Consider the following 72089-nt stretch of genomic DNA (forward strand, 5'->3'; position numbering starts at 1 on the left):
TGGTGTTGTTTATGATTCTCTGTTAATAGTGAGGTAATTAAAGTCACTCGTGAATATAGTATTGGGTTGGATGGTGAGTGTTTCCAATAAGTTTATATATATGTTATGGGTTTCCTGGATTGGACCTATGGCTTGCAAGAAAGTGGTACGGAATTTTGTCTATAGTAATTTGGAAATGGAGAAGCTCAAGTACATTGTTCTGTTTGACCACTCTTGAGGTATATATTTATTTTTGATTCAGATTGAGGCACTGCAACCTTTAGTACCTGTCTGTGTAGTAGCTGGTCTAAATGTGTGAAAGGCATTACAGCCATGCATTGCTGGTGCACTGGTTCCAACACAGCATTCTTTAATAGCAACACAACAAGGTAAGTGCTTTCATGGATTACATCCGCTTCCGCAGACCAAAATATTAAAACTCAAGTCACATCTTTAAACATTCTAGCAGCCAATGAGTCACACTAATCACTGAACCAATTTAACACATTCATTGCCTTGTCTGAGCAGTAAAGAAACTAACATCAATGTGAAAATCAGCAACACTATAAAACAATCATTGCAGCACAAAAATTGCTAAGTACATAATTAAAACTGACTCTGGTCTATCACATAAACGTAAATATAAATTCTAAAATGTATCAACATTTAAATATACTAATATATATATATATATATATATATATATATATATATATATATATATATATATATAATAAAATCTGTCTAAAAATATGTATATAAAACTGGTCAATCTTGTGGACATATAAAATAAAAACCATAGCAAAGATATATATAAGAAACCAAGGACATAAGCCTGGTACTACTTGGTCAATGTTTCAGTGCTCTAGCTTTTAAAAAGGGCTTCAGAGACACCTTACTATTGAGACCTGGTGGTTTGTCAGCTTGATAATGTATAATCCACTTCTGTTCCACTGATTCTGTCTTATTATTGATGTCACCACCTCTAATACTATCGTGTATAACTTCTAGAAGAAAAAAATTAAACTTATGTGCAGTGCCTTTTTTCGCAACAGTCATGGCCAACACACTTGTTTCCTTAGCATTCCTAATGTCTCTTAGGTGTTCTAAAATTCTCTCCTTGAAGGCTCTATTTGTTTTGCTTATATAGAATGAAAAACAGATAGTACAGAAACAAAAATATACAACGTGCTTGGTATGGCAATCAGCATATAAAGTGGTGCTAATCTCAAAGCCTAATTGTGGATGTACAAAAGTGCCCCCTCCCCATATATACACGCACAAGCCATGCATCTCCTGCATGGGTATGTACCCATTCTATCAGATTGTACAGCATTCTGTCTACCTTTCGATTTGTAACATAACTGGTTCTTAAGAGATTTGTTATTCCTGAAAGTAAAACTGGGTTGGCGACCTATAACATCTTTGAGTCCAGAATCAGTCAAGAGAATATCCCAATTGTTCTTAATAACATCACATACCATGCACACACTGCTAGCAAAAGTTAGTGGCATCCTAACCCCTACAGTACTACTGGTGATAATATTAGATGGAGAATCAACAGCTCTACCAACATTTGTTTGGGCATTTGGGGGAACATTCTCAAATCTACATCTTCTATTTCTCTCCACCCAAGCTGCACTAATCTGACAGTCAATGGCAGTGGGCTTGTATCCCCTCTCAATAAATTCCTCTTTCAATTTGGATAGTGCAAGAGTTAGATGTGTATCATCACTATGGAGATGCATCATGAGATAAATCTGCCCTTTTAAAACATTAACTTTTGTGTGACTGGGATGCATACTGCTGTTGTGGAGTATGTTATTCCTCCTAATGTCCTTCCTATATATAGTAGTGGAAACAGATGACAGGGCATTTTTACTCACTTTCACATCTAAAAAATCAATCTCTTCTGATGAATATGTATACGTAAATCTCAATAAGTCATTCAATCCATTGAGGTAGTGTAAAAATTGTACTAACTCCTCTTCTGTATCTTGCCGTAGCAAAAAAATATCATCGACAAAACGTTTGAACCATTTTATCGAACTACAAAATCTATTATTGGACAGAACAAACTTAGTCTCCCAATTCACACGTGTTAGGTTGGTGTAGCTATTGGTACAAGCAGTGTCCATAGCCATGCCAACCTTCTGTATATAATGGGAGTCATTGAAAATAAAAACATTATTCTCCAGAATAATCTCTAAGAGAGTACAAATGAGTTCAACTTTGCTAGTAATAAATCCATTGGCACATAATATTTCTCTAATATTCTCAATCCCCCAACTATTGGGGATAACAGTGACTAGAAAGGCTACATCAAGTGTGACAAAAAAGCAATGACCATATAAAACATCTAACTGATTATTCAGCTCTTGCAAAAAACCTTTAGTATCTTTAAGCACAGTATGACAACTGTCTAGCACAATCCAGAGATTTTTTTCAACAAAGACAGAAAGTGGCTTTGTTGCCCAGCCTCTGCTGTACACTATAGGATGCATGGGTGGATGGTGTAAATTCTTATGTATCTTCGGAAGGCCATATACAACGGGTACTACTGGATGATCTACTTTGAAATATTCAAACAGTTGTTCAGAGATTAGCCATGTCATAAGCAGATCAAACACATAAAACTATATTTTATCAATAATCCCTTTCAACATGGTACCTGTGATAGGGGAGTAGATGTTCAAATCACTTAACAGATCCCACATGCATCCAATATACACATCTCTATCAAGTATGACAATCCCACCCCCTTTGTCAGCTGGTCGTATTTCAATGCTATTCATGCATTTCAATTCAAAAAGTGCTTGCCGCTCATTCACTAACAAATTAATAAAGCCTTTAGTGTGATTATCAGTGAACTTGTCCCTGATCTGTTTGTCACAAATATCTAGAAATAATTCAACAGTCCAATTTGTAGGAGGAACAAAAGTACTTGGTTTTCTAAAAACACCTTCAGTCATCATATTATCAGGAAACATACTTTTTAGTGTCAATGTCCTGCCAAACAGGCAAACATCTTTGAGTACATCAACAAGATCAACTTGTTGAGCTGGAACAAAGTTTAAACCTCTGTTTAGAAAGGAGAGTTGTTCTTCAGTTAAAATAACAGAAGAGATGTTGTATACTAGACCTGTTTCTGCCTCTTTCTTGTCCTTATTACCTCCTCCTCGCTGTGCGGACATCTCATTTTCGAGTTGGTATACCAATTCCTGGATCTCCCCCTGATCGGGAGTGGATCCTTCAGTATAAAAGTAGAACATACTACTTCAGGTGCAAGCAGATTCCTTGCTGCTTTAGCAGGACTATTGTGTACCATTGTCAGCGATTTAGGCCTAACAACATTGTCAGTACCAGTACTGGTCGAAGACTTGATGTTAGCAACATTCTCACTAGAATGGCCAGTTTGAATATCTAGTGAATTGTTGGCTACTGGTTCAGATACTGATGCAGTTCTTGTAACATCCGATGAAATTGTATGTGCATGTACTGATTTCATGGAACGTTTATCGTATGACTCATTTGTTCCTGTATTATATGGCCTCTGCCCACTTCCTGTTGAGCGTTGCATTTGAGCACTATAGCCAGTACCATCTCTCAACCAAGAGAACACATTACCATTTTGGAAATCAAATGTGTCTTTTCGAATTTTCCTAAGTTTGGTGGCTGATAGCTTTTTATCATACCCACTTATATTGTCAAACAAAACCTCCATTTTATCCCCTATGACATCATTTGGATACTTGTCAAAGATCGCACTCTGTAAGCCTTCTATCTCTCTCTGCATAAATCAGCCTCTTCAGGTTGAAAGAACTCAATAAGGAGCTGCATGTATCTGGCACTGCACTCAAGATTTAACAGCTGCCAGCATCTCAAAAGTTCAGGATAGGTTTGTCCATAGCTCAACATTGTCAAGACTCTCAGACCCCTTGGTGCTATGTTCATTTTAAGAGAAGCTTCAAGGTGGAAGCGCTGCCACTGCAGTCGCTTATACCTGTAAAGCTTATACTCCAAGTCATAAAAATCTTTAAGAAACATCTCATGCGCATTCAAATCATCAGTATTCACTTCATGTTCAAAGCGCAATGTTCCACTCAATAATAGATTGACCATATTATTTAAAAGTGAGTAGAAACGATTATTGTACAGTCCTTTAGTAGTCAAAGCAGGAGCTGACTCTTCTGTAACACCTAAATCCCCATTTGTAGCAGCCATGCTCGGTGAGAGGTAAATAAACAGTAACAGTAAAGTCAGAACAAACCTCTGAACCGATAAAGGAACCAATGTAGGAAACAGCAAAATAAGAGAAGAAAAAGGCAAACTGGTTCCAACACAGCACTCTTTAATAGCAACACAACAAGGTAAGTGCTTTCACGGATTACATCCGCTTCCTCAGACCAAAATATTAAAACTCAAGTCACATCTTTAAACATTCTAGCAGCCAATGAGGCACACTAATCACTGAACCAATTTAACACATTCATTGCCTTGTCTGAGCAGTGAAGAAACTAACATCCACAATTAGGCTTTGAGATTAGCACCACTTTATATGCTGATTGCCATACCAAGCACGTTTTATATTTTTGTTTCTGTGCAAATCCCTAAACCGAAAAAGCGAAAAGCAACAAACAAACTATCTGTTTTTCATTCTATATAGGCAAAACAAATAGAGCCTTCAAGGAGAGAATTTTAGAACACCTAAGAGGCATTAGGAATGCTAAGGAAACAAGTGCATTGGCCATGCATGTTGCGAAAAAAGGCATTGCACATAAGTTTAATTTTTTTGTTCTAGAAGTCATACACAATAGTATTAGAGGTGGTGACATCAATAATAAGACAGCATCAGTGGAACAGAAATGGATTATACGTTATCAAGCTGACAAATCACCAGGTCTCAATAGTAAGGTGTCTCTGAAGCCCTTTTTAAAAGCTAGAGCACTGAAACATTGACCAAGTAAATGCTCACAAGTCTTATGTTCTGGTCACCCTTTTGCAGCAACTCATTTAAGCATATTAATTTCTAGATAGTCTTCCTTACATATCTGAAATTCTTTCATCTTCTTTTTAATCATGGCAGAGATGGTATAACATGCATACCTCTCAACCTCTTAGTGCAAGAAATCTGGACAAAACCCAACAAAACGGGGGGACATAGGCAGAAAAATAGGGACATATTTTAAATAGTGTTCTTATAAACTTAGAAGGTTGCTAGAGTAACAGTGTTTATTTTAACCTATATTTTCTGAAGGATTTGAAGTCTGAAATACATATGCATATCATTATTTAGTGACTTCACTCCTCAGATCATCCAAGTAATTTGCCAAAAAAAATCCCACAAATTTTATGAGGGACAGACATAAAATATAAGCCAAAAACCTGGACATTCTGCAAAAATCTAGACAGTTGAGAGGTATGATAACATGGGTAACTATATCTCCAGCCAGGTCTTCTCACTACTCGTGTAGGTATGAATGATTCAGCATTACTTCTGCTTTCATGGCATAATGGTTAGAGCAACCGAAGTGGTAATCTGGAAAGAATGAGCTTGACTTCCAGATAAAGTATACACCTCTTTAGAAACTGGCATGTCCAAACTATGGATTGCAATCAATTCAAAAGACAAACACAAGACTTTCTTCAGCTATGTCAGGAAGCTTGGAGGTAACTAATCATTTTACATTGAAATTATATCTTATGATACAGTGTTCTCCTCTGGCCCAAAGACATCATTAGTATTCTGGTAGACAAATTCACTTCCAACTTCACACCAACAACAATCACTTCATCTTTACAATAATCCATCAAATCTCCACTCATAAAATCACTCTGGACCGAGACTTTTTTTTCATAATTAAAAATATCAGTTCTGTTGATGCTGTCAATATCACTGTATGTATGCTATGAAGGATTAATTCCCACCTAGCAAAAAGCACCTTCCACTAATTCTTCAATCAGAATCTGTCCATGTATAGTCCCTCTTTTAAATCTGGAAGTTGCAGGTCTATTAGTCTAATTTGCATTATTTTTAAGGCTAGGGAATATTTTATAGCTGAACATAGAAAAAACATAGTGGATTTATATCTACAGATGCTCTTCAAGTTGAATTTGTAAAAGGCAGATGATATCCCCTCAGTCTAGTTAGACTCTTAAAGAGGGTGCAACAGGCCTTTGATAAAACACATACAATGCACTGTACCTACTTGGTCTTTGCCAAAACATTCAATATTATTTCCTACACCAAGACAAATGACAAACTCTCCCAACTCAACATTAATCCATACATAATTTATTGGATAGCTATCTGGATTCCTGAAACAACATATAATGTTGCAGTCATGGTTATTTGCTCAAGACAGAAAAATGTCACCAGAGGTTTCCCACAAGGCTTTGTCCTGGACCCCTTCCTCTTTGGAATATAGATTTCTGAAATGAAAGCTATTCTACTGTTCTTCTTATATCCAGTTAGGGGCAGCTGTCAAACCCTATTCTAGTAGTAAAATTCTCCATCAGCAGCTGGACCAACTAAATGCTTGTGTGTCAGTTATGGGCTGACCCCAATAGCAAAACACACAGCATAGTTACTTTTCATAAATCTAACATCTTCACTACATGGCATCTAGATTAACACCCAATTAAATCTGACTCTGTCATCAGGTTCTTGAGTTCCTGATCTAATTACAAAATCTCCTTTGACCGTCTTATCTCTGTTATGATTACAAAATCCTTTTACCTTTATAAAATTAGCATTTGTGACATGTTCTCAATATTCAAATTAGTCCCACTTTATTCTTCCCTTATTAGCTCCATAAATTAATATAATGCTCCCTTCTGCACATACCTTACCAAGTACCTCAACCAACTCAACAGGCCTTAACATTTCCTCACTTGAAGGATCTCAGATCGTAGGACCCTTAGCCACTTTCACAGATTAGCATCCTTTGCCTCAGTGCATGCTTCTGATTTCTGCTCAGCCTTCCATACTATCAGTGACCCTGTACCCATTGAACTCCTTCACCTAAATAGATAAGTAACAAAATGATCACCTGCTCTACAGACATAAACCTATATGACCACATGAACAATTCCAGCTGGAATCACAGGTATGAACCCAATGAATCCCCAGTTTCTGGAATAGAATCTCTCTTAAATATTAAGCACAGAATTTTCCCATCAACCTTTAAAACTAGTCTACATAATAAGATTGGTAATGGTTAATGTTTCAACTGGGATATGTTGGGAAAATGTACTTAGTAGAAAATGGTTTTAATCTCTCACCAGTATTGGGTGATATGGGTGAATTTCTTTATGGTATCTTTGTATATAAGATTCTATGAAAGTGTATGTGCTATTGGTATATGAATTCCAAGGTTATAAATCATTTTTATGTTAAATCTTTATAAATGTACCAGTATTCTCTGCAACCCAGGTGGTAATGTATGCAACAATGCCTTGATTATACCCTGCGCTTTCCACCTGCTCTTCTTTCCTACAACTATGCTGATAAGACCTTTCACTTCTGTGTGTTAAGGCTACTAGTTTTTTTTTTTACTATCAGCAGATAATTTCTGACCATCATTAAGGACTCTGGAAACATAGTGAGATGCTTTTCTTATGTTGCAAAACCAATGCACAGGTAACATTTTGATGTTAATTGATCTGTAATGTGATTGGCTTAGTCACATCTAACAGGTTATGCTGCTAACCGCTAGGAGCTTAAACCAAAAACTGAACACCCTGGAAGCACTTCAGTCACTGGAGGATGTAGCTGTTTGTAGAGTCACAGAAACTCATTTCAAGGCCTCAAACAGTACCCCGACCTTCCAAGGCTACAACACCTTCCACAACTTCAGACCACAAAACCAACATGTGAGAACCAAATGAGGTGGTGTTTCTATCTATATTAGAGATACATTCACCTCCAGACTAGTTAGACTGGAAAACTCAATGGAGTTACTCAATGTTCAGAATACTGTGACTAAGACCCCCATTCAAGTCATAGCTAGTTATAGATCCCCCTACATGTATTATGATGTGCATGAGGCCTACTTGACCAAACTGGAGTTAATCCAAATATTGGCAAACACTCTGGTCATGGGGGATTTCAATTATCCCACCATCAACTGGGAAACCCACTCTAGCCCTAACTCACTAGTGCAAACGTTCCTTGACTTTGTTAACTCAAATGCCTGGGAACAAATTGTTCACTCTCCAACAAGAGGAAAAAATATACTAGATCTGGTCCTCACTAACATGACAAACAGATGCACCACTGCAACTGTAGGACCCTCATTAATTAACTCTGACCACAAATCAGTCACCTTCAAACTGGCACTAACACCAGAACTCATGAAGCGAGACAAAGTCAGACTAATAAACTTCACTATAGCAAACTATACCCTCCTAGGTAAAGGTATAAATGCATTCCAAGCCTCGCCCCCAGTTGGAAGTGGTAACTACACCAAAGCTTACAGTAAAGCCCTGTACAATCACTTGTATAAGTGTATAGAATCAGTTGTTGCAGAGAGAATCAAAGCTAGAGCCTCAAGTAAAAACAAAAGTCATCCTGGTGGACATCCAGCATCAACAAACTTTACAACAAATGCAAAATGTTACTGTCTAAAGAAACTAAGATGAGGCCAAAACAATGGAAAAGCATCCTCCTCAGCCTCAACAGACAAAACAAGACAACATGTCAAATCCTCTAAGGGTAACTTTGAGAAAATTTTAGCAATCACAGCCAAGCATATTCCTAAGACCTTTTACAACTACACACATTGCTTAAGAGGTAGGACCCAAGCATGTACCAAACTAGTGACTAACGGTATCAAACACGCACTGATCCTGCAGAGATAGCAAACTTATCCCCTCCAAACTTATCACAAACTTTGCCCCCAACTCCTCTCTCCACCCCACATATCTGAAGAACAGGTCATTAAAGCCTTGTCTAAGGCAAAAAACACACCCTCTATGGGACTACATAGCATCCCAGGCTGTCTTCTAAACAAACTAAAATATGAACTAACATCACCATTAAGTACCCTCTTCAATCACAGCCTAACAACTGGCTTTGTTCCTGTGGAATGGAGAACAGCAACAGTTATTCCCCTCCACAAATGTGGCTTAGCAACAGACCCAGGGAATTATAAACCCCTAAGTCTGACCAGCCTCATCTGTAATGGCATGGAATGCATCATCATGGACCTTATAAATAAAGACATGGGCTACCTCTAAACCCTGGATCCAACCCAATTTGGCTTCATCAAGGGCACATGCTGCTTATTAAACCTTGAGTTCTTCAAAAATTTGACCAGGGTCATTGATGAGGGTAAATCTGTGCAAACAACATACCTTGACGTGACAATGTTGACACAATCACACACTCAGGGATTACCGATAAACTTAGCAAACTGAATGTAAGCCCCTTTGTTGTAAGATGCTAAATGCATTGTTCCCTTTATGGACTTTACTGAAAGGGTGAAAGTTGAGGAAAAAGAGTTTGATTGGTTAAGCCTCTGTTTAAATTTGATCAACTAAAGTCAGTATGACAAGATCTGATGAAAGCATTTGCCAAAACTACTCATCTAATTGTAGTTGACTTTACGTTCAAGAGTGATTTTATTGTGTCTGGAATGAAGAAAATGAAAACACCGCCATCTGTGTTAGCATGTATGGCAGGAGATTTGTGCATATTCTCAGATTAACTTGCATTGTATGCCAGCATGATTAATTGTGACAATGTAAATATGTTTTTTAAAATGTTGAGTATTTCCCTGTTTAAACAGAATGTTTAAAGAATCTGACAGTGTTTTGATACATTTCTAATTGTGCATGTTTGAGAGAGAGATTCTAACATACTGTGGAGAATCAGTTGGTAGGTGATGTTATTAGAATGTTCCTGGTTGCTAGGCGATTATTTGAACAGCTGATTGACAGGAAAAATAACTTTTTCAAACAGCTGACTATTATTTTTAAAATAAGACTGATGACACTGTTAAGTTGTGCAGTTAGTCAAGTACTCAGCAGTTAGTTAAGCAGTGAGCAGTTAGTCAAGTGTCGTGCAGCTTGTGAAGAGCAGCTATTAGTGAAGAGTTGAAGCCACTGGATACCCATGAAAGAGAACTTACCAAAAACTGTAAGACTGCCTTTGCCTTGCTGTTATGCTTTAGATTAGATCAAGGACAGTATTATCTAGTTAGTTTAGGAAAGTTCAGTTATTCAGATAGAGTTTTTCTAGAATGATGGACTTCTATCCCACAGTTTAATTTTACATTTCTGGTGAGTGACTTCTGGTGTTTATTAAAAGTTACTGATTTACATTCTTGTAATAATTTTATTTATTATTACATGTTTTTCATTACTTTATATTGTGACTGGAAATCAGTGTGTTCTTTAGAGATTAGAGAGTGCTTATGATACTACCCAAGTCACCTCAAAGGCTTGGCTCCTTCTGGTCATAGCTATCATTTATTTTGATAATTAATTTTTTAATAATTGTTCACCCTTTGAAGGCCATCTAGGTCTGTCTGACTCTGGTGGCAGCATTACCATTTGTATTGGTGAGGGGACACAGCTGGAAATCTGTATCAGGCTTTCCATAAGTGTCTGAGTGTGTGAGATTTAAATTTATCTTGAGCATGAGTGAGTCAGAGGTCCTAGACTGGAACACATTGCTTTGAAGTGTATAATAAGATATTACATTTGGAGTGGACAGAGGGATATAATCCAGTCCCGTGAAATAGAGCATGTTCCAGTTCTGCGCTTTGGGTAAAATTGTGAAATATTACTCCTGATTAAGTGACAATCTCACACTGGAGTTAGTAGTGAGGATTGAAGCTTCTTAGTTGCTGACCAGGATAGTAAGGGATGTCACATTAATTGGTGGCAGTCCAGTGGGGTATTGGCTGAATGACACATCTGGATTTGTTGATTTTAGTATTAAATAATTTAACCCTCCTTCATGGCGGATAAGCTTTGTTTGTTTTTGTTGCTAAGTTTTAGATTGCTAAGCTACCTTTAACTGCCCATGGTGCATTTCTATCTGGATTTGTTGTACGATGGGTTGTCAACTGGCTCACAAACTGGTCACTCACTATCAAAGAGGGTAACTCCACATCAACCAAAAGACCTGTCACCAGCAGGCTGCTGGGCCCCTACTGTTTGATATAAACTTGTCAGAAGATCAGGCCAAAACTAAGGGAGTGTGGCTGACCAGATTTGTGGATGACTGCAAACTGGGTGCAATTATTGAATCCCCAAATGCTGTCAGTATTCTTCAGGAAGGTCTTATGCAGACCAGTATCTGCTGTCTTAGTCGTGGTCTCAAACTGAATGATAAGAAATGCATCATCATTTCCTTCAGTTAAAACATTGTCCCTTCACACTATAAAATTAACAACAATACCCTATGCACCTACAAAGTGATAAGAGATCTGGGATCACAAGTAGACTGCGACCTTAATTTCGACCACCATGCTTCTACTGTAGTAAGGAAGGGTTTCTACGCAGAACACTTGATTAGCAAAGGCATTGCTTCTAGTGTAAAGGAGGTTATAACTGATAGGCTTGAAATGGCCTCCAGGTTGATAGCCTAGTAGCCTCCTATGGTCCTATGATCCTGTGAACACAACAATGTGGCCATTGTACTCTGGAAAAGTACTATTTGATGTATTTATGACAATTTCCTTGATCCTCATTTAAATAACAACCCACATATTGTTTCAAAGATTCCTCAACTGCATTTTTTACTTTAGACACATTCAGAATAAACTTCAAATGGTATTACATTAACCCTAAAAATCTTATATGCTATGTCTCTTCTTGTAGCAGTATTTCTACCCAAGGCTCACATTTCTGTATCATCTAATTTCAAGCCTTCTGAAGTTAACTTTGTCATTGCTGTTTTAGCCTTACATATATGCAGCTTGAGGTTATGCTTTCTTTGTCCATTCCATAACTGAATCAGCCTAATATTTCTTTGGCTGCATCCCAAGCATATATATCATTAGTACTGTTAACACTTCCATACCCTAAACATACCCAAAGGACATCTTCTTTGGTAACTTCAGCTGCTGACAAAATACCAAATAGAAGTCTAGTGGCTCTTAATTCTTCCAAAATTATCCAGCTTAGCTTTGCACCCCCCATTAGGATCAAGTTTAGAGAAGTATTTACCCTAGTGTGGTGGTTTTTATAGTTTCACTCAGGTTTTATGGATCTATGAATACACAATACTTGTTTTGCTTCACTACAGTAACCATACTAGTCACCCAATTAAAAAGCAGGTGAAAGAAAATTTGCAAAAACAACTTTTACTGACAATCAAATTCCAATTTTCTCCACTATTGTGCAGCCTTAACGTAGGTATATATACATATGTTTTGAAGGTGTGAGCATATCTGTCCACACTGAGGATGCAAGCAAAGCTTACCCTCCTGCAAAATGCTGTACCTTTGAGGTTTGCCAAAAGTTGTTTTGTCAGTTTTTTTTCGATCTGCCAGAATTCAGCAGATTTGTTTGTCAATAGATCGACATACTTCCATATGTATATTCCCAGCTGACCCCACTGAATGCTTTCTGTACAACTAATCCCTCCAGAAGTAGTGTTGATTTGATTTCTCAGCTTTCCTTTGAATCACCATTATATTAATATTGTCAAAAGTCTACCATCTATACTAATCTAAATTTATAATTTTTTATATTATTCAAGTCAATCTTTGTGCCAGTAGGGTCACAGACACTTTATAATAATAATTCACAATGGTGATTGAACCGTGTGACCCTGAGTCAGCTTGGTGTTTACCTTCCTTTGGGAACAATGCCATTAGTTTCCCTTTCCATGTCTGGGGTACAACTCTCGCTCTTGAATTTTACTGAAATGCAAGAACCAAACCTCCCAGTTTCCAAACTTCAACTTCAGTCCCATTAAACAATGTGAATGTTGTTTTAATAATATTTTGCTTAGCACATTCTCTCATTTTACAGTGAGCTAGCATCTATTTCAACATCTGTTACATATTCTACAGCCGTAACAAACTAACTTGCTACCTTAGAATTTCAGTGTATCAATCTTAATACCACAATGTTAGAACTTGTACTCTTGCAATGCAAGATGTAGTAGTAATAATCATAAACCTTCACATCTCCTTTGATCTACACTCATAAAGGACTACTTCACATTTGGTGAATATTATTCTGAAAAAAAGCACAATGTATTGGTCCACTAGACCACAATCCTATTATTTCACTCTTACTTAAGGTGATGTTCCAATCTTCCATACCAGTACATCTATAAATGAAAGAAAGATATTGGGAAAAACAAGAATCAAACTAGTTTTGTGAGGAAACAGTTTCATCAAATTACAAATAATCTTATAGCTGTAAGGTTGTTCACTGAAAATTTTAAATATGCTAAAAAAAAAAAACTCACCTCTTTCCCACCCAGCTGTTTACATAGCTGCAAACACTGCTATACATATCTAAGCCATATGTTAGTTACTATAGATGTACTCCATACTGTGGATTATTCAATGTCCGAAAACTATGTGCCCAATTAACGCCAAACTCCCACTATGAAATGGTACTGGTTATGTCATACTCTTCTCTTATAATCAAATCTAAGGAATGAGAGGGTAGCCGTAGTATACTGTATTTTAATACAGCAGAAATGTCAACATATTAAGACTGCTAATTTATTAGTTTCAATATGTGGTACCGCAGTCTACCATGTAATGCCATCTGTAGTCACTGAGTCTATCAGGTGGCCAACTTGCAGTTTTTATTCAGCAAAGAAAATATCTTTCTTGTCATTCTAAATCTGTGATAATCATTTAGCATCTTCCCATGTCAGATTATCTTACAGGCAATGCAATCCTAGTACAGATTATATCGCTACAACATCCTGTTTTACATAATATTTCACAGACCATTCACACACACACACACACACACACACACACACACACACACACACACACACACACACACACACACACACACACACACACACAGCAAATGACATGAATAATGGAAAAATCAGAGTAAGCATGCAGCTACATTATTCAAAGACAGAAAATGCATGGCAAATAGTTTTACAGTGGTACTGCAAGTAGTTTCACAGATAGTTGCTACTCAAAGAAGGCTGATGTATATGGAAGTTCATGCTATTTACCTGGATAACTAAACAGAAATGGACAAGTTGTAACAGAGAAAGACAGACTTTACAATGACAGTAAACATGTATGTACATAGGGATATATTGATTTATTATTAAAGCTGCAGATAAGACAAGGAGGTCAGGAATCAAGACTGTGATTAGTGCTATTTGCCAGAAGAATAAGTTCCAGAATTAGCTTGTAAGTCATGACAGGTAATGTATTAACAGGTATCCATCATTCTGAGTGGGTTAGTTATTCTGTGGCAAAAGAAAACTGCACTACCCTCAAGGAACGACAGCCGGCATCTGTTAACAAGTTCTCCCCTAGTTTGTCTGATCTGTAGTGGTTTAGAATAATAAGTGCAGTTATAAGGCCAAGTATAAATGTTGCCTCTTGCAGAGAATGTAGTTAGTAAACCTAAACAAGCAAAATGCGTTCATTATAATGTCATCAATAATGTCCCTGAGGTTACTCTGTCATGATCTATAATATCTCCCTTGTGTGATGCACATTTGGAGTAGATGGCTTATTACTGCCCTTGTCCTTTTTGCACACGTCCACAGCTTCCTGACTACTCTAATTCTCTGTCTGACTCTGGTTCTGTGTCTCCTGCCTGCTGCTACCATGTTGTGTCTTTCTTGTTGAGTTTCTTATTTAGACGGATTAACAGTAACTCTCAACATATCTGTATATGTATTTATGTCTGATATATTTTAAAACTTGCTGTTCCTCTAACCTTCCTCCTTTTCCTTTACCTTATGAAACTGAATTGAACCAGTAGTTATATGGGTTTTTAGAATAAGTTACTTTTTGCAAAGTATTCACAGAATGCAACACATTTTATTCTGTGTTTTGGCATCTCTAGATCATACATCTTCCTATGTATTCTGCTCCACACCTCATTATCCATCATTAACATTCATCTGCGTAAAAGGCATGTGACGTGCCATGCTAATGTATAGAGCAGAGGACCTCTTATGTATGAGCATTACACCACTGTTACTCAATAACTACTACATAAACACTGCCTCTGGGTTCCTCTAGTGCATCAACATTGCACCAGTGTAACTCAGTTATACATAGTATAAGTGTCCTGTCTATTAATATAGCAATAACCCAAGCCTGGGTGTGGGTAATGCTGGATTTACCCATGGTTGGTCTGGTTTGGTTACAAGGGCAAAGCCCGAGTGGCCAAACAAAGACAACCATGGGTAAATCCAGCATTACCCACACCCAGAAGTGGGTTATTGTTATTATACAATATTATTTAAGAAAAAAAATAATTACTTTTCTTAAATAATAGCATTGTATAATGCCTCCTTGCTGCCCTTCCGCAGCTGTCTGGTATTCTGCTGCAGTTCTGATGTACTGCGCATGCGTATACTTACGCAGTACATCAGAGCTCTGGGCAAAAGCAATGGAGAAAGCAAGATCTCCGTTGCTTTTTGCAACCTGTCTCGCTATGTTAAACTCGTTTAATATAGCGAGACAGCTTTAAAAAAAGCAATGGAGAATCTCATTTAACATACCGAGACAATTTTGAAAAAAGCAATGGAAAAAGCAAGATCTCCGTTGCTTTTTAAAGTGTTGTGCAATATGACCCTGTCACCTCTGCCAAAATACTAACAGTCTGGGCTATATTACATAACATCATACTCAGGAAACATTTGCACCAGAGAGACCTAGGACAAGAACAGCAGTTCCCATCACCACAGGCAGGGCCAGCAAACACAACTGAGGGGGTCAGATGAGTAACCCATGATCATGACAGACAGAAACATGTTTGATATATTGGCAGCAAATAGTGCACACACTCACCACTTAATTAAACTATAATAGGAGCTAAGCACATACAAACTATAACAGTGAGGCGTACAGACTTACCAGCCTTTACTTACCAATGCAATGTCTGACTACTGTGAGCATCAGACATAGGCAACCCCAAACTACATAAGGGAGACCATTTGCCATAATGGTTAAGGTCTTCACCTTCCATGCACAAGGTACAAGATTTGATTCTGACCTCCATCCAATGCCTGCTTGGAGTTTACATGTTCTCTATGTGTCTCTCTAGGATTCAGCCCACTTCCCAAAAACATGCTGAGTGTGTCTATCTCAAACTCACCCAAGAATGGAGCTGTGGGGCAGCAGCACAAACTCTAAATGGGGCCCTACGGGAGAAAAGTTATATAGACCAACTGCTTTGGGTATCTATTGTGGTGTGGGTATCTACTTTGGTGCACAGTATTCTCAAGATAGAAGATCATGAGTCATAGACTGTACACTGTGGCTGGGCTAGCCACTCGATAGTGTACAAGTATGGTTCTAGGTGATTTAGTCATGTTGACTAATGTTGCCAAATGGGCATGGGTACCAGTGATAAGTGGATTGAGGACCTGGCCTACTCTGACTCACACCAGGGGCCCATGCTAATGGTGTTAGGAGTGTATGTACCCCTACCGGCCAGTGTGTGTCTGACATAAATCCCAGTAGCCCTGGGTCAATAAGTTACTGTGTCCAGTTGCCTAGTTTGGGTTACCTAGGATAGCTCTGTTGAGCAAAAGTTAGATGCAAAACTAATCAACCTGCCAAGCATGAAATAAGAATTTCTACACTCAGTGTAGGTCCACTGACAGCACAGAGCTTGGAAGTGGATGATATGATGGTAAGGAGGAAGATGGACATCCTATGTATCCAGGAGACATGATGGAAGGACATTGGGAATCAAAGTCTACTATTCAGGAGGACAGGCTAGAAATGGAGTGGGAATTGTGGTGAGGGAGAGACTTCAGAATGCAGTCAGGGATGTCATCAGAAATAGTGACAGACTTATGGCATCAGACTCCAGTGTAAGGTAGGGCAGTATTCATAATCTCAGCCTATGCCCCATAGTGAGGAAAAGAATGGATTCAGACAGCAGTTTCAGGACCTATTACAAAGACATGCCTCTGGAGCATTTCTCCCCAGGCCTCAGCTGAAAATTGCCTTAGTTCCATATCAGACTTTCCCAGTAAACAAAAAATAATTAAAAATAACTAAAATATTAGACAAAGCAGGACAGCATGACTTGATGGTAATAATGGTTGACCTGAATGCATATATGGGGATGGAATATGACGACTGCCTGTGTATACATGGGTGGGGCAACAGGAATAAAAAAGGAGAGACCATTCTAAACTTTTGTATGGCAAATGGCTTGATGGTGACCAATACATGGTTCAACATGAGAGACAATCACAAAATCACATTCAAGAATGCAAACATTTAACTCAGGCAGACTTCCTCCTAGTAAGGAAAGGGCATTGGGGTAGAATCAGTGATTGCAAAGTCATCCCCAGTGAAACAGTTGGCTCACACAGTAAACCACTAGTTAGCACAATCAGCTGCAAGCAGTGGTCAGAGAAGGCTCTATGGTCAACAGACATCAGGCTGAAAACCTGAAAGTTGACTGGAGAGAAAGCACGACCATTCAAGAAATTACTGAGGGTTCTAGCATGTCAAGATGAAGAGGAAATATATAGAGTAGAAGAAGAATGGTAGCACCTCAATCAGTTTGTGTGAGAACTACAAAACAGGCATGTGGCAGAGACAAGTACAGAAATACGATACATAAGGGAAGCTAGTGGTGAAATGAAGAAGTCCAGGGAGTCATCAAAAGAAAGGAGTGCAGGAAAAAGTGGTAGATAGAAAAGACGGACCTAGCTGAGAAGGAATTCTGGTTGGCTACAAAAAGAGGCTAAGAAAAAAGTTGCCATAGCAAAGAACAAGGCATCAGAGGCACTTTGACAGCTTCTGGAAAGCGACTCAGTAGATGATACAAAGAAACCATATTAGGTTGCAAGGCAAAGACAGAAAGATAAAGAAGATAGACACCCTTCCTAAGGGATGCCAGCAACAACCTGCTCACCAGTGGACAGGACAACAAAGGAAAATGGAAGGAGTACTTCTAGCAACTTCTGAATGAAGAAAACCCCACAGAAGCTGTACTGCCCCAGACACAGCCTACAATGAGAGAAGAGGAGGAACCCACCACAGAAGAAGTAAGAACAGCACTAAAGAAAATGAAATCAGGGAAAGCAGGAGGCTCTGATGAGGTCATAGCAGAGATGATAAAGATGCTGGGTAAGATAGTGGAAAAATGGATCCTGTGGGTACTCATAGTAGTATGGAGAGAAAGGTGTATCCCAAATGAGTGGAGAATAAGCATATTAGTGCAAGTGTTTAAGAACAAAGGGGATATACACAACTGTGGTCAGTGCAGAGGTATCAAACGCCAGTGACACTGCATGAAAGTTCTTGAAATGGTGATTGATAAATGAGTATGCTCAGCAGTGGAAAATAAGATGGGAAATTAGCAGTTCAGATTCAGATCAGGATGTAGCACAACTGACCCAATGTTTGCAGTGAGATAGATATTTGAGTAGACACTAGAAGTGAAGGAAGAGTCCAATTGGGCATTCCTAGACTTGGAGAAAGCACATGACCATGTCCCAGGAAAGCTGATTTTGGTAGTCCTATGTGGTTCTAAGTCGCAGAAACATTTGAAGAATTAGTGCAAGCTATGTGCAAGGACCCAATGACTCAAGAACAAACAGCATTTGATCTCACAGAGAGGTGCCCAGTGGGAGTGGGTGTGCATCAGAGTTCAGCTCTGAGCCAGCTGCTGTTCATACCATTGATGGACTACATTAGCAAACAAGTCAGAGGGGACAGAGCAACAAAGTTGCTGTATGCAGATGATGTGGCATTATAGGCAGACTCTGAGCAAGAACTTCAGGAAAGGATAGGGCAATGGAATAGAAAAATGTGAAACAGGCTGAAAAATTAGGTGTATAAAACAGTGGTTTGACCAATACTACTCTATGGTACAGAAACCTGGGCAGTAAAGGTAGCGCATCAGTTGAGGATAGAAGTGATGGAGATGAAGTGCCTGAGATGTAGGATGTACACTGTGAGACAGATGAAGAAAAGAGGACATAAGAGCAGAATCCAAAGTAGCTCCCACTGCAAAAATCGTCAAAGAGAACAGATTATGGTGGTTCAGGTACATGTGCAGAAAAGCAGATGTTAATCTAGTGAAGAAAATTTGGGACACAGAAGAAGTAGATAAGAGGAAATTAGGGCATCCACCAAAGAGGTGAATGGATTATGTGAGAGAAGACCTATGACAGTCAGGCATGAGTGTTGACAAAGGTTGGATAGTGGAACTGAGTAGAGAGAGATGGCGACAGCTAATGTAACACCATGATCCCGTGTAGAAAAATGGGAAAAAGGGAGGTTGATGATGATAATGATGGACTGGTACTCAAGAATTGAATGCTTACCCCTATGCTTATGTACTGTACTTCATTAAAACAAACTACTGATTAACTATACAGGAATATCAGCAGTAACCTATATGAGTGATATATGCAACATGTACAGACCACACTAACTATGAGGCTATTAAATGCATAAAATGAATTACAACCTCTATGTCAAGGCAAAGCAGACCCATGTCAAAGAAACCCAAAGGCTGTAGGGCAATGTCAACATTATTTACAAATGTAGATGATTAAGTATAGTTTTAGAACCTTACAACTACAAAAAGAAAGATAATTAAGACAAAAAAACAAGTATTGTCCAGAAAACATGCTCTGCCTGTTTACTGCTGTGCATCAGACATAAATAGCCCAATTCGGATACCCAGGAAAAATCAGAGCAATCTTAGCATGAACTATACAAGCAACCACTAATAAATAACTAATAATGCTGTACTACCACTACTACTACTATGACTACAAACATGTGCACTACAACTAATGACACTGTTGAACTTAAGCAGATTAAACCAGGCATTTGACTCTGTACATCAGATATAGATAACCTTATCTCACAAAGAATTGTACAAAGGGCAGGGAAAAGTCAACGCCACTTGCACAGGGTTGGGGTGGAGGTGGGGTTACAGAAAGGCAAGCCTGACACAAAAGCAATAAATGCATGTTTGTGTGTGTGTGTGTGTGTGTGTGTGTGTGTGTGTGTGTGTGTGTGTGTGTGTGTGTGTGTGTGTGTGTGAGTGAGTGTGTGGGCAGAGAGAGAGAGAGAGAGAGATAATTTTCAGAACAAGTATGCATTGTCAGGGGTGGTACCTCCAGATGTAAAGAAGTTAAGTTATAAAGACACTTTGAACAATTTGTGTAAGTGAGGTGTCATGGGCAATGTGAGGTGTACTGTGTTAGAGTCTGCAGGAGCACAGCCACAGCAGTTGTGCTAACACTATGCCATTGCAGCCTTGGACAGGTGTGAAACTATGCTGGAAGGATCACATTCAGCAAGGCTTCTACTGTGGAAGACAAATAGCAACTGAGGCAGCATGTTTATATTGCTCTGTAAATATACAATTTCAGAGCTACAAATCGGAGTGTATGTACTGTAATTTCTATATTTTTAGTATATCAGTGCTGATGTGGTAAACACTGTTAATCATATCAATGTTTCTTGGTAGTGCCATAGTTTCAAGTTTCAAATCTAGGGCGGGTGATGTCTGTGCGAAAGTAAAGATCCTTAATGTCATCATTTTAATGATATCAGACTACAAAGATGATAAATCATGCCACTGACTTGCATGACACTTGGCAATGAGCATCAGTAACAGACAATGATAATTAAATAACATAAACTAAATGAGAAGTAAAAACAAAATAAACAATAACTAAATGACAATGTCTCCCAGTGGATGACAGTTCATTTTCTAAGGCAAAAACACAATTTATTTGTCATGTCCAGAGATTTAGCTGTCTCTGTTGCAAGGGAAACTGGTTACAGTGGGCATCAGACAGCACTCTGGACAGTACTGAGTGCTGAAAAGCACATATTATATCACTTTTGCTGTGGTTCAATGTGTTCATGTAGTAAGTTCTGAAGAACAGCACAAGCTGTGCAGGGTTTGAATCCACATTTTGGATATTTTCTATTTTGTGCTCACAGTAAAATAATTTTATGTGTACTTCAACCTGAAGTACACTTGCTATTTTAAGTGTTTTGATTGTTACAACAGAAGTGTATAGAATGGATGATAAAGAAGAAAACTTGATCTGTGCCACCAGTAGTCTTCTTAGGACTCATTATAGTAAAAGCACATGTTTATGTGCATGATGTTCTAAATATTTCCTGGCCTAAAGTCTAAGGAAGTAAAATCACCAACATTATGAATTGGGGAATATGAATAGCTAATCAAGACAGTTGTAATAAAATGTCTGAACATTTATTTATGAAAATAATGCATTTCATTACCACAGGTGTTCATTCTACTGATATATGCTATGTACAGCATCACCTGCAGTAAATGTCTGCATATGTCTTTCCTCAGTAATTCTCATGGCAGGAATACAAGATGAGGTTTATAAGAAATACAAGTTATCATGTGGCAAACATTGTTAAAAGATGTTATTTGTTTATGGCAATGCCAAAGGTATGGGGTTCCGACTGATATATTTTTATATATTTAGTAGCAATCTTTACTCTCAACAATCACTTGTATAAGGCCACCAAACGGATAAATCAGCACACTGATGTAGTTTTTTTTACTTCGTTCTTTGCATGATGCTTCACAGTTCACTTCCCAAGGCAAAACTCAAGAATGTATTCTAGCATGCATAAACACTTAGCTGTCGGTCATGCATATAAGAGTGTTCATGATTAGTCAGCACTCTAGACAGTACTGAGCGCAGAAAATACAGTTGCTGTGCAACTTTCTCTGTGTCTTAATGTGTTAATGCAATAAGTTCTAAGCAGCAGTACAAGCAATAAAGAATTTGAATCCAGATTATAAATTGTTTTAATGTAAGGGTCAGAGTAAATTGTTGTCAGTCACATTTTTGTTGTACTAAATAAATTCCAACAAAAACGGTCCTGGCGACACAGGAAGACTGTAGTAAAACGGTCTTTTTTTATTCGAAATTCACCACAAGTGCTTTCACCCTGACTCAATTGCAGGGCTTTTTCAAGTACAAAGGAAACACAAAATACCCCTCCTATTTAACTTCCACTAGATAAAATGTGCGCCAAAATTTTTAAAGCTGTATGTACACTAATTACATTTACATCATAAAAATGTTCACAAAATAACATAGTAAAATCCCTTTCTAACCATCAACGTAAATACACATAAAAAACTCATAAAAAACAGTTTTATACAGATTTAACATATACACATATTACTAAACATTGTTCCCCAATGTCAAGGTCAAAAGACATACTGGGAAAAAAACACTAGTTAGAAATACATCAAAACTTCTCAGACCTCCTAATCATATGATCATTTAATCCTGGAGGTTGGGTTGCATTTAATTTTAATTGCCAGTAAGTCTCCCTACAACAAAGCCAATTCTCCCAATCCCCACCCCTTGAGTCTACTTGAACTTGTTCCAAGATACCAAAAAGAAACCCGAGGAGGTGGGTTAGTTCCATATGTAACTGTCTATACAATGCACTATTTAAATACTTCTTCCTAATGTTATAGGTGTGCTCATAAATACGTTTGTTAAGTGCCCTTTCTGATTTTCCTACATAAAAACTGGGGCAACCCTTACACAAAGCCAGGTAAACTATACCTTTAGTAGTACAGTTACCCTTTCTAAACCACACACTGTTCTTAGCTACATTACCTAAGGTGACATTTGCTTTTTCACAAATATATTTACAATACCCGCATCTTCCACATTTTCAAAAGAACTAGTCCTATTATTATTATTCTCAAAAAGCCTTTTTAAGTTGGTCCCTGTTTTGAAAACAAACATAGGACTCACCCCTACCTTACTTACAATATCTTTATTAAATTTCAACATTTTCCAATTTCTTTTAACTAATTTTTGAATCTCCCTAGAAGCAAAACTACGCTGTAAAACCAATGCTTTCCCAAAGGCTTGGTCACCCGTATTCTTTTCCTTGATTATATCTTGTGATCGGTTACCTAAAAGGGGAAGGTATCTTACACCCCACCCCACTGTAACCTCACTTACAGCCTCTTCGATCAGGTTAATAGGGTAACCTCTCAGTTTAAATAACTCAGAAATAAATTCAACTTCAGATAAAAAAAATCTACTCTTTCCAAAGTCATTCTCGCTGCTCTAATCATCTGCCCCTTCACAATACTTTTTTTCTGCTTCCAGGGATGATCACTGTTGTAGGGCAGATAGGAATTACTAAAAGTACTTTTCCTGTGAATCCTAGATTTTTAACCTCCATCAGTTTTATCCAGCCTTACATCTAAATAATCAATTCCTGATTGGTCCAACTTGAATGTAAATTTAAAAAAAATTAGTAGTTGAATTAAGGAATTCAAGAAAATTAGTAATGCTATTCACTGGACCGTCCCAGATGATAAATGTATCATCCAAAAAGCGACAATATACCCTGTTTTCCCAACAGACTGAGTTAAACAGGTACTGAAGTTCCCATTTGAGGAGGACCAGGTTGGCATAAATGGGGGCACAAGCTGCCCCCATAGCCACCCATCTAACCTGTTTGAATGTCTCCCCCTCAAAAAACACAAAATTGTTTTCCAATACCATCCTCATAAGTTCCACCAAAAGGTCTACTTCAAAATTTAATAAAGACTTTTTTTCATTCAATACTGACCAAAACAAATCCAAACCCTCTTCTGTTGGTATACATGAAAATAAATCAACCACATCAATGGTCAAAAAACACATTTCCCTTTATAGGACTGCAAGGCCAATCCCAATAGAAAATCCCATGAGTCCTTAAGCAGATGTCCAAAGTCATCAATAACATGTTTTAGGGAATAATCCAAAAATGCGGCTATAAGGTAAGTTTTTGATCCCCTACTAGCCACAACAGGTCTATATGGCAGGTCAGTAGTACTCTTCTGGATTTTAGGGATGCCAAAGAAGGAGACTATTCTAGGCTTCCTGTTAATTAAAACGGACCCTAATTTACCATCAATTCTGTTTTCTAGCATTAATTCTTCAATGGCTAAATCAATTTTTCTATGAGCAATGTTGATTTTGTTAATCAATACAGGAACATATACACTAATATCATTCAAAATTTCAAAAATCTTACTAGAATAAGAAATGTATTTACTAAAACTGTACCACCTCCTTTGTCAGGTTTTATAATACGGATCTCCCGGTCTGAAGTAAGCTGTTCTAGAATATATTTTTCTTCCTTGGTTAAATTAGTTTTGAAACCATATTTCTTTGTATGCCTTTTATTCGTACTAAAATTGTAAATGTCTGAAGCACAAATCTCCTCAAAAACTTGCAAAGCTGGATGCAAGTGGGGATTATAAGTACTTGCCTTCCTAAATTGAGCTGTACTACCTATTTCTGCATTTTCAAACAATAAAGAAAAATTCAATTTTCTTGTAAATAACTTCAGCTCAATAAGTGTATCACATACATCAAACTTAACAGAGGGTACAAATTTAAAACCTTTCATAAAAATGGAAAAATGTTCATGCTTAATTTCCACACCATTCAAACTGAAGATTTTAAAGCCATTGTAGGAGTATGTCACTCTATCTCTACTTACAACTATGCCTTCCCCTTCCTTTTGGTTTTCACCGGGTTCCTCACCTTCCCCTTCCCCCAAGAAAAATCCTGTTCACTAACTTCCCCTTCTTCCCCACCTTGGTCTATAGATTCGATGAAATCAAGACCCACCCTAGGGTCTAAAGGGTTAGGGGTGTTTAAACAAGGGGAAAGGGGACTATTGTCTATAACCACAACAGGGTCCTGTAAATTAACCCCTTCATTAAAGTTCTTACCACAATCACTTTGTCCTTGATCGCAAACTTCTAAATGGTCAGATGGTGCATGGACCCTCTTTTAAGACTTTGCCTTTAAAAATATACGCCCTATTCTCACTGTATTGTTTTACATCCCTAAACAACTTTTTTTGTTTCCTTAAAAATACATCCTCGCATTTCCTTTCTACACCGGTAAAAATATGTTCATAAATGTCCTTGTTGAAATCAAATAACAAATCATTCCTAATGGCTTGATTTAAGTTTTCAGCTTCTTTCATCAGGTAATCAACTTTTTTCCTAGAGTATTTTAACATCAGGATCATCATTTTAGTGCCACACTCAGCAAACACTTTGTTAAATTCACTCAACATAAAATCATCATACAGAAACCCCTCGGGGTATTTACATACCCTCAGTCCCTATGGGACAACTTTTTTAGCAATACATTCTTCTAAATATAAAATATCTAAATTAACACATTTAATTTTGTATAATTTATTCTCCAAGTCCCTCATACCCTCCTTTAAGGAGCCCATAGCAAATGAACATTCAGCAACAACACCTTTTCTTTTTAGGTCAGTCCTAAAGCTGTGTCCATTATCTTTAGTGTTGTCAAACCATTCTTTTAAGTTATTAAAACATTTATATTCTGCCAGCAAAGGCTGGGCAGAATGCATAACAGTACCTTGAAGTATATTCGAGCCAGGGCGTCCAACCTGAACACCTCGTGACTCGTTCTGTCCATTACGGCCACCTGTAGATCCTTCCCTTCCTACAAAAACCTTCCGTTTCCCCATTGCAGGTCCCTGAAAATAAAGACTGGCTTCCACAACTGACCAGGGAAGCTGAAAGGAAGTCACGAAGGGAACCATTAGAAGCCTCTCCTTCACGCCCATTCATTGGTGCCACAACCCGATTGATTAAACCTCCTTTACCTTGCCCACAGGGAACCAAATGATTGGTCTGGGAAAGTATCTCAATGAAGCGCGCAAAGTCCATTTTCAAACTCCTCATCTCACCGCTTAAGTTGAGTAAAACTGCTGCAACTTCATTTTGTTGCAAGCGTAAACAATCAAGGTCCGATTGACCTGTTCCTTCTCCCAACACTGTTACACCATTGTAAGTAGCCATCTCCTTAGCGCCCAAGCCACAAACGAAAACCAATAAATTAAAACCAGTGGAAAAACTGTATATACAGTACCAAATAAATTCCAACAAAAATGGTTCGGGCGACACAGGAAGATGGTAGTAAAATGGTCTTTTTTTATTCAAAATTCACCACAAGCGCTTTCACCCTGACTCACTTGCAGGGCTTTTTCAAGTACAAAGGAAACACAGAATACCCCTCCTATTTAACTTCCCCTAGATAAAAAGTGCGCCAAAATTTTTAAAGCTGTATGTACACTAATTAAATTTACATCATAAAATGTTCACAAAATACATAGTAAAATCCATTTTTGTTGTACTTGAGCATGAAGTACAGTTGGCAAGTTGAAAGATGAAACCTGCAATACAAATTTGTTTAATGCATGCTAAATAAATTAATTATTTGTTTCAAGTGTGTTAATCATAACACTGATCATAATAAATATAAAGCACACTTTCACATGTATGGTGCTACCAATTTTTCTCTGGCAAAAACACAAGTCCTTACTATTAGCAGCATTAGGTCTTAGGGACACAATGAAGAGGTGAGCAACACATATTTCAATATATGTCTGAACATGCCTTTAGTGGAATAAGATTTGTCATCGCCTCAAGTGTCTATTGTACTGATGTATGTAATGTAGAAAATTATGTACTGTACAGACTTTATGGCTCCTTTCTCAATGTGTGTTAAAGAGATTAATAAACTCAGTTCCCCTCATATGGGGGGCTGTGCCCCTACACCCCCCTACTTTAATATTCCAACTCTGAGATCGCACTACAGTGGGGTAAAGGAAATCTCCCATTTACCGCTCTATGCGGTAGCGCTAAACGGGAGATTTCCCATACCCTACCTGCAATGCCAACACTCAGATGGCACACACACAAACACAACATGCAGGGCACCTTGCTGCCCTGCATACACACCCAACATTCTACAATCTCACTTACCTGGCACTTCCAATTTAAACCTTCGATGTTCTGAACATCGATGTTCTGGTCTCGATGATCAGAACGTCGATGTTCTGAACATTCGATTATTTAAAGTGAACCCATATATATATATATATATATATATATATATATATATATATATATATATATATATATATATATATATATATATATATATCTGTGTGTGTGTGTGGATTCAACTCCAAGCAGCAACAATTAGCTTTTATGACCTAAAATAAAGTAAATGGTCTGCAAACATTAACTAATAATGACATTGCAATAATTGTAAATGGACATTTCTGTAATTGGAATGCATGTATCATATATGCAACACTCACAAACCTACCTAGTGTAGTGTCACATTCATATGTGGATGTGTCAAAGGTTAACATGTTTATGTGTTAATTTTGATTAATATTATATATTAAAGGATATAACATTGATGGTGTTTCCTATGTTGTTTATCCCCCACCCTATTTCTCTGTTTGTTTAAACTTTTGGAACATAAGTCCTGCTGCAACACAAAGGATTATGAGCACAAGGAGATAGACCAGCCACAGAGGATTGGACCACCATGCCACCACAGGTGGCTGTGCCGGCAGCACCACAGGTAGCACAGACACTTCTGGTTCACAACCTGTTAGCATTGCCTCCACAACTCTTGTTCTACCTGCTTCACCTACATCTGGCAGCGCTACCCTGGCTGTAAGTGCAGGGGTACCCTCTGGGAGTAGTGCCAGAAGAGATTATTATGTCACCTGTCAAGAGCTGTAAGAGCTGGTGGAGGACTTAAAGGAGAGGAGCATTGGTACCTGCATTGGCAGAAGTGAGAATGTCCTCTGTTGTATAGCTAAGTCAATTCCTCTTACAGCACTGCCCCAGGTGTCTCAAACAGCAGACAGCAATAACATTCAAGGGGTGTGAATTAGATTCTTACTATTCTCATGCACAATGTAGATGACTTCTGAAATCTCCTACCTAACCCCAATAATGGTGTTTCCCCAACCTTTTACATCTATCATCATCCCTGTCTGTCATGTTAGTCATGTATGTTTGCACCTGCTACCAAACTGTCCCTACCTACATAATCCTCTTATTCCTAAACACCTTCCCCAATATTTATCTCTTTCAAAAAATAAAATGATTCCTGTCTCACCAAAATATATACTCTCCATGCATAGCTCTCCATTTTACCTATGTTTGTGAATGATGCACTTCATTTGACCAGATTGGCCACACAACTTAGTTAATTTGTCATCATACACACTTGATGAGGTGATTGCAGATTTCTCAAATTACTGTACAAGTATACAGTTATCTTGTGAAGAAGTGGATAGCTATGGTACTCTTCCCATCACCATTTTGCACATTCTTTTATTCTTCCCCCTGTGTTCTTCTCTCTGATTGGCCCATTTCACACATTTAATCAGGGCAAAAATTATAATTACACACAACCTAGACCATAAAGTAACCACCACAATTTTTGTCCTCAGCAGCATCATGCACTAGTGGTGAATAAGGGTAAATGGTATTTCATATACATTGACAAAAACTGAAGATTTTACCTTCAGCCACAGTGATACAATTTGCATCACACAACTTTATTTAGCCTCACTGTTCAGTAGAAAGAAACACTGACAGCACCATGAGGATACAGTTATTATATGCCAAATAAGCTACAGGGTTGAAGGTACATTACATGAGATGTTTCAGCTGCCATGACTTGTTATGAAGTATGCTGCACACATTGCCCTTTGCTTCATATTGTTGCCATTGTATATGAAATACCATTTACCCTTAATGTCATGCATTTGTATTGCTTTGTTGTCTGATCAGCTATGGTCATGTCTGCAGACTGTTGATATAGATTAGCATGTGTTCTAATCCAGCATCAGCTCTAAAATCATGAACATTTTTATTTCTCATAACATAAAATAATGGATACATATGTTATTCAACAAGTAGTCTACTGCTTAGTCGTTCATGTGGTCCACAGTTATCCCAACCATGCTCATATCTTCCCAGCTATAAGTACAAGGCATCTGGCCAGACAAAACAAACATTAATGGGAGGACAAATTCTCAAACACTAGGTGCAGGTTATAATCAATGCTTGTATATACTTGGAAGGTGCTAGGATAAAATACTTAGCATTATCTAGAGCATGACACATAGATGTTTTTTATGGACTAACTTCAGTACTCCATGATTTGCTAGAAAAACACATATTGCATAAGAAACACAAGTCTTAAACAAGTGGACAGTCAACAAATATGTGGACAGTGGAGAGGTATAACCCTGTACTAAACCAACCCATGATATCCCTGTACTATCCACATAATGAATACTTAGTTGAGCCAATCATAACACATGTAAATTATAGAACAGTAAAAGATAACACAACACATATATGTACTGAGATGAGTCACAATCCTAACTGTCTTTATGAGTTTACTCCTTACTTACATAAAGCTAGGCATGAAGCACCATAGATCACTTCTAATTCCCTTTCTATGTTCAAAAACTCAAAACATAATTATGCATGCACTAAGACTTTGCCATTGGTCATGCCAATGATCTTGCTGGTGGTGAGCTTCAGTAAATTATTTGAACATAAAGAAATTATTGTTAGTGGCTCTATTACTTGTGAATGTTTTAATGGCTTGTTGTAGTCAAGATATGATGATTTCAATGTGATGCTGTTTACATACAACATACTGTAAATGATGTTTGCACTCAAACACATTAGCCTTGCAAATGTATTACACTAAAGTGGGACCTTTGGACACATACTTGCAGAGTAGTATTAAGGAGTGTACTTTCATCTGTTTGACAGCTTTGTCTAATAGTTACATTGCAGAAAGCCTATAAAATGAAATGATAAGTAATTAAGAACTGCCTACAATGATCTTGAGCTGAACAGTTAAGGATGCCTAGGTGACACTATCCTGGTTGACAACTGTGATTGTCATCCCTCATGCAAATGATCAATGCACCCTAAAGTTATCATTCACAGTACAACAATGTCCATAAATTAACTGATATATGGGTTATTGCTGCATGATGAGTTATGATTAACATATTGATGTTTTGTCTGCCTATCACAACACATTCCTATTCACCCAGGCATGTGATGTACACTATAATTATGTGCTGTGAGACACTGTTTATATTGGGAAAACAGAGAGACACCTTAGAAGATGCATTTATGAACATTATCATACTATTTTGGAAAATAGAGGGACACCTAAGAAGACTCTTTTATGAACATTATCATACTATTAATAATAAGAATGTAAATAATGCCTTATTTAAACATACTTTACTTTTTCCTTCTCTTAAAAAATATTTGGCATTATTGAAGTGGTCCCATGGTGTAGTAGAGAAGGTGCTTGGGGGCAATTTTAGAAAAAAGAAAGTTGGTTTGGGAGCTTAAGCTTAATGCCACTACAACTCCTCATTTAAATGAATGTACATCCATAGCACCTGTTTTAAAGATTAGGGCACATGACTTAAAATAGTAAGAATATGTGCATATTTCTTGTGATGGAATATTACTACATGTTAATATATTAATTGTAAAAAAGTTTATTTTTATGCAGCATAATATATTTAAGCCCATGGTTGTTATTATTTTTTTAGTTTGGCTTTATTTAAGTTTTGTGTAAAGATAAGAGGTTTTACTATTAGGACATGCTGATCAATTGTTTATGTTAATAAGCCAAAGGTAAATTGTACCTGTACCTTTAAATTCCTAACAGAATTTTAATTAACTGGTTTAAAAATATACATATAAGTGCTGGTTTAATGAACTAGCAATGGTTCTGATAAAGTCCCGTTTGTTAACTGAGGGACAAAAGTGATAAACCAGATTGTATTTTAAGTGGTTTTAATGAACTGCATTGGATGTATTCCATGGACTGGATGTGGTTATCATTAAAGACTTCATTTTTCCTGACATGTCATGGATCATTAATTTTGAAAGCTTTGGCGTTCCCTATATAGACTTCTTTAGCCTTGGTTATATATCATGATAGAGATGACTGGATTAACCAGCACATGTGGTATATACACTTCCATTCAGACAAAACACAGACATGGGAAGAAGCCTTGCATTAATCTTTCACTCACTTTGAAGCCACCTTGCAACACAGTGTTAATGTCATGCATTCAAATATGTTCTGTCTCAGACTTGTAGTAAGGTTTTTCTTGTGACATGTTCAGTTAATAAGCAGATGTTCAAATCCAGCAAATTCAACATAGTGTGTGTGTGTGTGTGTGTGTGTGTGTGTGTGTGTGTGTGTGTGTGTGTGTGTGTGTGTGTGTGTGTGTGAGAGAGAGAGAGACAGAGAGACAGAGAGAGCAGGCATGAAAACTGCCTCATCTTATATTTCCCCCAAATGTTTTGCATCCCTTTTAGTTCAAACATGGGCTTTCAACACATCAATGAAGTTATCCCATTCAAATATGCGTTCAATGACTCTTGTGGTAAGATTTATCTTGTGGTGCATCTAGTTAACACTAATACCTATAACATGTGGACTTAGATAAGCAGGTATGCAAAACAATAGTGACAGACAATAATGGCTTACTCAATTGATGATAATATTGTACAATCATAGCTGTGTGAACAATAACAGGGCTAAAGTACTGTGAGGCCTAAGACTATATTTTAGGGAAGTCATAACCATGCCAACACACTACTGATGTAATCCCTTCATGTGTGCGTGCTTCATGGCACATCAGGTACAATTCTATCTGCAGCATCAGTGCTTGATATACAACTCTATAAGGTATGACCTTTGTCAGGTGTTCAAGTTTGGTAGGATGTACTCCTGATTGTGTCAGAGAAATCTTACAGGCAGGATTTGCTTCCCCAAAAGGAATATTGTTTATTATATTATTTAATGGAAACATTTACAATTCTGGAGAGAAAGAGTAGCTTTTGTACTACATTTAATGGAAGGAATACACATTTGCTCAGGTTCTCCCTTTGAATGTATGCTGCTTGATAACTGTGTTGTGAATTCTTGTGTTGCATCATCCTTTTGTGCTCAGGCCAAGAGGAACTTAGAGTGCATTGTATATGTTCACTCCAGTGTATGGCTTTAATCATTTTGTACACATTATCATGGTTAAAAGCAAGAAAGGCTTGATTCACAGATCTTGTTGTGTGTCATGATGCAAAGCTTGATAGGACATGTGTTATGATACTTTATGTTATTGTGGTGGTTAGGTGATGTTAAAGAACTCATCACTGTATACGTTTTTTATGAGCATAACTGGAAAACAGTATAATGATATATTACTTATGCATCATTTAGCACAAAACACATTAAATAATCAGTTTTATGAAATAGTTATTGTCATTTATTTGTCAAAAAATGTTAAAATTTGCCTCCAACACTTCAGCTCTGCCAACATTCACACAATCACACAATCAGTGCTAACATGTGCAGCTGTTTTATGTGAAATGCAAATTTCCAAGATTTTACTTATGACTTGTTGTTAATGCTGCATCTGTTTGTGTCATTTAGAGGTGTATTTTGTCAGACTGTATTTACATATGTATATGTGGCAGTTGCAGCAGGAAGTACACATGTAATATAATGGTTACACTACCAAAACTACTTTATATTCCAATCACACTGAAATCAAAAGTGAAACAGTTCCCATGTAGCATACATCATGACACAATACTGCCAGCAAGTAAACATTCATGGCTTACTTCTTCTATGGGCTGTCCATGTGTGATCTTCTTATCTTACATACCTAGAACATGTCTATAGGCATATACTGACATTCCTACACACACAACTCAGATGTAAATGAACTGCCTTCAGATGACTTTTGCCTTGAGGAACTTGCATCTTAATATATGTCACATGGCCATACCCCTCATCTCCTGACTATGCACATCTTCCATCTGTTATAGTAGGGCATCTGTATCAAGGTACTGTCACATAAGATTCTGTTAATACACTGTTCAAATTGAAAGTTCTTTTTCTGTAGCAGGTCCTTCTGTATTGCACTGCATAACTACTTGGGATCTATTAACATTCTTACTTCCTACTATTCCCAACATCCATGCTAGTGCCACAACTGGTTGTTTCAGCAATGACTACTTTTATGGGAAGGATTTTGCACAAGTTCATTAATCTTTTCAATATGTCCCCATTTTTACATATGGGTAAATTGCCATTATACCTTCATTTCTGTTTCTTTAGTGCATATAAGGCACATAAGAGCTGACATTTGTTTAACATTTTTGTCTGTTCAAATATCAGTTCATTACTTTATTTACTTATTTATTTATTTTCAAATCCAAATGTTTATTTGAACATACTTTGCAACTCGGAACAAACATGAACAGAAAACATCAGTTTATTTGTATATAAATTACTGCCTTTGTTTAATTTCCCAGTACAGATGACAATGCCAGTAAAGTTATCTAACTGTACACTACCTGCAATATATGCAATTTTCCTTGTAAACTATCATACCTCTCAGCTGTTGCTATTATTCATGAACTTCCCTCATTTTCTTACATTGCGGCTCTGTCCCACTTTAGCCTTTGTAAAATGTGGTGACGCTGAAAATATAGTTGAATTATACTTAACAGTAGTTAATGACTAAAATTACATGTGCAGCCTTTTATTCATGTTGAAAAAATGTATGATGAATTCACACTCATCTCCTCCTGTCAGCATTTCAGTTTTGAAGGCATATAAAAGTATCCCTGAGTGGCCCTATTTTTTTCTGGCGTTCTCCATCATTACGATGGTGGGGGGTATACATGAATGTATTTCTAGATAACCAATTTCTTTTTAGGTTCCCTTTGCCTTGTATTTATGTATTTCAAGTTGCCCTTGCTAGTATTGTACCATTTATGTGTGCTTGCTTACCAGGATTAGGCTTATTTACCATCCCGTGTTTATACTCTGTGCTCGAGCACTGTTACACTGCAATGTGGCCACTAGCTTGTGTTCTGGCCTCATGCAGGTGCTGTTCAATGTGAAGGGATACTTAGCATCTTACATATTCAATGACCACTGCTGCTCCTTGGCACAAACGGACAATCATGTGGGCTTTAGCTCAATGTATACATGCATGTTAATAAATCCCTGGGAATTTTACATAAATATAAGAATTAATGTATAACACTTTTAATAATTTTATTAAAGACTATAGAATAACGCATATGTCTTGTACTTTAAAATAAATATTGCCAATTAATTGAATCAAAAACCTTCTCTATAGTTAGATTAATAATTATCAGTTCAAACCTATTAAAGTTGGCATAAACAATTAATATTCATTTTATTTTGATGTTATCTTCTGTGTGCCTACATTATAAAACCTGATCTGAATCTTTTAGAAGGAGTAAAGTTAATTTTATTCTAGTGAAGAAAATCTACGTAAATTTTATAATCTATAGTTAACAAATGTATAGTTGCATATGACCAATGTAGTACTACATTTTATTGTGTGTCAGTGTAGGGTTTGTCAGTATTTCTACACAAGAAGAACTGCCTCCTTGAATTTTGTAGTATTAAAGCAATATTCAGCACTTGAATTATTTTTAGAAAAAATAGCTTATACATTTTACAGATTATTCCATTTGTTAGAGGATCTTTCTTTCCTTTCTTTTGTTTCCTTGTTTCCAGTATAAATATGTTTTAAGGAGAGACCCTATATTATCTCTATCGAACTTATATTTATATTTTTATTTAAGAAATGATTTTCCATCTACTCGTTTTTGTAGTATTTCTTGCATAAAAAGTAATATACTTTCAGTATCAGAAACTTTGGATGGCATTCATACTCTTGAGGTCTGCACATTCATAGTGGTTATATTTTTAGTTCTCTCATGCCGATATGCAAATAGACTGAGTTCAGGTTAGTTGCAGTGTCTATGGCAATGAGAAGGCTTCTGCAAGCAAGTGCCCACGTTAGTGATACTTAAAGTTGGTTAAGTAATGCTATAAGTATGTGGGAAAGTATTACATTGAAAGGTAAATGTTCATATGATTTCAGAAAATATTTGGATATTATTGACAAACATAACTGTGTGCAAGCAAGTTAGAGTTATTAACAGGTAGTTAAAGCAAGAGACAGACTTTGCAGTTATTTTTATTCATTTTTACAAATTATAAAGGGACTTTATGTATTTCCTGTGGATTGTCCTTATGTAGACACTCTGACTGACTCACTCAAAGATTGGAAAGGGGAAGTGACATTTTTGTCAAGTTAAGTTTACTGATTGCATTATAAAAGTGAAATGTCAACACACACACACACACACACACACACACACACACACACACACACACACACACACACACACACACACACACACACACACACACACACACACACACACACACACAGATCTGTGTGTGTGTGTGTGTGTGTGTGTGTGTGTGTGTGTGTGTGTGTGTGTGTGTGTGTGTGTATGTGTGTGTCTACTTGATAACACTGAAAACCCACATACACGAAAACGGTAACACTGTTATGAAAACACTGAATCTTCACTTAACCATCTCCACACAACGCTGAGAATTTACCAAGGGAAAGTAATCAGCCAGCCAACAAGTACAAGAAACCACATGGAAACACTGAAGCACTTTAAACCCACACACACCAATTTGAGGGGCTGCTCCCCCACACCCCCTTAACTAACTATGCCAACTCTGAGATTGCATTATAGTGGGGGAAAAGGCAAGTTCCCAAATGTTGGCTGACTGCATCCTTTCCCTAGATAACTTGTTGGTTATGTGAGGAGTTGTTTAACTGAAGATTCGGTGTTTTCGTCTCGGTGTTATCATTTTCATGTATGTGTATGCGGGTTTTCGATCTTATTAGGTAGACCCCATATATGTATATATTTAAAATTCAATGACTATGTGCAGACAATATTGGTTTATCTATCGAAAATATTCATGACTGCATTACTTTGTAATGGGCATATATATAATATGTACTTCATAAAGCAAAGTCATGTTTTCACCTGAAATCAACATTTATCAGTAACACAGAGTGGATGCGTTCAATAGCAAACAATGGAACCAAGTATGGGAAGTTACCAGGAAACTCAGTAAATGGCCAAAATATCTAGACCAGCAGCTCAAACTCAGTTGTAGGTGATATTATACTGCCACTACCCATCTGAGAGTGTGAATAGAATCAGATAGTAGGTACTAGCATATCTCTCAACCTCTTAGTGCAAGAAATCTGGACAAAGCCCGACAAAATGGGGGGGGGGGGACAAAGGCCCAGAAATAGGGACATATTTTAAATATTGCTCTTATAAACTTAGAAAGTTGTTAGGGTGACAGTTATTATTTCAACAAACATTTTCTGAAGAATCAGAAGTCTGAACCTGAAATATATGTCATTATTTAGTGACTTCAGACCTAAGATCATCCCAGTGATTTGCCAGAAAACAAATTTTATGAGGAACAGACCAAAAATATGAGCCAATAATCTGGACATTCTGCGAAACTCAGTACAATTGAGAGGTATGGGTACTGGTGATGTGACAAGTTATGGGCAGGTACTCACCATAGGTTCTAGGAGTGTGGAAATGTTAGGTGTTATTGGGGCTTCCTTATCCAAAGACTGTCTAGAATTTTTAATCTGACATCAGTCTAAGCTGGGAATTTTGGATCGTTGAAGTTAGACTAAAGAGAGGGTAAGCTGAGTCCCAGCACTGGGCATTTCTTAAACTATGGCTAGCATGTTGATTTCTGTGAAGAAGTGATAAGGTGTGTTATACTCTACTCAGGATGTCTGTGAATTAAGTTTCATGACTCTCCCATCTAAATAATGACATTTTTCATTTTTCATTTTAAAAGCTACTGCATATTTGAGTTTCATTGAAACATGCTATTAGTTGGCACACATTTACACAGCCAGTGTACCTCAATGCAGCTTGTCAACAACCACCCAAAGGCTTTCTGTCCTATACAAGGAGATAAACACACACGTATTAATGACATTTATAGAAAATGGCAGGGCTGACCTTAATTTCCTTACACAGCATATAAATCAGCCTGCATTTACATCAATAATTGTAAATCCATCTTATCAGAAATTGGTCACGTCTGGCAGCATTTACTATGGGAAAGCCTAATGTTTTTAAAGTAAGCTAAAATAATTTTGCACTTATAAAATATTAACAAGATATGGAAATTCAAATTAATAGATAAAAACTTTAATGGAAATGTTTTAGTTTTTTCTCCAGTAAAGTCAGTGTTATATGCAATTGTTGTATGTTGCTGGTACTGATAGCTGTAGCAAATGATAAGATTTGGGAATTTCAAACCTCATTTATTAATGGTGAGCAGGCGTGGCCATGTTATTTACATATGGAATGTGTAGGGAGAAGTTACTGAACATTTCACTGCATGCAGATCTAATGGCATATCATATGTCAAAAGTGGAAATGATAAAAGCTTGTTATTTTTATACCATTTCTGGATCATGATGTACAGGTTAGTAGTCCAAAAGCTAAGATGGACATTGTTCACTTGATTTGTACTTAATTGCATTAATACGATTAAATTATCAGTTATACTGTTCTCAGACTTTCAGTGATTTTAAGATTTTTTAAATTTCTTTCCATATGGAACTACAAGTGATTTATTTGCAAGAAATTCAAGCATGCTTTCATGTCCTTTGTTGCCGTGGTGATGAGCGTGTTTAGTTTGGTTAAATCAGATTTCTTTAGTGATACTGATGTATGCTGTTCTATGTTAAAGCATGATGCACCAGCAAATATCAAAAGAGAGAAAAGACAATTTCAGCCCTGAGGGGAACCATGTCCTTACAAGGGCTCTTAGCACATGTGGCAAGTGTCTTTTGGAAAAAGGAGGGCTAAAGTAAGCTGAGAGAGCAAAGGTGTAGAACCAAGTGGTTATGGACATATATGCTGATAGGGGAGGACCACACATTGACACAGTGTAAAAAAAGAGTCAATAATTAATTAATTAATTAATTAATTAATTAATTAATTAATTTATTTATTTATTTATTTATTTATTTATTTATATTTGACATTTATTTACTGCCCATTTTCAGTGGAGGCCCTGGGAGAAAAGCTCCATAGCACACTTACAAAGTTTGTTGGTCACAAGCAAAATTCACAATGTTACAAACAAGTTTCAAAATTCATAGTAGCAAGAGAGTGGCAGCCTACATCTTTAGTAAAGTTACAGTTTTGGTGGTGTAAGTATAGAGTAATTGTGGACATAGTAGTAGTTATACATACATAAAAAGTACTATCTAGGATATTATATCAGGTCTTGAGTAGAAACTATAGACTTCTAGTGGGAAGATAAGTAGGTTAGGTTAGGTTAGAGATGGAGCAAGATGTACAATGAAGAGGAGGATGAAAATAGTAGTGGCAGGTAGGTAAAGAAGCAGGCATACTGCAGTTAGAGCAGAGACAATGGAGGAGGTAGCTTGCAGGTAGTAGTGTAGTGGTAGGAAGGAAGTGAGAGGAGCACATTTAATAGGTAAGCAAGTTCTAAGGGGGGTGACTAGTGCAAGGAAAAGAGAGTAAGGGGCTTGGTGAAATTAGCTGGGGCTGATACAAGAGCAGATCTAATTGTTTTTAAGGTAATCTACAGGAGTTTTTTTTAAATTGTGATGGGCTGGTAATATCTGAAAATTGTTGTGGAATAGTATTCCAGATCTTGAAAATGTAGTTGGAATACAAAGACTGTCCAGCTTTATTGTTGCTTTTGGAAATGTTTAGTAGTGTTTTATGAAGTTGGAGTAGTCGAGTGATAGAACAAGGTTGAAGCATCTGTTGTAGGATGGTGGTTCTTTCAGGTTGATGTACTATTCTGTGGGTGAGGATGAGTTGGGTGTAGTTTAAGTGATGGAGAAGTTCTAACCATTTTAATTGATCTAGGGCTGAACAGTGATAGGACCTGTGTGGGGAATTGGTGGTGAATTTAGCTATTTTATTGCAGCAACAGTCGAGTTTAGTTAGGTTGGTTTTGCTTAGGTTAGAGAAGATGGGTGAGGCATAGAGTAGTGTGGACAGGAGATGAGTTCTAGATATGTCTTGTTTGGAGGGGTTAGTGAGGAAAGGCTTGATTTGCTACAAAGAGTCTAGTTTAATGTGAATCTTCTTAATGGACTGTGCCAGGTGGAAGTCAAATTTCATTTTATTGTCGACTATAGCACCCAGTAATTTTGTTTGGGAGATGGCTGATTTAGTAGTGCTGTTGGAGGAGTGTATTTGAAATGTGGTTTGGGGAATGGGTGCTTTGGTGAAGTGAAAGAACATTGGCTCTAGGACATGCTAGTGTAAAGGCATGATAGAATACAATTGCCCATAGCAGTACTGGTGGATGACCTCCCACACTTGACCCTTTAACACCCAATGAGAAATACCCACTATCCATATGTGGAAATAACTATGGTATTGATGAGGATGGCATGGGTATAATTAGAGGTGGTCACTGACAACTGCCTATCTCAGCAGCATGCACAGACACTTGTTCAGGAAGGTTAGTGCATCCACCATGACATATTTGCATTAATGGAATAACTGCAGAGGGTTACTGCTTACATATAACACATGATATTTGCTATCAATAGCTGAACCCTCCATTTCTGCCATTTGTGAAATCAAACTGACTGTGCATGGCAAGTGTTCTCCACAGTTCATTAGATAGTATTCAGTAGTTTAAATCAAATATCTCAGTAACAATAGGGTAAACTAATTCTTCACAGGGTGGGCTTCAGAAAGGGGCAGTTAAACCTTTCCTGCACAGCTGGAATGTGTCATCAGCAGAATAGCTATTTATTTATTTATTGACATTTGATTACTGGGAAAGTCTGGCTGGGTATATGCTTATTTTTAGAAGAAGCCAAGGGAGAAAGGCATTAAATTATTACAAAAACATTTTAAGAACAATAATTTTATATTCTTTCAAAATAATACAAAACATCTACAGTTTAAAGAATTATACCAAACTTGACATACTGTGAAAACATTGGTTGATTATTTAATATTTAGAGAAATGTTAGCCAGTTTATGGAGAAATTAAAGGTAGGTTAGTACAATACAAACAGGAATTGTAATATGAAGTGAAAGAAAAACAGGGTTATGGTTAATTTAGAAAGAGAGCCAGAGAAGAGAAATTGATTGAAGTAAGGAAGTGAGTGAAGAAGGGAGAGTAAGGAGGTGTAAGGCATAAATAGGTAGTTGTTCATATTTAGGGATATATTTTATCTTGGAGTTGAAAATGAACAGAGCCAGTATGCTGCTGCTAATGATAATGTTATTATATTCATGAGACAGCCTGAGAACAGTGGCACAAAGTCACCAAGATTAATGGCAGTATTTCATCACTCCTCAGCAGGCATATAATTCTGCAGTAAGTAACGATGGATCACAAAGTCAAGTAGATGGGGACATTACATTCCAAGATGTACAGAGAGAAAGAACCCATGCACTTAAACACCAGTGTCTCTGCAACCATAAAACAATTTCTGGAGGATGGCATGATCACTATGTGTTTATTACCTAGTTTCTGAATAAAATTGAATTTGTTTGGGAAATTAATTTGGATCTAATTGCAAATCTATGTAAGCCTTTAGGTGTAATAGATAAAGACTATGATTTAATAAAACTATATTTTTACTTTTCTGTGGCCACTGACAATTTAGAATTTAGAATATGTTAATATCACTTGTTTTACTAAGCTCTACTAAATCTACAAGTACAGGTATGATGATGTACGGTATTGCCAGCTATGCCAGGAGAAGTAGGATAGTGGATGTGCAACATATGCCAGCACAGCTAGCTGGAATTTTGTAAACAATTATATGCGATTTGTATATCAAACTGATTTGTATAGATGCTTGTTTTGGAAAATGTATTTGTAAAGCTGCGTATGTTAAAAAAAATGTACCAACAATGGGTCCTGACTGTATTGTAACTGAGGAAGTGTATATATGTTAACAGAGGATACTGGAAGAGATGAGGCAAATCTCATTCCAGATAACTTTGACTGAAAAAATAGTAAGACATTAAATTACTTAATTTACACCATAAATATTGTATCTTACAGTTCTTACTGCAGCCAGAGATGAATTATCTGGGCCAGAAGATGGTTTATTAGCTCCTGTAGGAAGAGTGGAAGTGTTTTATGATTTTATAGTTTCCAGATGCTATAACACATCTCAGCAAAGCTCTATCTGTAGGTATGGTAACACATATGTGCTAAATTCTGGTTCAGTTTTTAGCAATTGGGGTAGCATGGGAACCAGAAGTCAGATGACCAGATGTGTGTGATGTCATTATGTAATCTAAAACAAAATAATGTTTTAATACCAGATGAGAGAGAAGTCTCAGGGCACTCTGTGTTTGGAACTTGACAAAGAAGGATCCATCACCTACCTCATCTTGTCCTGCTCTAGTAAATGACCAGGGAATAGCAAGTCTTTAGATCAGTCAGGAACATATAGTGAGATTGGTTAAGTACTGTTTTTCTGTATCAGTGTGAATCTATTCATCTGTGATATTTAGTATTTTCATGTTCTTTTATTATTTATTATTAAATATATTTAAATTTTCATTATGGCAGGTCCTTTAGAGAATATTTTAAACATTTGAGAGTACTTATATCTATGTGGTGACTCTGTGGCTACTCCTGAAAGCCTTACTGCATTTGCCAAACACTATCATTAGTATTAATATTAATTTCACTCAGTATAATTGGATACCCTTGTAAGAACCTTGGAGTAGCTGGCTTTGGAGTGTCTGGTAGCAGTGTAACTACCTTATAGTCTGAGCAGAAGGGGGCATAGCTAGTAAATCCATGACAACCTTTCCCAGGTGCGTGTGTGTGTGTGTGTGTGTGTGTGTGTGTGTGTGTGTGTATATATATATATATATATATATATATATATACATATGCACCCCTTTACCCCTTGCACTAAATTTTCTGTTTACATTTTTTCTGAGTAGATTTCAATTTCCTAATGTCTCCATGGTGTAAGAAAAAAGGAATCAATATATTTGCTACATGATATAATTATGATTATTGGTTTCACAGAGAGAGTGACGGAGGACTTGGCTTGGACACTTGGCTGAGGACTCAACTCTATAGCTGTGCCGGTGGGGAGTCTTACTGGAGATCTGGAGAGAGGGAAACCACCCCCAGAATGAGTGTGTTCCCTGTATGCTTTTAAGAGAAATTGTCCTTGATGCAGAAAGCTGCAGCTGGAAATACTAGGTGCATCCATGTTTGTTCCAAGTGAATGTCCCTCTTCAGTGTCAGTGGTGAGGATTCAGGGTTCTTGATTACTGGCCCAGAGTGTAGATGTCACAACAGGCTTACCTTTTTAAAGATTTAATGTAGCAGCATTTAAATCATGAATTAAACTAAGTCATTTCCAATTTTTAGTTTTATTACTACACCAAGATGAAACCCAACAAACAAATAATGAGTCCCATTCGAATCTGTCATTAGCCTGGCCATCATTGTTAATCAACAAAAATGTTTCTAATTCTTTTTTTAGCTAGTCATTCAGTTATTTTAATTAAGACAGATTACAAGGAATTCTATTGAATATGTTGTTTGTAACTAAAAGTTAAATTATAAGTGAGGGCACTATGGTCAGGCAATGTGCACACATTTACCTTATTGGAGTGTATTCCAGAATACAAGTCATGAGAAGCATAACATCTGTAAATAAATTATTTTCTTCCAAAAATATAAGAATAATGTATAAAAATCAGAATCATACTCTGGGGTGTATTTTATATCTCTTAAATCTTATAAATTCATTAAGTTCACCCAGTACTCTAACCCATTTGTAGATTATTAAAATTCTGGTTTGCCTAATCACACTTGTATCTGAATTATCCAATATACATTTCAAAACTCCTCCAAATCAAATTATCCTTTTCATTGCTTAATCATTCTTCAAAACATTGGCAAACCTTATCAAAGTCCTGAAATCCAATAGATATTTACTAGTCTGAAAATGCTATTCTAGTATTCAGTACTTACCACAGCAAACATTCCCATATCTCACTAAATGAACAAACGTCATTTACAATATATATACTCTTTACTGTATCTCTGTAAAATAAGGGATCATAAGAAATGAATAGTTTCAAATCCCAACTTTCATAGATTAGTGCTAGGCTAACTGACTTTTGAGCTATTTTAAGCCAAGCCAATTCCTCCATATAAGAGTCAAACCCTGCACCTTGTATCTGTAAGTTAAACACCTTAACCATTATACCAGCCTTGCACCCTGGAGAGATCAGGGACCAATATATCCTTTTTTCAAATGAATACTCCTGGGGCCAGATTCCACAAAGTTTGTGGAAGCTATTTATGGACAGCACAGAATGCTAAAGAATGCTTCAGTGCACCTGCTGCAGATGTGATTTCAGAAAACACTCTGTAGGCAGCCTGAGTACTTAAATAATCAGAGCAGGATAATTAGGGATTGTGCACATGCATCAAAAATGACACACAGGAACAGCAAACAGGATCCCAATTTATTCATAAACTTTAGCGCCTTGACTTCAACAGTCTTCAAGAAGTATATGCACAAGTACTATTAAATTATCACCTTATTTTTTTCTTATAAAAGAGGAGCCAGTTTAGCTGACAAATTAATAAAATCTTATTTTATTGCCCCTGATGAAAGTTTAATAGAGAATCCATGAGGCAGGGGAACATTCTTCTGTGGGAGGTGCAATGTTTGTGATTTAGTGGTTCAAACTTTTGATGAAATTCGAGGAAAGAATTTCACTGTTTTGGGGAATTTTTCATGTATTACTGAGGGGACTGTATATGCTTTATGTTGTCCTTGTAATCTAGTTTATATAGGTGAAAGTAAAAGAATGTTCAAGTGTCGAGTGCAGAAACATGTTAGAGATATTAAAACATGTAAAGTAGAAAATTCTATTGCTGTCCATTATAAAGATTGTCACAATAGTGACTATAAATTATTACAAGCTACTATTTTAGAAAAAAATTTGTAAAGTTAGGTGATGAAACTACATTAAAAGATAAATTGCTGTTTAAAGAATCCTTATTTATTCTTAAATATAATACTCTGGTTTGAATTTGTGGTTTTGCATTGTGCACATGCATGTCTGATTCCAAAACACATTGTGAGAATACAAAGCAACTTAAATGTGACAAATCCCCATGCCGACTCCATTTCTAAAATCTTCTGTGTATTCACAGACAAGAAGACTTACTTTGATTTATATTTTGTTGTTTTACCTTTAATTTTCACTGTTGGTTGTTTGAAAAGTATAGGTTTTAGACTGGAAAGCTCCAGCCATTCCAAGGGGCCTAGTCAATTATAATTTAAAATGAACTTTAAAATTGGTCTGAAGTAGCCTATCCAGGTGAAAGTGCTTACCACGTCTCCTGTTTGTATCACAATAAATCCGAATTTTAAAGTTCATGAAGCAGTGGTTCTTTCAATTTTAAAGTTCATGAAGCAGCAGTTCTTTCAGCTTTGTTTCCTGCATTTTGGTTAGTGCTGTGTTTACTGCCTGCATCGCTACTGTGCCTTTTATGTTAGTTTATGTGCTTGGACTGAGTTTGGCACAGGTAGCGTTAGTCCTGTGGGGAGTGATATTTCTTGGACTTATTATTATAAAAAAAACATTACTGTGCTTACTTTAGTAATTATTTGCATGTTGCCTTTGTGATTTTGCTAATATAATTTGTTTTCTTAGATTTCTGTGGTAACTGATTCTGATTATTCCTTTCTTTTACAATTTTTTATTCATTTGAAGATGAATGTGGATTCCTTAAATGAGTATACCATTAATGAGTTGTTAAATCACAAATAACATATACAGTGTAATAAATGCTATGCATATTTAAAGGTAAGACCTGATAACACTGATGATCTGTGCTCTTCATGTAAAAAGTTAGATGGTTTGCTTATCTAGGTTTACTTATGATGATTGCACTTGTGCAATTGGCACGGCTTGAAGAACTGTTGTTATATATATTAATGACTGAACTGATGAGATAAATAATGTTAGACAAACAGCAAATAGAACACACTTAGGAAAGGAATTGTCTATTGTCTGTAGGGATCACTCAACTGTTATGAAAAAAGATGATGTCCCTGACACCTTTGGAAATCCGGATGCAAGTATTCAGCAATCTCAGGATTTAGAATATTTAGAAGGAAACAAAAAAAAAGAAAGAAAGGAAGATGTTCACAACAAATAATAAGGAAGAAAAAAAACTGATAATTGTCTGTAAAGTAAAGACAGTAAGTGCTAAAAAGGACACTGCTTTGTTATGTAACTCACAAGTTACAGAGAATGATAACATTTTTCTATCAGAAAACCTTTAGTCTGCAGAAAAAGTCATCATTTTTCCAAAAGAGAAGGTAAAGCAAACAGATGAGGAATAGGTAAAAAGGACGAAATCAAAACTGAATGTGGAAGGATTGAAGAACATTGCTGTAAGAAAAAAGAATAGAAAGGCAAATGTTGAATACATTGCTCAAGCTGTGGATATACAAAGCCAGCTGGATGAGAACTGTATGCTTGCAAATTTAATACACAATAAAAACATGAAAAGAGTGGAATTAATAAGACTAATGGTGATGAAGATCATTCCTTTTTAAAATTGATAGAGCAGATATTACTGTATTAAAAGTTCATGATTCTTCAGATCTGGTCAGAAAATATATTCTTGTAATTGGAGATTCTGTTATTAGAGGAACTGATACTTACATATGCAGAGAAGATAATGAATATCGAATTGTATTATGCTTGCCAGGAGCAAAAATAGAAAATGTGAGACACGTCTTGGAATGCCTTTATGTAAAGAAGTACGGATCTGTTTTCATTCAGGTTGGTACAAATTATCTCATCAGCAAGGACTCTCTGACTGTTAGTACAGAATTTACCGCCCTCTTAGATAGTATAGCTTGTTCTGGTGTTAGGTTGTATTTTTAACAAATCACATAATAGAAAGGATAGTCAGGTCACTGTGAATGAAAATATTTTTCGGGTAAATACCTATATGGAAAAAATGTGCCGTTTTAAAAAAATGGAAATGTGTAGAGCATCCAATCATAGTTTGAGGAACACATGTTCAGTCAGGATGGTGTGCATTTGTCAAGATCAGGGAAGAGAATTGTTGTAACAGGTATTTTGCAATATTTGACAAAAACTAGGCAGGATTTTTGCCAGGTCGGAAATGTATCAGTTCATAGATAGCAGCATTTGGTGCATCTCTGATGGTTGTTAATGCTAGGAGCATTAATAATGAGGTTTTTCCTTGGGAAATTTGCTACATTTACACAAAATTTATGTTGTTATTGTTTGTGAAACATGGTTAAAGAACAATTATACCATGATCCCCCCAAAAGCGTGCTGATTGGTTATACTAATGGAAAAGGTCCGAGATGTCGTTAAAGAACAATGATTAGAAACCATTTCTGTCAGGGTATAAATGTTTTTACTGTAACAGACATTCTAACAAAAAAAAAAACAGGTGAAGGTGTTATGAGGATTAAAGATAATTATGAGACTTGTGAGTATTACATGTTTAATGATAACACCAATACTATAGACTGTGTAACTGTGACAATAAAGACAACCCTGGAACATATAATGATGGTTGGAGTATATATACCACCAAAGTCAAGTGCTGATGACCTAGATGAATTTGTACATTTCTTGCTTGATACACAGGAGGAAAGAATAATATTAGCTGGTGACTTATATTTACCAGAAACAGATTGGAATAATATTGATTCAACAACATTAGCAGGGATATTATTCACAATGCATGTTCAGGAACAACAGCTTTTTCAGATTGTAAAAAAAAATACCAGGGAAAGGAACATATACATTGTTTGTATTCCTAAAGAAATTACTGTCACATCAAGTGTTACCACAATTGATGTGCAGTGATCATGGGGTTATAAAGGTGAATTTGTTGCTAAATAATTCTGCCAAAATGCGATCTAAACCAATGCACAGAAGATTAATTACAGATTATATGAAAGCAAAACAGTCACTATGTAAAACTAACTGGAGTGATGTGTTCAGTGGAAAAAAATGTAAATGGAATGTGAAAAGTTTTGAAAGAGAAATTGTTTGAGTGCAAAAAATCAAAACAAAATTAACATCAGGATCTAGGCATACAACATCAGGAGAATATATTTCCATAAGAACAAGATACCTGATTAAGGTGAGAGACAAAAAATATAAAAAATCGAAGACAAGTTGAACTACAACTTTGAAAACTGAAATAAACAAGCTAGACAAACAAAGTATAGTGTGAGACAAGATCAAGAAAATTTTGAAGAAAATGTATATAAAGATACTGAGTATAATAGGAAACTTTTTTATAGATACACAAGATGTGGAAGGAGTAAAGACTTACAAATTGATAAACTCTCTGTAGAGTCTAAAATTTATTCTCAGATGCAACAGATTATAGAAATATTTACAAAGTCTTATGCAAAAGAGTTTGACTCTACAGAGGTTGTAATAAGTTGTCCTAGTGACATCCAGGCAACTGCAGAAACTGGAATCAAATTAGATTATATTGTAAAAGAACTGCACAAACTGGATCCAAACAAAGCATAGTGAGAAGATGGAATTAGTAATAATGATCTGAGAACACTTCAGCCAAGAACTTACAGTACCATTATATCTATTATTTACTAGGTCATATAAATATGGGGAGATTCCTCAAGAATGGAGATATGCACTTATTAAACCTGTCTTTAAGGGAAAGGGGAGTTGTACAAACCCAGAGTTATATAGACCCTTACATCTACTTTCATTCTGTGAAAGATAATAGAGAATGTAATATTGGATAAGTTATTGTACGGCTTGGATAGGTTGGGACTTGAAACCATATATCAGCATGTGTATGTAGCAGATAGCTATTACCATCTATAACATTATGTCCTATAACAATATAATGACAGCTATGAATGAAAAATTGTGTTCTGATGTAATTTATATAGATTTAACTTCACCATTTGACAGGGTCATACACAAAACACTGATTAGCTGCATGGCTTACAAATAGGACATGGCAAGTGTCATACAGCAACTGGACAGGTGAAATTCTTGGTTACAGTCAGGGTATCCTACAGGGCTCTGTCCTAGGCTCTTACTTGTTTAGATTGTATCTTTCCGACCTAACTTTTTCATCTGAGGTGTTCTATAGTCTATATGTAGATGACCTGAAGTTGGGTAAACAGATTACATGTGTTACTGGTAAGGTATTTCTGCAAAAGAACTTGACTAAATTGACCATTTGGGTATAGGAGAACAATATGCTGATAAATACATCTAAAACTAAGCATATGAGATTTTAGGAGACATAAACTGAAAGGTGAATATTTAATACACCACACAGTGATTGAAACTTTAGATTCATTTAAGGACCTGGGTATATGGGTAGCTTCAGTTATGAGTTGTTCTAATCATATCAACCGATTGGTTAATGATAGTTATAGAACTATAGGCTGTATAAAAAAGATTTATAAAGTCTAGAAAGTCTAGGAAATCAGAAATGATGAAGTCATTGTTTGTTAGTTACATTAGATCCAAACTTGAGTCTGGAATAACAATGTGGAAACCTTATAAGAAAACAGGCATGAGTAAACCAGAAAGAGTAGAGAGTAAATATACCAAGGGCATCCTTGGATGTGAAAATTTAAGTTATTATGAAAGAGTAAAATATCTGAACTTGCACAGTGTCTCATTTAGCTATCTAAGAGGAGATGTTATTCAGGCATATAGGATATTTAGAGACAACTACCTCTGGGAATGTTTGGGGTTATCAAAAAGTACTAGACAGTCATCAGACAACCTATTTAGAAGATTCTGTAGGAATGAAAAGTGTACTACTTGGTTCTCTGAGAGACAGCAGATGCACAAAACAGACTGTGAAGGCTGCCAGCCTAGCCAGCTAGAATTTTGTAGATAATTATATGTCATTATAAATATTAATATAACCCACAGGCTTGTTTTTACAAATGTAAGAAAACTAAATGTAAGAAGACTGTGTTATATGCTGAACTTCAAAAATGCAACCACAGTGCACCCTGCTGGAAGAAAGCTGTAAAGTATAGAATTACAACTGTGTTTGATCTCAAGCTCAGAGACAGGATGTCTGGGGTAGCAAATTATTTCTTTGTCTTAATTTAAGAGATAATTACTAAGGTTTTACATGTAAAAGTGTCTTTTATTGCTGTGGCTTACTGACCATGTGCAGCTTACAAAAATGTAGATTTTGAGCTTCTGTTAGCCTGGGAACTAAAGGAGAAGTGATAAAAATGATGTAATGCGAAATGGCTCAGCAGTAATGTGTAAGATATGAACATTTTGTATCTTATCAAGATCTGACAACAACTCACCAGCAATTGCTTGCTCTGTATGTAAGTAGTATTTAGAATAGTGATTTCTCTTAGAGTTAGAAAGGAATTTAGCCAAATTAGTCTAGTTGTTTTCTATGTTTATATCAGACTATCTTACAATATTGTTTTAGGGTTCCTGTGATATCTGAACTCTTGATTAGCACTGTGTTGAATTGATGAGATTTGTCTTGTGCTTTTATTATTTATTATTAAATATTTTTAAACCTTTCAAATGTGGCTGTTTTGTGTAGAGATAATTTAAGCTCTTAGAGAGTACTTGTATGTATTTGGTGATACTGTCCAAGCCACTCCAATAGTCTTGATGTTCGGCAGACTTACTATTTGGATAACAGTAATATTACACAGTGAAATTGGTCACCCATTGGGAAGGGCCTTAGAGTAGCTGATAATAGTGGTTGGTGGCAGACAGTACTACCCTATAGTCTGGGCAGAAAGGGGGTATAGTTGGAGAACCTGTGCCAGTCTTCCCTAGGAGTGTCTGTGTGTTTGTATATAAATTGTGTGTGTGTGTGTGTGTGTGTGTGTGTGTGTGTGTGTGTGTGTGTGTGTGTGTGTGTGTGTGTGTGTGTGTGTGTGTGTGTGTGTGTGTGTGTGTCTGTGTGTGTCAGCTACGTGGGCAGAGACACGAAGCACTGGTTGGACAGAGACAGTGCTGGAGGTTTTAGCTTGACCTCTAGACTGAGATCTGGACCCTGTAGCTGTGCTAGTGGGGAGTCTTATTGCGGATCTGGATAGAAAGGGAGAAACCAGCCCCAGACTGACTGTGATCTCTGTGTGCTCTTAAGGGAAATTGTACTTTACTGTGTGTGTACTTGTTATCCCCCCAATGTGCATGCCCCTCACTGGTGCTAGTGGTTAGGGTTGAGACTTCTTGATTGCTGGGCCATTGCATGGGTGTCACACAGACTACCAAATTACATTGAAGCAAGTACTAGTTTACATATTTTTAAGAACAGCCTGGACATTTATTATGGGAACAAATGTTTTGGTATATTGGCAGGCTAGAAGGACATTAATGCCTGTACTTGTAGTATTTTTATGTATGTATGTATGCATGTATGTATGTATGTATGTATGGATGTATATCCGTTATGGACTCCAAGGAATTCAAGCAAGTACTACAGATTACAGTGAAATCTGTAGCAAAACATAAAAAATATACAAAAATGCAACTTGCTGTTAATGAACTGCAACAGGTTGCAGTGATACAAACCATAAATGAGACTTTGGCTGTGCAACCCAGAATGTAGCCAGCCAGAGTCAGAGCAAGATGGCAACTAAACTGGTTGTCAAACCAGCAAATAATTGACAGATACCAGCTAGACAGACAACTGGTGCAGGCTGTCTGCAACATGTGCTTCACATGTCTGTGTAGATCCTGTGAGGAAACCCCATCCCCCTTGAATCCAAACTGCATCTCAACCTGGGTGCACTTGCATCTGGGACATTCTAGAGACACATGGAGGATGCTGTCGGAGCAACACAGAAGTTCCGAATGCAATGTGCAACAAGGTGGCTGACTACATAAACTTCCCATCCACCCTTATTCAGTGGAGGACTGTAATGCACCAGTTTTACAGCATCACAAACTTTCCCCCTGTACTCTGTGCAATAAATTGCACAGACACACGTATCTGTCAAGACACCAGTACATCCTGAAGGAGATCGATACATACACAAGAAAGAGATGGCCATCCATCAACTGCCAAAGTGTGTGCAGCAGATGGCAGCATAAAAAATATCATGGCAACACACCCTGGAAGTGTCCATGATGTGGCCATATAAAAGGAAAGTGGACTGAGGGCAGAATTCCACCAAGGTGAAATAACTGAGGCACTAATACTAGGTAAGCACAAGCACATGGCTAGAACAGAAGCTAAGGATAATCCTCACAACAATATCCATTCTGACCACATGTGTTTCCACTCCCCACAACAGGTGACTGTGGTTATTCATTTCAGCCATGGCTAATGACACTATACTGTGAACCATCAAACCCTGTATAGGGGGCCTACAATAGAGCACATGCAACACCCAGAAACACCACAGATCATGTGTTTGGTGTATTGAAACTAGGTTCAGATGTCTGGACATAAATGGGGGTGGACTGCCATACATAACTGAAAAGGCAGCACAGATGATAACAATGTGCACCATGCTGCACAACGTGCAAAGTAAAGCACATGGCGGATTTTCCAGTGGCAAGTGTGGATGAACTACCCTAAGAACAATAGCTGTCTGCAGAAGACATCCCACAGGTTTCAGAGGAGGAGCAGGAGGACAAAGGGGACAGAAGATAGAGGTGTAGGCAATAGGGTGCAACCACAATTGTAGGCCCAGACAACACGGCAACATCTGACCTAAATCTTTGAGTCATGACAAGCCACATATATGAGTACACAGACTGAACATTGATATTCAGGTATTGCCCCACCAGAGCAATACAGATTGCATTTAATGGCAATTGCCATTAGATGTACACACTGAGCATCAGGTATAACAGTTATATTTGTTTTTACATAGACTGAGGTTTTTTTTCTTTTGTTATAGACCCTGTTCAAATCTGTATTTTACCAGAGGCATTCAGTTCTGAATATTACATTGTATTTACTTTGGAAGGTAACAGATGCATCTATGCAACTATTCACATGTGCATTGAATTTGACTTTAAAGAATTCCACACAAGCAGCTTGGTCAAGGAGTTGGAAGGCGATGCTGAGTTCAGTCAGGTCATCAATCTCCAAATACCAAGATATTGGAAGAAGTACTGGTTCCAGTCTTAAGGTGAATGTGACTGATTTGTGGTCCGATTTGACCAGGGAGAGAAGGGAAGGAGTTACAAATGGTAGGGCACAGAGTTGTCCCATGTTGTTGAGGATCAAGTCCAGGATTCTGTCTTCTCTAATTGGTGTGCAGGCTAACTGGCCCAGATAGTTTGTGCTAATGAAGTCCAGAAATATTTGGGCATATATGCTAGAGGATGTATACATTTATCAGTTACTGTAGGGGTAGTTGGAATCCACTAGGAGAATGGCATTTGGCTTAATGATTAATGAACTCCGTACTAGTTGCATAGGAGTTATGGACTGAAGGGGATGTAGAGAATGTCTTGTAGTTAACCATGATGTGATAAAGGGTCTTGTTAATTTTAAGTTGGATATGAAGGATTTCCAGATTGTTATTTTGTCTAACTAGTCTGGAGGTAAAGCATTTTTTACAAATATGGAGCACTGCCACCTTTAGTGTCTTCATCAGGTGGGGTGGGCCTGAGCACATAGTAGGCATTGAAATGGAGCACTTATGGGGTGCTATTAATGTTCTTAAAAAAGGTCTCTGCGATAAGGAGTGCATATAGGAAATGTTTGTGTTAAGGCTGCTGGCACTGAGCAGCAATGCCTTTATGTTATCCAGATTGTGTTTTGTTATGCTGGAAGCTTTTGAGGAGTGACATTCCTAAAAACAGGGCAGACAAGGTTTTAGCTAATATACTAAAGCCTTGGGGGTCAGATGCAGGATATCCCTGGCAAAGCAGTTAGGAGTGTCTACCATGTCCTCCCAGGCTGATGTATATATATATATATGTGTGTGTGTGTGTGTGTGTGTGTGTGTGTGTGTGTGTGTGTGTGTGTGTGTGTGTGTATATATATATATGTGTGTGTGTGTGTGTGTGTGTGTGTGTGTGTGTGTATATATATATATATATGTATGTGTGTGTGTGTGTGTGGATATATATATATATATATATATGTGTGTGTGTGTGTGTGTGTGTGTGTGTGTGTGTGTGTGTGTGTGTGTGTGTGTGTATATATATATATATATATTTATATATATATATATATATATATATATATATATATGTATATATATATATATATATATATATATATATATATATATATATATATATATATATATATATATATATATATATGTATATATAGGAATCCCTTTAAATGTCACCAGAAGCTAAACTAATTTTTGGTGATGGTAAAATGCTGCTCAGGACTACATTCATACCTGCCTTGAACACATAGATTCACAGGTGATTACTAGGCTAATGGCTGAACAGCCTTTATAAGCCTAGCCAATAATACCCAGGATATGACAATATTTTATGTTACGTCCCCAAATATGGGATGAGGTAGTATCAGGGTAGTGGGTCTTTGGGTGTTGTAGCCCTGAGTCATTTTACAGACTGCCTCTGTCCATAAGAGACATTGTAGTACCCCAGGAATGAACTTCCATTTCCCCATCCATTTATCCAAATTTGTTTTTGAAGAGAGTGAAGGATGGGCTTTGTTTTATGAAAATGGGAAGTTTATTCCATAGATGAGATAGCCTTTGGGATACAAATCTGCCTCTACAACAATTTCCATTAGAGTCACAAATAAGGTTCAGGTCCATTGAATGCGCAACACTTATATAATTTTTCTTATGAATATGTAACATTTACATCAGGGCTGGATCAGAGAATGCCTTATAGGTCAGGCATAAGCTCCCACTCAATAAACAATATTAGACAGAGTAAAGAGATAGGGTCTTTTGTTAGTTTGCATAAGACATGTGTCTTATGCTTTGTACTTTTTTTAGTGCAAAATCTCTGGGACTGCTGCAATTGGTGTAAGTGTCTGGTTAGGTACATGCAGAAGGGAGCATTGTACTTGATTATGAGCCTTATGAGGGCAGAGTACAATGGCACTATGACTTCCTTTGATCTTGATGCCATGTATTTACTTATACATTGACCCACACAGAAGGATTTCCTCACTACTGTAGCTACCTGGTGGTCAACGTTTAGGTTACTATCTATCTGTGTTCTAAGGTCCCTCACCAATGGGTCTACTTTTAGGGGGGTGCTATCAATATTAAAATTTGCAGGGATATCTGATTTACTGAAGGGTATGATTAAGTATTTTTTACCATTTAGTCTCAGACCATGGTTTTGGCGCAAGTTGTTTGTCATTTTTAGGCCTGTTTGCAGGATGTCAACATCATTTGGAGATTCGGTGATTGCTCCCAGCTTACAGTCATCAGTGAACTTGGTGAGCTAGTGGCCCCCAACATTGGTCTTCACTTCAGAGAAATATATATCAAACAGGAAGGGACCCACCACTGGGCCCTGTTGGACACTGCTAGTAACAGGTTTCTTATCGGAAGTGGATTCACCTATTCGGACAACATGTGTCCTGTCAGTAGGCCAGTTGGCTATCCATCTGACAATGTAGTGGTTTATGCCTAACTCAGTAAGTTTATCCATGATCCCCTAGTGGGAGATTGTGTTGAAAGCTTTGGCCAGGTCCAGATAAGTGATATGTACTGTTTTACCCCCATCCATGGCCCTGGTGATTTTCTTGAAGTCCACCAGATTGAACAGGCAAAACCTCCCTTTGACAAAGCTGAATTGGATCTGGTCCAGTTTTTGGAAAGTTCTTATATCATTATTGATTAGATCCATGATAATTCCCTCAGTGGCCTTGCAGATAAGACTGGTCAAGTTTTTGGGGCTTTATTCAGTTGATAGGTCCCCCTTGTGGAGAGGGATCACTGCTGCAGTCTTCCATTCCTCTGAGACGAAGCCCATCCAGAGGCTGTGGTTAAAGAAGGTTTCTAATGGCTCTGATATATTCTGTTTTAAACTATTTAAGAAACATCCTGGAATGTTGTCAGGACCCATGGTGGCTGTGTTTTTGGTTTTAGTGAGTGCAGTAAGCAGCTGTTCCCTTGTAATGACTGGTAGGCAGATGATTGCGTATATTTCATTGGGTGTTGTAGGAAGTGATGGGGGTGGGGAGCTTGAACTGAACTTGTCGGCCATCAGGTTTGCTGTAGTTTCATGCTATGTGTAATTGATGCCATTCATGATGAACTGGGCACATTGCTGACCTTTTCCCTTGAGGTTATGAACATAATAAGGATCATAGGATCATAGGAAGTTACGAGGTTATTGACACATAGGTCATTTTAAGCCTAACCATTTCTTCCCAATGTAATGCCATTGATATGCTAGAGAATACCCAGGATTGCATTTAGTAATGACTGCTCATGTCCAGGAGGGTTGTGGGTGCTATTCCCAGTAAGAATTTATGGTGCCCCATCCACTCGCCTAGGTTCTTCTTGAACAGTGTCATAGAGGTGCTCTGTTTCAGATGAATTGGTACCTATTCCAAAGATGCAGCAGTCACTGGGAGACAAATCTGTCCCTCCAGCATGTGTTGTTTAAGCTGTCAAAAGGGGCATTTTACTCAATTATGGGCTAGATTAGGCTGAAAAATAGTGGTAAATTCAATCAAATCTTTAAATGTAGCAAAGAAGTGTTAAATGGCACTGAGATAGTTAGAGCTAATGCAAAATAAATAAATAAATAAATAAATAAATAAATAAATAAATAAATAATTATATCAGCTTTGTAGGTCTAGATAGTTTTAGAAGCAATCCAAGTCTTGTAGTTACAGGTGTCCAAACCAGACACAGGGAAGCTATGAATAAATGAGAACTCCTCCAAAACACTCTTCATGCAGTCTGGGAAGGTATGTCTCAACTCATTCACACTAACGTGTACAATGACAGCATCATACGTGTACTTGTGGTGTAAAGACTTGGGTGCCTGCTTGATGTGGCAAATTCTGGCACCTGTTAGACAACTGACTGTGACTCTCTACTTGCACAGCCAATTGAGTGGTGCATCCGTGTGTTTCGTAATGGATTCACCTATGGCTAGACTATTGGAATGTGTGGAGGTTTGCCTTATGAGCTTTTTAAATGAGACACTATGACTCTTAGATATATTATTTCAAGGTGGGTGCTGCCCTTAGATTACATTTTGGAGGTCCTTGTGGTTTAGGTAGGTTATTTTTAAGCATATGTAGGTTTTTGTGTTTGGTCTGACCTATGAGTGATAGGTTTAGTGTGGTGCTGTGTGGTACCGATAACCTTCTTGTTATATGTAGCATCTTCCTAACACTATTACTGATGGAAAGTTGTTTCAAGGCTCACCAGTAGAGCATGGAGTGCAACCAGTCTCTTATCTCTTTGCCAGCAGCACATGTTCCTCATTCAGCCTCCCAGTACCTGGAACTCCACCTAACTGTGACCTCTACTCAGCTGGCTATCAAGCCCATTGAAGAGTAAAGCTGTTACTACACTATTATCCATAATCATTAATGATAGTGATCAATAACCTTCTAGTGACTACTTCATCCTCCTATCAATGACAAGAGATCTTTCTCTACTTCATCACCTGCACACCACTGACTGGGTCTCCAGCCACCCATTAGGGACTAGAGACTACATTTCATCTCTCCTACCCTCACATCAATGCATCAGCGATCAGGAATTTCTTTCTGCCACCTATTGTCACCAATCACTAATTAAATAAATACACCTACTCATCTGGTTATGGTACCAGTGATCCATATCCCCATGCAGCTCCCCATCTGGCTAACCTATCATATATCCAGATCATAACTAGTTGGTGTAATCTGTAAACTGTTTTCATTCCCTTCATTTAGTTAATGATGCTCCAAGCTGGCAAGCACTTTTTCCTTCTGCTTTGTCAAAGGGCAGTATAAACTCCATTACACTCCTTATGATGAGTGGTGAAGGCCTTCCAGTGCTTTCATCCATCTTGTTGGTTGTCTGACTCCCTGTCCATGCTACAGCCACTCTACTGCAATCTGGTGACCCCTCCTTTCTCTACTCCAGACCAATTCACAGCTTTAATAGACCTTTGCAGGCAAACTTCTGCATGCAGCAGATTAGCCCTAACTCAATGCTAATGAGGTGTGTAATTATTCTATTTGAAAATGATTCCTCACTGACAAACATTAAGGCAGTCACATCGATGTGTTGCCCTACTCATTCTCAGCTACAAAATCCAATGAAATATCCTTCCTTTTCCCACAATAACTACTCACCTTACAACCTGCACTACGTAAGACTTATAAGATTTATTATCATTTTTCCATAATTCAAGTCATAGTCAAGTCAAGTCAAAGCAACTATATTGTCAATAAACCATACCCAAGTTACAGCTGAATGAAATTTCATTCCCCAAGTTCATGCACAAAAACATAACAGTAGAACATAGCAACATATAGCAATAAACAACAAATTGCACTTAAACAGCAACAGTGAAAGAGCCATCTGAAGACCAGAAACTTTAAACAAGTATGATACATCAACTGCCATCTCCATGCATCACCATCAACATTTGTAATAAGTCCCTTTCATCTCACTATCCTCTCATCACCACTGACCATCCAACTGCCGCTACCTCCAGACCTGAGCAGTTACACCATCCCTAGCAACATCCAGGCCAAAGTCCTTCCAACCCTCTTTCCAACCACAGTCTTCTCAACCACTTCTACCTGCAGGCCTGAATGGCCACTCCATGACCAGCAACCACCAATTCCTTCCCTTCTTCCAACACCACTGACCCTTACAGTCCACCATCCAGTCCATCTCCATCACCATTTCCATCACTCTAACACCATCTCAAGGACAGTCCATTAACATGAGCCCAAATGAAATTCTATTTCATGCACTTTGCATCAGCTTGGCTCACCATTGCAGGCCCAACTTCCACCACACCAGTGCCATGTTACCAAAAACAGGCAATAACAGGCAATAATTCCATAACAACGCCATTAAGATTTTCACTGCAACATCCGCTCACTCGAAAACAAAAGCGGACTCACCATATAAAAAGATTCACATGGTACAACATAAAAACAAAAAGTGCATATCGAGAGTTGGAGAGGCCACTGCCATACAAGGTGCCGCCATCTTCCTAACCTGTAGTGAAGGTGTATCATAGTAGTGAAGGTGTGATGAACAGTCTGAAAAAAAAAAGGTGGATACAGTACACCAAAGGCTTATTTTTAAGATCTTGACATTACTACAGTTACAGCATTTTGCATTTGATGCCAAAAGTAGTATTAGTTTCACATTAGTAAAGTATGTACTAACAAGATTTTTTATTTTTTTCAATTCAGAGTCAACGTCAGATGATGTACACCTATTAAAAAAATAAAGAAAATATTTGTCTTTAGTTCTGTTTTCTTCTTTTTCTTTTTAAATTTTAAAATATTCACATGCCTATTATTATGAAGTGAATTAGTTGGTATTTGACATGCTCAGCATGCTGCTGCGGGTTCTTTTAATAAGCCTGATACATACAAAGAAGAATAACTTATGTCAAATTACAAAATGTCTCGACTCAAAAAGACAGTGAAAACAGTAGAGAACTAAAGACAAATAAGCAAGTACCTTTGTGGTTGTTAGTGTCTGGCAGTTAGTACAAGAAATTAAGTCTATGAGCTGCTTCCTTTTTAGTCAGAGGTAAATGGTTTATTTCCTTTGACCTCCATTTACCTGCTGTATGAGCCCAAGCAAGTCATTTAACCAGATTGTGCTCCATGGTTGCCCTCAAAAGGGGGCCCTTGTCTTCAGTGTGTGTACCAGTTAACAAATGAATAAAATTTAAAAAAAAAAGTGCTGGTATAAGTAAATCTGTGCTTGCTGGGTTTTATATTTCATTTTCAGCAGACCTTAGACAAAGTAATAGACAACTGATTACACTGCAGTATGAAATCCTTTTGAAATGTTCGGTATGTTGCTGCATTAACTAGCTGGACCCAGTGTGATATATATATCATTACTTGGACGTGTCTTGGTTGATATGCTGTATGAATACAGTGCAAAGAAAGTATGCCGTACACTTACAAATCTTGTCTCATATTAGAGAAGTACAATTTGCAAAAATGAAAAGACAGATACATGCCAAGATGTCACATCTCAACCTTATTCTTAAGAGCATTTTTATAGAAGCCTTTAGGATGTTCTGTGAAAAAAGTGACTAGGAAGGAAATTAGTGTAGAGGGAATTACATAAGCACGATTCAGCAGTTAAAGAACAGAGAAATGTTGCATGTTAGCTGGTAAACTAGTTAAATGTTCAGGATGGTACGATGACTGACAGAGTAGAGCACACAGGTCACCTCTTTCAGTTTTAGGTCAGCATTTAAAAAAAACATTACTTTCCATAGTACTTAGGTAGGGGCAATCAGATTCAGGTAAGTATAATAATCACATTTGAACACATATTCTGAGGTGTACATAAACACTGTAAGTGCTTTTGGAATGGAAGCATTCTTCTAAAGGGTGTGGGTGTAATAATAGCAGAAGTAAGTGCTTAATGTTCTCTGTTTTGTCAACCAAATTTCCTGACTTACCATTAACTCCTCCTCCACTCTACTGAAAAATGCAATAAATCAAGTAAAGACACTTAAAAGTAAAAAAGAACAATCAGGGCCCATAAAACGTTGCTGTTGACCTTACAGCCTGCATAGTCTCAGAATGAGTGGCGTTAGAAAAGAAAACTAATGAGAGACACCTCTGCTGAAACCAAGACTGGGGTAGGAATGGTGCAGCTGTTCCAGTACTCAAAATGAACTGAACAAAAACACACACAGGAAATTACAAATAAGTGCACTGTAAGATAAAACGATAATGCCATCACTGTCCTGTTATTATCAACATCATCATTTTCTAAACTGCTTATCCTGATTGAGTATTACATTGCAAAAAGTTTGTAGACAACCATGCTTCCTTATCCCCAGAAAGAATAGCTGACTCATCTCCAGGACTCCTAGGTGTTTGTTTCCAGGTAAGCTGAGTATTATCTTTCTATTGTGTCTGATTTCTGCCCTGGAGCCTTCTTCCAATGAACCATGACTGGAACACCTACTGTATGAGGTGGCCAGGATACACCAACCACTTCAACTGACTCCATTTGAAATGGAGGAGTAATAGCTGGACTCTGAGGTTCTCCTGGATAGCCAGGTTCCTCATTCAGTTGTGGAGACTGAAACCAGCTACCATGTGAAGGAGCATAATTTCCCCTGCCTTCATCCACAATATCACCCTTTCAGACACTCCAAAACCTATGATCATTGATGAGGATCGGGACAAAGATTGGCTGGTAAAAAGAGAACTTCATACTAAGGAGCAGCTGTTTCCTTATCATCAAAGACTGGTACAATTTCCAAGTCACTGTATTAATCCACTGGCCAATTTCCTAATTCCTCTACCTTCAGTCTTGCACAAGACTACAAAATACTTAAACTTCCTCCAGCAAGGTAAGATACTTCTTCCTCATGAGAAGAGAAAAATCTACTGTTTCCAAAAGAACAGCCATGACCCCTGATTTGAACGTGCTAATTTTCATCACAGTCACTCAACAGTGAATTGCTCTGGTGCATGTTGGAGATCACAGCCATTTGACATTAAGAGGACATCAGCAGCAGCACACAACAAGGATACAGCCGTCATGTCTCCAGACTGGGCATTTTCCAGGTCATAACTGTGCATTGATTTCCTACTTTTGAAAATTATAAACAGGAGGGCAGAAAATACACACTTTTGGCAGAGCTCTATGCCCATCTTGAATGACTGAACTTAATGCTCAGACTGAAAACACAACTTTCATTACACAAATACAGGGACAATATGATGTGCATCAGTGTCCCAAGGTGAAATGGCTGTCCAAAGCTTCCAAAATGAATGATGGAAATATACTTCATAGTCAAACACTCTCACAGTGTTCAGCATCTCAGGATATTGCAGTGTAGTGAAAGTCACAGAACTCAGACTGCAGGAAAGCTTATTAGTGAAACTGGTATTGAGCAACATTGAAACCAGCAGCTATTTAAGAAAAGGATCACTTTCTCTGATTGTGTTAAAAGCTGCACGGACATGTGGTATTGATAGTGGTTTGAAATGATGAAACATTTAGTGCAGTTGATGCAGTTGCTGAATGTATTGTGTGTGGTCTTGTGTGTGTATCTGTGCAGGGGTTTTAATGTGTGTGTGTGTGTGTGTGTGTGTGTGTGTGTGTGTGTGTGTGCGTGTGTGTGTGTGTGTGTGTGTGTGTGTGTGTGTGTGTGTGTGTGTTTGTAGGTGTATAAATGAGTGACTGTATCTATCTGTCTGTGTGAGTGTGTACCTGTGTGCATGTGTATTAATGTGTGCTCAGACACTATGAGAACATTCCAGTGGAAAATGTCTTTGAATACTCACTCTGCTCTGAAGTAGTGGCTTACCATTGTCCTCATAATAACTAATCAGCAACCATGTTGATTGTCAAGCATGTGTTTTTCAGCTGTAGTTTATCATAATAAATGTTTCATTTGCAGGGTCCATCATTAATAAATTAGTTAATTATGTTATTCATTCATTCATTCATTCATTCACTCATTCACTCTTTGATAACTCACTTAATCTACTTCTCGTATGCAGGAGCATAGTATCCTATCCTAACACTTAATGGGCACAAGGCATCAAAACTAATTTTGAACAGCATGTCAACCATCCGTAGGATACATAGACACACACACACACACACACACACACACACACACACACACACACACACACACACACACACACACACACACACACACGCACACACACATGCACTCACTCACTCACTCACTCACTCACTCACTTGCGCACTTGCTCGCTCACTCACTCTCATATGACATGCAAACCTATGGGCAATTTTAAGGATCACCATTTCTCCTACAGTACATCTTGGAGGTATACCAGGAACCTGGACCACAAAGTAAAAACCCAAACAAAGGAAGGAATTGCACAACCACCATAGAAGGTACCACAGCCAAGAAGCCAGCTAGAGAACTAAGTGATGTAAAGCAGCATCTCTAACACAGCCCTATGCCACCTTGACACCTACACTTAAATGTGGGTAAAATTGGCAGCCAGCAAGGCTACTGCTTGGCGAGGAGTGCCTTTTTTCTCTTTATTCATTTGTTTGCTTGTTTGGTTACTATCTATGCACTTATTTATTTTCCACATGAAGTGACATGACCTGTTGCCATCTGATACTATATTGCTCTGGCTGACTTATTGGCTGTTTTATTCTGAGTGGAGTCTGCATGCTAGTCTTGTATCTGACCAAGTTTATCCATGTGCTTTGTTTTCATCTAACACTTCAAAGACATAAAATCTGTGAATTGCCATTCCTTCAATTTGCATGTAGGTACATGTGCAGTGTGTGTGTGTGTGAGTGTGCATCTGTGTATTTGAGCCTCTGTGATACACCCAGCCTTTCAGGGGCACAGTCCATATATGTGTTTTTGTGTGAAACATCAGTGTATCTTATGATAGACCTGGCATTCAGGGGCAGAATCTGTATGTGTGTGCTTGACGGAAAAAGCCATGCATATTGTGACAGACATACCTTTCAGGGATTGTGTCAGTATGGCTGTGCAAGATAATTATCCAACAATTTTTATCTCTGCTGGCTACATATCTAAAAAGCAAAAAAAAAAATGTTTCAAACATTAGACATAAGCTGCATCACAGAGCAGTCAGGCCCTCAAAGCTTTTGGGGGTCTGGCAGATTCTGCACCTCAAACTGCAGTGGATTTTGACACAGGCTTAATAATGGCCTCTGCCCTGAATCTCACCTTGTCTAAAACTGGCCCTGCTCACAAATATTATGGGGTCACTGTACCTTGCATGGGGGGGGCGACTAGAAACAGCACAGTCATTGCTACTTAAATTTTCCTTACAATCAAACCACAGCAATGCACACAGAAGTTCACTACAGGTTGTGCTGAGGCTTGGGTCTGTGTGCTCATTATTTAATTTTCCTCACAAACCTCAGAGGTGTGCACAGAAGGCAACTACAGCTTGTCTATGGGCACTGTACTGCTTTGGAACAATAGGCTGGAATACATTACTTTGATTATTATTTTTGACATGTTACTCTTAATCAAACATCAGATGTGTGCACAGGCTACTATCTCACAGCAGTAGGGGTTGAGGAGGCATTTTGTTTATATACATCTAACAACAACAGATTGAAATACATCCTCACGTTCCATTTGCTTTAGTTTCATCCCTGTCTGACATCAGAGTAATAGACCAAAGGTAGCTATCTTATGGAGGTAGGGGTGAGGAGGCATGCTGTGTATATATATATATATATATATATATATATATATATATATATATATATATATATATATATATATATATATATATACAGAAGCCACTTGAAACATATAACTGTAGCCATTTATTCCTTCAAATCTATCTATCGCTAGCCAGGTATACAAATGATGACTATCTATTATGGGGGGAGGGGAGGGAGGCAGGCACTATTCCCCATCAGGATTTATGTATCCTAGCAATCATTTGTTTTTTTTTTTTTTGTTTATTCTTAAGTACTGTTTTGTCAGACACAACTTGTTTATTTATTAAGACTGCATTTCTTTCCTTACGCATGTTTTTTGCTTGGACTTCATTGGATCAAAAGGTTAGAAAAAAGCTTTAAAATGCACCTCAGAGTATCTATAACCAGATGGTTTCTGGATATCTAGTGGCAAACCCATGGGTTAATTTGCTTATTTAGTCCACAGTTATCAATGTGCTCTTTTGGTCAGGTTGGGCGTGTTGAAAGGATGTAAGAAAAAAAGGAAAAACAAGGTCAAAGAGTACGTAAGATGAAATTGCTTTCACTAGTCATGCTCAAAAGGTTGGAAAAACTCTTACATGCAGCTTGGAACATCTAAAATCTCTATGGCTAAGTTCCCAGACTTCTGGAGTAATTCAATTATTTATTCCATAGTTATTGAAGTGTGGTCTGGCCCACTTATGCTATAGTGACAGGATGTATGGAAATGCTGAAGCATAAGATAAATGTGAGATAAATCAGAAAAAAAATTTTCTGGGTGATATGGGGAGGCCATGATCGGGGAACTAGGAGCGTACTTTGGGGCTGGGGGACGTAGTGACCAGCAGGGCAATATGGAGCCTGCTGCCTAGGGTGCCATGTTATCTAAGGTGAACTCTGGTAAACTCATTTATATATTCAGCTATCTTAATTAATTTAATTAATTTCCTGCAAAGCAGAAGTCTAATAAGTAAATGCAGGGTTAAAGTAAAATTGTGCTATTTTATCTCTGCACTGTCATCGACAGTTCATTTATTGCTCTTATCCTTCATATATAATGCCATTTTTGTTTTTGTGTCATAAATGTAAATGATTTCCAGAGTGTTGTATAATTGTCTGGTTATCAAATGTTTAAAATAATTAACATTTGAATCTGCTATGCTGACTGGAATGGCCATACTGTAATAGCTGACCAATTTTTGTTGCCAGTATAAGTTATGTACACTCTGGGCATTACTACTAGGAATCTCACAATCTTGGTATTATTCTACTGAAAGGATGTACAGCAGAGACATAGCTGGAAAGAGAAGACACAAACATTATTCTCAAAAAATATATGTCATTAGCTGCCAATGAATGAATTCCAAGTATTCCTAGCACTCTAGACAGTGGATGTGATGCAGTATTTCATTACTGAAACAAATACAGAAATATCCAAACAGCACAAGTACAATTATATTTAAATATGTGAAGACTCATGCTGGCACTCCTGCATCTAGAAAGTAAATGATATTAACACACACAGGCGAGATTACTACAGTTATCTTTCTACATGTTATTGGATGATTAATTCAGATAACAGCCCTAGCCTATTATGTAAATGGCGTACAATAGGTTTGCAGTTCCACATTCACCTAGCTTCATACCTAGCCCGAATATAGATCATGAAGTTTACCTGCCTGATTTATCTGTCTTCTCTAAGGACACTCCCCAAGAGCTTTCCTCCTGTGGGTAATGAATTTCTTCAGGTATGCAACCAGCCTATATTATTTCCTGAGATGGGTCTATATTATAGTGTTGAGCGCTTAGGTTGTCGAATGCCTAAATGTTGACACCTAAACATCGAATGCTCAAAATCTGCTATTACGTTAATTGTTTCCCAGTGAAAACATTTGCTTGGCCAGCAAAAAAAACATACTGTAAAACCCTAATCATCTGGAGGGCTGTGCCCCCCCCAAACTAAATATACCAGCTCTGAGATCTCTTTACATCGAGGAAAAGGGCAAATCCCCAATGACAGCCAAGCAAATTTTTCCTTGGGAAAAAAATTTGCGTAATTGGCCGGTCACGGTTTTGAGCATTCAACATTTAGGTGTCGATGTTTAGGAGTTCGACAGCCTAAACATTCAACATGGTCTCCTGCTCTGCACTGAATAAATGACACTTGCTGTCAATGCCTAAGACAATACTTGCTCAGAGTGCCTTTTTAAAGGTCCAGACATCAGGACGCATCTACCCAAGGCAGGTTTTCTATGCACAGATATGACCATAGTTCAAGAAATGGTGCTGGGATTTTGCTTAAAAGTGTGAGTATCAAGCCTAAAAGTGTCCCACATTAACAACACTCACTGGTGGTAAAAAAGTAGCCACTTTAACTATCAGCATTTTTCTTTTGCTCATCTCTGTCATTTCAGTTTTATATTGGGAATGCATTTAAATGTGCTGTTGGGCTTACATACAGTGACAGACCAGCAATCATGGTTAGGTCACACATATCTGTAATAGTAAGAGGACCTCAATATGAAAATCTGACATACATGTTGCAGATTTGGGTCTCAGTCACAAGCAGAGTGACTCAGAGCAAACATCTTAGATCACACAGCAACAGCTGTGCACTCTGGTATCTGCTGTAATTCTATAGCATAAAAAGGTGGGGCAAAAGGAGATGGCTGCCAGGGTACAAAGTGCTAGGGGCATGATAAGCAAAGAGTCATCAGTTGGCTGCGACTAAAGTACTGCAGATGTATCACAGAAGACCCTTTTTTCCACTGAGCTGTAACCTTTGCTTGAGAAAGTATCATTCTAGGTACTGCCCAAGGTACCAAAAGACCTAGCTATGGTTCTGGTCTGCATGAACAACACTGCTCTATCTGTCTGTCTCTCTTTCATTCTTTGCCTTAGTTAAAGTAAGAGGAAATCAATCACAAAGTATAACCCCCACTCATTATCTGCAGCACAGTACAGTTATAAAAGACTAAACTATTAGATCACAGAATAGAATTCTACATTTTGCTAACTGTAGTGACATAAACTTCCATACTTACATAACATTAAGAGCTCTGAATGTCAGAAAAAGGCATTCATACCATAAGAATGAAGGCACTGTGTACTGTTTATTCTTGACCTTTCATGCAGAACAACTCCTCCCCAGTGCTTCATACTCTCAGTTACCCAAAAATGGAAGTGTAATGCTTCATGATATAGTAGTCTTGTCTTCATCCATCTCTAAACACTTAGCCTTCCTATCATCAGTCAATCCTATCAACTATAAAATGCAGCATGCAGGCACAGTGTGTGTATGAGTGTGTGTGTGTGTGCCAATGTACAGTGGGGGTCTGTGAATTTGCACTTTCCCTGCTGTTGTGCAATCTCAGAATTAGTATATATAATCAGCAAAAGTGTGTGTGGGGGGGTGCAAACATTTTTTTTCTTTTTTTGTTATTTTTCAACATTTTTAAATTCAGTTTAAAAAAAGATAAGTATTTTTATATTTGCTCTTTGGAGCATTTAATTTTTGATGGATGGATGTGTGTTGAAAGTTAAATATAGTTATAACAAAATAAACACAAAGAGACCCGAGACAAAAATGATTTTTTTTTTGCTTTTTCTCATATTGTTTCCTTTGTAAATCTAAATTATGACTAAAATGGGCTATGCAAGGCAAGTTATCCTATCAACAAATTACATAAACAAACATATTTATATATATATATATATATATATATATATATATATATATATATATATGCTATACTCTTGGGAATTTCTTATAATAATTATATACTAAATGGAGTGCGAGTGCACTCAAACCATATTCAAATGCTTTTGATTGGAATCAATTGAATATGAAATTCAGTCACTTAAATATGATTGTTATGCTTTCTAAATATAAGAGCTCCAGTTTAGCTTTTTTAAATGTTTCTCCTACAGAGTAGGTTAATAACTCTTTCTTTTCTGTGCTTCAAGTTACCCCAGTGGTCTTTCTGCTGTGGTGGATAACGGCTTGCTGTTACCCACTGCAAAATGTAATCAATTTAGTCCAGTTTTTTGCAGGAATGTAATCAGACTGTCTTTTATAGAACAAGTTCATTTTTGTCATTTTTTTTTTATATTTTGCCTTGTTTTCTTAAACATGACTGATTTGTTGAGTTACTTCTGCATACTCTGTTTCCTGTAATGTCAGAAAATTACAGTTTAGATCAGTATGCCTGTTCATTTGCTGAACAAAAATAAAATGTGGTGGATGCCATAATTGGTAACCCAGTATGTTTGTGAATCCGGTTTTACCAAACATCATTTCTTCAATCAATAAAACAGAAGCAAGAAAAGTATCTGGTGTAATATGCTGCAGCATTACTTGACAGGTATGGGGGCATCCCCTTGGATACAATTGTGAGGGGCCTTGCCCACCAAGTAAAGTACTTTTTGCCTTTGTATTTTTTCAACAAAACACCATTTTTATACAGTTTTGAGTAAACGGATTGGATTTTGGTGAAATTAGTTCTGGTGAAACATACTATATCTGTAATAAATATACAAGTGAAACTTAGTAAAGAGTGAGGACATTTTTGTCACATTCCCAAAACATGCCATTGGTGAAGTGGCAAGCTTCACAATTATTCACAGGTATGTTTGTGATATAACAGCGTGTTTATGCATTCTATGCTGAACTGACATATCAGCCAGAATTAGTTTCTCTGTCTTGTACCCAGCAAGTGACAGGTATAAACTGCTATTCTCCTAAAGTCTACTACTGGATAAGATAATTGTGATATCTGAGAATGAGTTAATGAATGACTGACTGAACAAATAAAGAATGGCAAGGAAATGTGAATAAAGGATTGCTGTCCTGGATGATTAATTGTAAACTTTTATAACTACTGTTATGGTTTCGGGTTTTTAGATAAAATGGGCATACACAGAGGAGTAGATAAGTGATGCCTAATTTTGTTATAACTAGTTTTCATTATCTAAATCATTCAAGATAAGAACTGAATTGGTATTTACTTCCATTACTTTTGAAATGCTTTGTAATGTTTTGCTTCAGGTGAAAGGCTCAATTTCAGCTTGGAGTTCTGTGCATATGGGAAGGGGCTATGAGTATAAATAACAAATAATGCAGGTATGAACAACAAACACAAGGTTATCCTAGTAACAGTCATGTAAATGAAGCTATAATATGGGCCACTGCAGAATCAGAAGAAAAATAAAACATACTTAGAAATAAATGGCACAAAAGCAAAAAGAACCGGCACAAGTTACAGCTTTGGTTGCATTAAGACTGGCATACTGTTTTGATAGCACTATAAATAAACATATTGCACTTAATGAAGATCTTCAATGAGTTTCACCTGTTATGGAAATGAACTGTCATTTGCAAGAAGCAACATGGTTTTCTTTATGGTGTGCAGAATGCTGTACGTGTGCTAAAATGATGCTGTGATTAATTATAGCATAAATGAGGTTTGGTAATAAACCAGTTTGTCCAGGGACATCTTCAGAAGGAGGTTTAGATAAACAAATATTAGTGGGAGTTGACAAATCAGGATTGTGTCTGTGATGACCTGTAAGAGCCTTGCTGGTCAGGTAGGCCTTGGGTTAGTATTGCTACAGAGAATGGGGTGAGTTTCGTGATACAATATTTTCTTTCCTTTTTCTGATGCTAGGATTTCAAGTTCTTTGTAGTCCTAATAGTGCTGCTACTACATTGGGGGGGGGGGGTTAAGTTGCTACAACTGGCTGGGCAGGGGTCCAGAGGAGTGGTGTGGGTTAAATCACTAGGAGACTAACCATGATTTGAACATTGGTATGTTGCCTTGTAGGTTTGTTTAAGGGGTGATTTGTGCCACTGTATGGGATTGGATAGGTTGGTATTGCTGAGGCTTTCCAGTTCCTCTTTTTCTTTTTCTTCCATTTCCTTTCTGTTTAGTTTAGTATTGAGGATATGAGTAGATTGGGGTGGATGGGTGATGGTGGATTGCTGCATCCATCGAGGTGCTTGGGATTTGCTCATTTGGGTGGAATGGATTCAGAGCAGTGATGTAGCAGCTTAACTCAAGTGATGTTGGTGGGGGGGTGGATAGGATACTTGTTCAGTGTGTTTTTTGTTTTGGTAGCTTTCATCCGAGCAGTACAAATTTATTAATAATAGTACGTTTTGAGGCAGGGTGCTTTCGCGCCATGACGTACCCTTGAGTGATGGCTGCTGGCTTTGCATGCGCAGGACAGAATTCACTGGGAATGGAGGTCAACACTGTGGACTTTGTGTCAAAAAAAAAAGGGAAACAGCACGTTGGATGGCTCTTTTTGAGGTTTGTGGGAGCGCTGTTTAACAATCACTCTTTTCAGGTTGGCTCGTCGTCATCATAGCTCCTTTTTCAGATATTCTTCTTTATTTCATGGGCCAAAAATGCGCTCATTACAGAATGCCATGGAGACAAATCAGTTTTTAGATGCAAATGTCAGTATACACTGCACTGTCTTTAAACTCAGTACTATGTTTGGTAATGTTTTACACATTAAACATAGAAGGATGACAACAGAGCTGCCTGTTATTCATTTACAAGTGCAGCTGCCAATCCAGTGAAATAATCACAAATGAGATTACAGAGAATGATTTGACAAAATACAAGTGCTATGGGCATTAGTAAAACAATCATAAAGTTCACGGACATCTTTTGAGCCTGTAGTTTGTGACTCCATTTATAACCTTTCCAACAGTTCCAAATAATTGTATTTTTTCTTTCCTCTTCTTCATTATTGTACCAGCTCTACCTTCATTTGCATTTCAGTTTATTAGGCATGGCGACACTGGTGGCTGCCTTTCCCTCTTAAATCAGTAACCCCATTAGTTGTATAAAAATAAATCATTTCTTTAGTTATGGGCCTTTGCCTCACAGTTCCTGATGGTTTGTCCTCGGTATGGAGTTCAATATTTACAGTGTTTAACTAAGGGTAGTGGTGGAGTTGCTGCTAGTGTGCTAGATGAGGTGTGCTTGGTGAATGATTCTGGGAGTGGTGTGCAGTCCATTAGAGCAGCAGTTGCACAGGCTGGAGAGCGGTTTGGGGTATATTGGGACTTTGTCATACCTTTCAATTGTACAGATTTTCATAAAATGTCCAGATTTTGCTTAATATTTGGTTTGTTTCTTCATAGAGTTGTGTTTTTTCACAATTAATGGCAAGGTATTAAAGACTGAAATTAGAAAATAATGCATTTGAGTTTCTCACTTTATACCATCAGAGGATACCTCGGTCCCTCTTTATTTATGGCTTGCGAACACTTATTGTTCTAAGAGGTTGAGAAGCATGGGCTTTGTCCACATCACCTGGGCTAAGGGAGTGAGAGGTAGGTGTGTTTTTAGAGCTTGAGTTGTGTCATTGCCTGCAAGGTAAAGGGAGAACAAACTAGCAGAATGTGGTGGTACTCATACTAATGGCATATTATGGCATATTAACAGTCTCAACTGGGAAGGTTAAGCAGGATATATATATATATATATAAAGGGACTGGAAAAGAGTAGAAGGGGGGCCCTAAGTCAAAATTACATTGGACAGAGTTGATGGGGGAATATCACAGTAGGTCCCCTGAATAGCACTCAGTGTTAAGATGTTTTGGTTTGTTGCAGTGAATTTAGTTTTTTTCTTTTACAGATCAATGAGGGATGACTGCAGAGTGGACATTGTGCCAGCAGCTGGGAATGATGGGCAATGAGGTCATAAAAGGATGTGCGCAGAGTCGCATCAGTCACTGACCTGAAGGTGATAGATGCTGTTTGGCTGGAGTGGTGCACAAGGAGGGCACAGGTGATCCACCTTTAGGTGCTCATTAATCCATGACAGGTTTGTTGTGGTAGGGAGTAGTATGGAGGCAAGTGAGGCTGAGGTGAGCTAAGGGCAGAGTAGAGTGGGTTCGCGAGGTTGTTTAAGTAAGCTGGAATTGTCCACTGGTGGGGTGGAGACATGATACGGTTCTTATGGATTGGATTTTGGGGGGCATGGTAGTTGGGTTTGACTTTCTGTGGAAAGGTTAAGCAGAGGGGTTGCTTAGTGGCCAGTGCTACTTTGATTGGATTTGGCATCTGGGGGCAGGTAGTCAGAAGTATGTATGTGATTGGGTTCCCTTTACAGTTAGATGAAAGGTTGGATAGAACATTGCAAGGTGGGGAGAGGGGTTCATAAGTTGCTGCACTGCTTTCACCATTGGACGTCTGGTGTGGATTAAAGCAGTCAGGGCAATGAATTTTGATGGAATGATTTACTTATTTGACAAGCTTAGGAGCAAGGTAAGGCAGTTCAGTTGCTTGGAAGGAGGTAGCTATGGCTACTTCATTTTCATGAATGACAAGGTTGAGTGAATTAATTTGGTTAATAGTCATTGATTTGAAGGGTTGGGGTAGGTTGGGAGGGAAGATATACGGGCTTTGACTATTGTCAAGATAAGTTTTGGTACAGGGATTGGTGCTGGGATAGGGAGTTCAGGGGGTTACAGTTTTTGTGGCATTTATGTTATAACTGTATTAAGTTATTCCAGAAGTGTTTTGAGGGTCACCAAGGGCTAAGATGGTCATTGTGTGCTACATTTGCCTTGATTAGTTGGTGGGATGGCAGGATTGCTTCTGGATTTCGATATAGGGTGGCTGTTAGGATGATGGTAGGTAATTGCCCTTTTGTGGTTTCATG

This window comes from Protopterus annectens, chromosome 1.part2, assembly GCF_019279795.1.
Source record: "Protopterus annectens isolate FY-2018-M chromosome 1.part2, PAN1.0, whole genome shotgun sequence".
Classification (NCBI taxonomy): Eukaryota; Metazoa; Chordata; order Ceratodontiformes; family Protopteridae; genus Protopterus; species Protopterus annectens.